The sequence below is a fragment of the Tachypleus tridentatus genome, chromosome 10 (assembly GCF_004210375.1).
Source record: "Tachypleus tridentatus isolate NWPU-2018 chromosome 10, ASM421037v1, whole genome shotgun sequence".
NCBI lineage: Eukaryota > Metazoa > Arthropoda > Merostomata > Xiphosura > Limulidae > Tachypleus > Tachypleus tridentatus.
Window position 1 is genome coordinate 82,307,567 of NC_134834.1, and position 72,089 is coordinate 82,379,655.

The following is a 72,089-nucleotide window of genomic DNA, read 5'->3' on the forward strand; positions in this document are numbered from 1 at the left end:
ATAAATCACATGTATAAAATTTGAACAAACGTAAATATTGTTGACTATAGCCTTTAGGTTGCGTTGTAAGACATCCCAGAGTGGTATAATTGTGTTTAAGTCAATACTCTAGGTTAGCCATTGTAGTAATGCTGTTATTCTAGAATTGCTAACTAACAGGCTCAGTTGTGTGGAAGTCGCGTTGTAATTCAGGTAGACGTAATTAATTTTATCGTCTTAATGTATTAAAGCTCGTTGTGCAGCATTCTCCAAAATATCAATATGAAACTAAATATTAATCCTTCACTACATCTGCTTGGCATGGCTAGAGTAGTACGGTGCTCAAATCGCAATCTTAGGGTCGCAGGTTCGAATCACCATCCCCAAAACATGTTCACCTTTTTAGCCATGTGGGCATTATAATACGACGGTCAGTCCTCCTGTTCGTTAGTAAAAGAGTAACCCAAGAGCTGGCGATGGGTGGTGACGACTAACTGCCTTCCTTTCTCCCCTTTATGTAACATATTGTGAACCACTACATCAAAATAACCAGTTCTTTAGTTCTTAATGTGTGAAATGTAAAGAAATAAAACTGAACAATCAGTTGATACAGTGAAGAAAATATGCTTTTATTTTGAGAATTCTGTCCCTCTTGTCAAAAATCAAGTTAAAAAAGAAAATACAACTTCAATCTGTCACCTTAAGCTGTGTGTACTCATATAAAAATCTTATAACTTTCACCGAATTTAACTTTGACTCATCTATATTAATGTTATTAATCTAACTTCTGTTCATGAAAGTCTCTGTAAGTAGTAGTAGTTACCTTGACTAGACTGTTATCTGTTGTCAACTCTGTAAATGTAATCTCTATAAAAGTAATACCTTTCACGTTTTGTTTTTTTTTATATTCCAAGATGTATCTGTATTCTCCAGTGCATGATTTACTAATTTGTTTATTTATTCGATGTACATAAGACATACTATAAATATGTTCCAACAGCTTTTATATATATTTACGACTGAAAACTTCTTGGACAAAACAGTTGCGTAGCTTATAACTGATTGGTTGTTTTTTTAAAGAATCTAGGCAATTCTGACAAATAGGATTTTAAATATATTTCACTAATTCAAATTAGCATTAATACTTAACATTAATGCAGGGTTTTTTCTCTTTTTATAATTTAAGAGTTATTGTTATGAGATAGTCTTGATAATACAAAACCAAAATATTATTAAATTTGTTGTTTTTACATTACTTCTATAGAGGTTTTAAAACGTTATATTAAAACAATTTCGGAACCTCACCGGCCCCTACCAGTACAGCAGTTTGTCTACGGATTTATAATGCTAAAATCAGGGGTTAGCTTCCCTTTGGTGGCCTCAGCAAATAGCCCAATGTGGCTTTTCTATAAGAAAACACACACAAACTTCGGACACTCACCACGTCGTTACTGTTTACGTCCCCACGTCCAGTTATGCTCTGTCTAATGACTGTTCATATTGAAAATGGTCTTACAGCATAGTTTCCATTGCAAAAGGCTTCATCATAAGACTACCTGGCTCGGTGGTTTAGTTCGTATTCACAGATATCTTCGTAATAAGATAAGTTATGCAAATAGTAGCCAACAATATCTCTCCTTTATTGTAATGCTTATGTTTTGGTACATTATAACAAAAAAACATTTTTTTTAAACTACAGGCTTGAAAATGTTAACATATACCCTTAATACTTTTGAACTTTTCAATCAAAGATCTCATATATGGAGAAGCTTCTCTCTTACATAGATTCTGAAGTTTTCCACAGACATTGTAATATTGTGTATTAATGAACAGAAGGTCTGTTTCTAGATGGTTCTTTCCCCATGTGATCTATATTCCTTTATTTTTCCTTAATTTTAAGTACAATAAATAGACCTGTCTTGGAAACTATTAATGACCGACATGAACAGATTTTTATGATTTGAGTGGATGAATATTTTGTGTCCGAACTGGGTAATACATACCCTTCCCAAAAATAACAGATTTTTGTAAGCATCGCGCTACATACAGGGGGTGAACAAAAAATAGTAACACTCCCTAGAAATGTTAATTTGTTATATATTACCGTGTTTCTCCGATAATAAGACCTACCCATAAAATAAGACCTAGGGTGATTTTTGGGGATAGTTTTAATATAAGCCCTACCCTTAAAATAAGCCCTAGTTAAGAGTGGCAGGAAGAGGAAAGAAATAAAAAAAATTAATTTATTAATTAGTTTAATAGTTAGTTAATTAGTTTGTTTAAGTATTAATCAGTTAGTTTAATAGCTTAATAATAGTTTATTTTAAATGGTTAGTTTAATAGTTTTACTTTGTAACTTCATTTTTTTAATATATCAAAATAAGACAACCCCGAAAATAAGCCCTAGTGTCATATTTTGGAGTGAAAATTAATATAAGCCCTGTCTTATTTTCGGAGAAACACGGTAGTTAGCAGAAAAAAACAACAAAACATAAAGCTATGTTTTTAGAACGCACTCGTCGAAATCTGTTCAGATACGATATCAAATCCTAATTTTAACACTGGCTTGTGTAAATACCTGAACTTTTTATTATTTTATTTACATTTTATTATGAAAGTGTTGTACACTTTCTGTAGTTTCTGCGACCTCTGGGTGCCGTTCGGGTGGAGGGGCCTCTGAGGAGGCTTTAGCCCATCCTTCTTGCCCCAGTGTAGATGGGGCCCCTGCAAGGGTCCCAGACGAACTGGTTGTCACTGGGCGTCCCCCTTCTCCATAGAGGCCCGGGTCTCTGTGTCGGGTGGTGAGTGGGTTGGGGCCATGTTGGTGCCCCCGATCTCGCCGCCCATGTAGGTGTTGAGGTGGGATCCTCCAAGGAGGGTCCTACCTCCTCTGATCTGGGTGGGTCGGCTGGGGGTCAGGTTGCCTCCGTGGTGGCCCAGGCCTCCTCAGCCGGTGGGGAAGTGGCGGAGGATTCCGTGGGACCCACGGCACAGGCCTCGGGTGTGGTGATTATTCTGGCCCCCTTCCCCGACGACGTGCAGGCGCCGATCCCGACGTAGGACGAGCTACCGTCACCCGGCTCGTTTGCCAGTTTCCTGGACTTCCCCGGTCTTCCCAGTCTCTCGGCGCTGGGTGAGGACAGTGGGGAGGAGCGGGGACCTTGCAGCTCCGTGTTTTTATAACACTTAGGTCCGGATTACCTTGTTGTGCAGCGGCGGTGGTCGGATGTCGGTGGCCGCAGCTGCGAAACGGGGGGTCGGGTAGCCTCAAGAGGCCGCTTGCCCCCCACCTCTGTCTACTCTGTCAAAGCAGCAGCGTCACTGATTCCTCACCTTTGATTGGTTGATGGGTTTTTCTTGCATCACTTTAAACATCCAGGGGATGCGTGACATTGCTAAGCAATTCTACACATTTCTCTCTTCAACCGCTTTGCAGTTGATGCCATATTTTTGAAGAAGACCCATTATGCCTCTCAGATGGACCACTTTTCGTGCTTCTCTCGTTATCCTGTCCGTGTCTTCTGGTCGTTTGGCACGACACGTGCACGAGGTGTGGGGATTCTCTTTCACCTGCATTTTAATAGGACCATCCTGGCATCACATAGTGATGCTGAGGGGCGGTTGGTGTACGTTGATGTCGCTGGGGGTCGCAAGATTCGGCTTGTCAATGTCTATGTGCCTATCGGGACCGGGGAGCGGGAAGCCTTCTTCTTGTGTTTGGACAGGTTCATGGTTACACAGGCCGATATCGTCCTTGGTGGCGACTTCAACTGCGTTTTGGATCCTCACCTCGACAAGATTGGAGGTGATCCTCTTTCTGGTGATCGGTATAAGTGGTCTCTGCATGCAGTGCTGTCAGATTTCGACTTTTCCTATGTCTAGCGTGTGCTGCATGGGTCTGCTTTTGTGGCAACTTGGACAGTTCGGTGCGTTTATTGTCGCCTTGACAGGTTCTATGTAACACCTGGCCTTCGACAGAGCCTCAGTGGAGCTGCTGTTCACCGGGTTGGGGATGTCTCGTTTTACCTGTCCAACCATCGGGCACTTCTCACCACATTCTGGGACTTTGTCCCCATTTATCGGGGTCCTGGTGTGTGGAGGCTCAATGTCTTCCTCTTTGCTGAGGATGAGGTTGAAGATAAATTGGTTGCCCTTGTCTGGGGGCTCTGCTCTGTCGAGTCTGTCACTGGGTCCTGGTGGGTAGGACTCAAGAAGCCTGCGCCTCCTTGTTGAGGCAAGCTGGCATGCAGCATTCGCGAGCCCGCCGCCTGGCCTTGCGAGGCAAACAGGACATCTTGGCTGCTTTGCTCCATGGCAGACCGATGAATCGTTGGGTCCTCTCGAACATCGAGAACCTGAGCAGGGACATAGATTTCGATTATTCCAAACTGTTCCGTACAGCGAGCGTCTCTAGTCTGATGTAATCTCTTGATCCCAGAACAGTTCCACGAGTTCCACTGTGTAAGGCACGGGAGATGGCAAAGACCGGACACATCTCCAGTCTGGTGTTGGAGAATGGTCAATCGTCATCTGACACCTCTGTCATTCTAGACGCGTGCCTGGGCTATTACCACTGTTTATTTTCGGCTTCACCCATGGAAGATGGGTTGTGGGATCACATTACTCGGTTTTTGCCCTCCCTCGACCCTTTCTTTCACGACCAGCTGGTGAAATCCATCAGCTTGGGTGAGTGTTGGTCGGCCATTTGGTCCATGCCGCTCGGAAAGTGTCCTGGGCCGGATGGACTGTCGGTGGAATTCTACTGACAACATGCCACACGTGGCTATCTGACCACGGGGCCTATGCCGTCGGGAACGCTGGATGGGCTCATTACTCTTATCTGTGTGGATCCCAGCCAGTCTGAAGATCTTTCCTCGTGGCGACCCATTTCTCTCCTGAACGTGGATGCAAAGATTATTTCTAAGGCATGTGCCCGTTTGGGTGCGGTTATGACTTCCTTAGTTTACTGCACTCAGACGTGCGCCGTGTGGAGCAGAAGTATCCAACAAAATCTGATGCTTCATAGGGACCTGTTCCACAACATCACGGATTGGGATATCCCTGCTGTCTTAGTGTCCCTCGATCAGAGCAAAGCTTTTGATCGAATTCATCATGGATTTCTGTGGTTTGTTCTGGGGAGGTGTGGCTTTCCTCCAGTTTTTGTCCAGTACGTGAAAGCTCTTGGTCAACGGGTACTTGACGTCTTCCTTTCCCATATTACAGGGGGTTCGTCAGGGCTGCCCGTTGTCCCCATCGCTTTACGCGTTGGTTATCGAGTGTTTGCTCTCTCATCTGTATCACTCGGTCTCGGTGCGTGGCCTCCAGATGCCGGGAGGTTTGAGCGTGACTTACGTTACGCATACAGACGATGTGAGCCTGTTCCTTGAGAACTTCACATCGTTAGGTTCAGTGCTGCCCATCGCCCATCGATACTCTCGGGCCAGTGCTGCCCAGTTGAATTTTCCCAAGTCTCGTGCGCGGGGATTTTGCAAATGGGCCTTGTCTGCCGACTCTCCATTTTGGTCTGGATTGGTCTCCCTCCCCGATCACTTGCTTCGGGGTTCGTTACTGCTTCTGCCCTGTTAACCTGTTTGACAGGGCGGAGGTGGTGAGGAGGAGGCTACTCCCCTTGGTTTGGCACCTGGGGGCTGTTCTTCTTCTGAATGACTGCACTGCACGAGCCATCGAACGTCATGTCTTGTCTTCCTGTGGGGTGGCAAGCCTGAGGCAGTGTTTTGGCTTTCCTTGACGCTGCCGCCTCGCAGGGGATATCTGGGCATACCATGTGCTCGAACCCAGTGTCTTTCCATTCTTCTGTCTACTACCTTTTGCTGTCTGTCTTTAAAGGGTAACCCCAGTTGCCACCTCACGAGATTCTTGGTTGGCATGGGGTGCAGGCTCTCTGGTGTTCCTTTGAGCCTGCAGACATCTATGTGTTTTTACCCTCCTTCTTGGTACGTTGACGCTGCTGTGACGATCCGGCGTTGTCGTACCGTGTCTGCCGACGTACCGACGGACTCCCGTTCCCTCTACCGCCTACTGGTCCTCGAATGTACCCACAGGATCGAGCGATTCCACCCTGCTCTGCCATGGGGCGTTATTTGGGACCGCGTCGCGCTGCGCCACGTTGGTAGCTATCTTCAGGCTTTCAACCGGCGCGTTGTGCATAACCTCCTGACGGTGAGGGAGCGTTCGTACCTGCAGAACTCTGGTGTGACTGAGTTGTGTCCAGTGTGTCACACACAGGTGGAGTCTGTCTTGCACAGGTTGGTCCTCCATCCAACGTCGGCGGAGATCTAGGAAAGAGTTGCTCGCCTTTTCCGGGTCCCGCTGCTCTCGGCGGAGACAATACTGTACCATGTACCGATCCCTGTTTCCAGCCACCTTGCCTTTTTCTTTCAGTATACCACAACCATCTTTGAGGTGGACTATCAGCGACTGAGTTCCGGGACATTTTACCATCGCTGGCGGCCGGACGTCTCGCCACTTTGTGTGTTGGTGAGAGTCGGGTGGAGATTGGATTCTGAGCCGCACTGCCTCCACTCTCGCTTCATGTAGTTATCAGTGTATATATTTCATGTTTTTTCTCTTGTACTTATTTAATGTTTTGTTATTTTTCTGTTGTATATATTGTCCCTCGCTGGTACAGCGGTATGTCTCCGGATTTGCAACGCTAAAATCAGCGGTTCGATTCCCCTCAGTGGGCTCAGTAGATAGCCCAATGTGACTTTGCTAGAAGAAAAACGCACCCACTCTTGTATATATATTTAATGTTGTTTTTTTCTCTTGTATCTATTTAACGGGTTTTTGTTTTTTTCTCTTGTATATGTTTCCTTTTAACTTTTTCGTCATGCTTTTGTGTACAGTTTTAAATGTTGTAAATAAATTCAAAATTAATCTGGTTGGACGATCGGCTGGTGTCTTGCCGGACAATCCGTCGAATCCTTCTGCTCAACGCCGGCGAAATTTTCATGAGCGAACCACTTGAAATTCTCGTTTTGTATCCCTGAGGATCTTTTAAGAAATTTGCAACAGCTGTTTAACTACGCCCAATCTCACCAGCAATGGAACGTTTAGAGAGACTTTGCTTTTGTAGCTCGACAATTTTGCCACGTTCAAACTCTGTCAACTTTTCAGCCTTTGCCATGTTTTTACCTGATGTAACACAGGATATGTCAGTGGGAGATGTTAACAAAGCTAATGCTTGAACACAAATGATTAAGTTTCTTTGCGTGTTTACCGATTAACGCTTCGTTTCAGTATAGTCTTAAACTTTTGTCTCGTAAGTATTTATGCTAATGTCATAACGTTCACATTTTCACTATTAAATGCCGAAACGTTTTTTATTTTTATTTTCCCTTTTCATCTTTCGAAGCTCTACTCACATAAGTGGTTGAGTCTAATAACGCAAAACGCATATTTTTTTCTATATGTTCATTGCCCTTAAGATTTTGACCAGCAGTGTGTACACCCAGAGAAATGCTAGTAACCAAAACGTGTGTATTTATTTTTCTGCTTTTAAAGTTAAAGGTATTGGTTCTTTTTTCAGTTGTTTTTTTCTGATTACAATATTGTCTTTATGATAAAAATATTGTCATTTTTTGTCTATATATTACAGATTTTTTCTCTGTCTTTTCTTTTTCTAACAACGACAAAGTCCTCATACAGGCCTAATGCATTCCTTGATTAATCGCACCCTCTGGTATGGACTACAGTTTCACCTGTTTAAGGTTTATCAGCACAGCTTCGATCAGCCTCTTCCAATGATGATGTTCAAACAAGACAAGAAATATGTAAAACACACACATCGAATGAAACATTTGGTCTGGTATTTAATATAAACTAATAAATTAGGTACAAAACCATAATAGTATTCACACGACTAAATTAATTTAGGTTATTACACGACGGGTTAAAAAGGACTGAGAAAACGTCATCTTATACACATCGCGAACCATAGTGTCTGTCCAAGTGTTCGTCTGTCTCTGGTTTGAAAAGCTATGCACGCAGAGAAAGCTCAACATTCATGTTTGAAATGACGAGAAAACAGACGTTAATAATGTTGATGCCAACATTAATTTCAGAAGCAGGATATTCAGCAGTTAATCATATTTCCATGTGACAAAACTTAAAGAATGAAAATTCAAATTTACTGTATGTTATTGTTGAACGATTCTTGACATAACAGAAATGGTAGGCGGTATAAGTAGCATAGAACTTTGGCTCTGAGTGAAACCAAAAATGTAACACAATTAACCTATTTAAAGTCCATAAAATAATTTACATTAATAGACTAACTTAATTTTTTCTCGTCACTTTAGAACGGATACTTTTTCTTGTAGTTTTAGATATTTTAAAGCGTCCTAACTGCATTTCTTTGATTTGCTGACCCAACGTGTGCTAATAATCCTTGAATAGGTGAAACTGCTGTCCACACCAGATGGTACGGCAATCAACGAACGTGTTTGGTCTCTACGTCACAGATGATTTTTTTTTTTTCAATTTAATCTTTGTCGAAAAAGAAAAGAAACCTGTAACATACACACATTTTAATTAACCAGTTGGTCCACTGAGTAATATCGAATAATAGTTAGGCCTAATACTATAATGTCAGTTACACACCTAAATTAATTTAGGTTTCTATATGACAAATTAAGAATTCACATAAACTTTTGAATATGTTTCAACTATAATATTCTTTTTTATCTAAATTGTTATTATTGTAGATGGTATTGTTGATGCTACAATTATTTTATTTTATCTAAAGTATTATTGTTTTAACCAATAATGTTGATGTTGCTCTGTGTTGTTGATAGATAACAGAAAAAAAAAAAGTGAACTAAAACTTAAAGCATAAAGGTAACTTTTATTTTCCACTCATTAATAAAACACATTGCACATGATATACAGTCAGATCAAAGCCTAAACCACAACATATAGAGAATAAGCAACGTTTTATACACACATTCTTTTTAACTACATTTAATTTAGACACTGCAACACTTGTTTCCGACTTTGGACTTTCTCTTAAATAAGCAAGCCATTTCGCTAAGTATTTCTGTTTACTCCCCTGTATTTATCGGATAGTTTGAGAAGCTGCTTTTCTAGATCTAGGAATCTCTAGAGAAAAGACAGACATATCTTTAGTGTGCTTCATTAACAGTCAGATGGAATATTTCATTAGGAGAACGTGTAAAGGTTGCAATAAACAGAAACGGTTGACGAATCCCTGCAAAAGCAGTCGAAAAATGCTACATTCAACATTTACGGTTAGCTATCCGGACCATAACTAATACCACACAAGAGAATCATAACGTTGTTTTCAGTTGCATTTGCAATACAAAATTTAGACTATACATAGAATCAATTCGCTGTGACTCTGTACAACGGTATACAAAAGTCATAACTATTGACTTAAAACGTTAAGGTAGTGTGACTGCAAGTAGAATTCAATCAGTAAGGTATCATATTATTGGCCAACAGTATACAGAGCCGTAACTCATTGATCCATTGTGTAGCAGAACTTAACAACGCCTTCAGTCAATACATTATGACCTTACTGACTGCTGATCAACTGAAGCAAGGACAATCTCCGAGTGACATACTGAAGAACACAGTAAAATAGAGAAACCAAAAGTTACACAAGTGATAGTCTTTTACTGTGCTGTAGGGACACTGACAGCTCCTAAACAAAGCTAGCTATCCACTAACACTATAAGGATCTAGCTACTATCTGCATATTCTTACTGCATCTGTTTCTACTTGCATGATGTTGAAATTAGGGTAATGACACGTCACAGTAAAGTACAATTATCTTCCAGCCAATAGGCGTTGGTCAAGTTTAAAATCAGATAACTATAGTCACACAACTTCTATAAAACAGTTAGAGGGGAGAAAACGCGAGTCATTTGTCACATTCTATGTTTGATAATCACTACTGAAATCGTTGAAAATATATCACCAAAACATACTTGGAAAATATGAAAATAATTGCTGCTATCCACAAAAGCAGTAACGGACTTAAAATCTAAAACAACGAAACGACGAGAACAATCATCGTTATGTCAATAGAATGTGATATGTACACAAACAAAGCATAACATCAAGGTAATGTTATTTAGAACATTATCTCCTACAATTTGGGCGCTGCAATAGGATAAACTAAAAGACGTTCTGTTTGTATATTTTAATATTTCTGGTTGCTGTACAGATTGTGTCCTCGTAAACATGCATTAAGGATTTCTTCAAACAAGTATTTGTGAAAATAAACTACATGCTAGCCTAATGTGACTTCCAAAAAAACCCCAAAAAACACGGTTTATGTTACAATTACACAAACACACACATCATAAAGTGTTTAAAACTTAATTTTTGTTATGTTTCCTTTGCGAGTTAAGAATAAGTTTGCGACTAAGGTTTTCACGCTTCAGGTACTCGACCTACAGTATTTATACATACTTTTTAGAGCTATTCAAATGCTAGTTAATCAGACAATAAATGAAAGTACTTAACACGTCATTACATTTGATAAAACTGTTCGTCACTCTTACTGAGTGAATGATAATTGATGATATAAATTGTCTGTTTTTATCGTAGCGAAGATATCGATAGAGATGTACTTTCATATAGGTACAGTAAAGCTTCATTCACACATCCATTTTAGTTTTCATAGAAGAATTGCAGAGATCAGTTCACTCGTGAATTTTGTTTTCAACAACGAAGTAGCAACGATTACTTTACTCATTCGTTTTATTTTCTATAGAAGATAAATTATTTGACCTTTTATTGTTAATGAAGGAATTAGTTATATTAATCCTGTTATCCACTTATAACCCAAATTGATAAATTTCTAGCCATTCTGCTACTTATTTCTTAAATAAAACAAAACCAACGTTGTGAATCCTTATGAAATACTTTATATGTATACAATTATTACCGGGTTGAATCCACTCATCCGTTTTACTTTCCATATAGGATCAACTAGTCGTATTTAATTATCATTTTTCTGTTACTGGAAGAATTACTTATATTAATTCTGTTATCTATTTTTATTCTAAAATGGATATATTTCTCGCCATGCTGCCATTTGGTCCATAAATGTTTGTTTGTTTTTTGGAATTTCGCACAAAGCTACTCGAGGGCTATCTGTGCTAGCCGTCCCTAATTTAGCAGTGTAAGACTAGAGGGAAGGCAGCTAGTCATCACCACCCACCGCCAACTCTTGGGCTACTCTTTTACCAACGAATAGTGGGATTGACCGTAACATTACAACGCCCCCATGGCTGGGAGGGGGAGCATGTTTGGCGCGACGCGGGCGCGAACCCGCGACCCTTGGATTACGAGTCGCACGCCTTACGCGCTAGGCCATGCCGGGCCTTTGGTCCATAAATAAAGCAAAAGCAACGTCGTGTACGTAAACAAGTATTTTCTTTCTATAATGTGTGTTTTTTCATTATAGCAAAGCCACAGCAGGATATCTGCTGAGTCCACCGAGAGGAATCGAACCCCTGATTTTAGCGTTCAAAATCCATAGACTTACCGCTGTACCAGCGGAGGACCTTTCTATAATGATTACTTGGCTAAATCCACTGGGTTTTCCTTTCAATAACTAAATTCATCAGAGCAAACTTATAAATTACTTCCACTTTCAATGATGAAACCACCGAATTTGACCAGTCTTATGTTAATGAAAACATCACAGTAGCATATTTACTCATTCATTCCAATTTCTTATTTTAAGAAATACTAAGGTTAATTCATTCATTCGTTGTATTTTTCTTTTGGGTGACTCTTAGCATCTGCAAAACAGAACTTAATATCAAATAAAATTTTCATCATTGTACAACAGCGTTTTTTGTTCAACCAAATAGAAATGTTTCTAAAGCATCATAAACATCCATAAATAACGCATGACATCACTCACAATCAACAGATGGAGTATGCCCTTCTCAGCGCACTCATTCCAATATTCTTAAATATATTTTTATTAATTATCTGTGTGTGTGTTTTCTTATAGCAGAGCCACATGAAGCTATCTGCTAAGTCCACCGAGGGGAATCGAACCCCTAATTTTGGCGTTGTAACTCCGTAAACATACCGCTGTACTAACGGGTGGTGATATTAATTATCTACTTTTTATTTAAACCACTTACAACTCTAATGATATCTGATATTTATCTGTGAATGTTTACCTAGCTATATGACAAAAACAAAACATTTACTTGTTCTCTCTTTTATGAATATTTTGATGATATGAGCTGCTTACCAAAAGATGACTTGAGTCATTTTACAAATGTTCTCTCGTTCACGGTTATTTTGAAGACTTGAGTGGTTTTACAAATGTTCTCTCTTTCATGGATATTTTAATAACATGAACAGCTTTCAAAATGATAATTTGAGTCATTTTACAAAGGTTCTCTCTTTCATGGATATTTTGATGACATCAGCTTCTTTCCAAAAGATGACTTGGGTCATTTTACAAATATACCTTGAACAATTTTATATTCATCTCTTCTAACATAATGTTCACCTTAAAAACAATTGTAATTGAATAAATGTGGATAGATTTACAAAATAAAATAATAATTTTAAAATCATGCTCCAATAAAGAGTAAAATATCGAGTAGTTTTTCAAAAATAACCAATTTAATCATTATATAGCAAAAGTTGATGTTAGCAGCTAGTCTACTGTGAACGTCATTGTCATGACTTAGGTATTAAATGAACAAGAGACAATTCTCAACAGCCGCAACACTTGAAATTCTTTCAGGCACCATCATAAGATGTGTGTATACCAGAGTTGAATTTATTACTCATCAGGATCTCTACAAGCCTACCCTCAAACTGAAATTCGTTTACGCAGGATTTCATTAAATTAATCTAGGAGACCTTTGGTTGGGTCAAATGCATTAATCAAAAACTGTAATTAGATGTCAAATCGGTCAAAAAACAACAAACTCAGAGTCTTTCTACGAGTTGTTATGTCACGACTAAAATTTATAAAACATTCATTAATATTGCATCAAGCTCACACGCAAATCTACAGATTTGTATCTGACTCGAAGCTGTTAAAATTAGTGATGTTTGTTTCTAGTTAAGCACAAAGCTATACAGTGGGCTATCTGTGTTATACCCACCATGGGTATTGAAACCTGGTTCTCTCGTTGTACGTCCGCAGACATAATTCTGTACTACTGGTGGTCAATTAGTGAAGTTTTTGCTCTTTAATTCCAAAACAAATTAGTTAAGGGAGTTACTTAAAAAACATGTTCGTGGCGACTAATAATTGCTGTGTCTTTTCGCTATCTATTTTACCATTAGGTGTAAATTAACATCCAACAATACCAGAAAATTTTCAGCTGAATGTTGGAGTTACGTTAATATTGTTAGTTTTATTTATAATGGTAAAGAGATTTAAAATGAGCATTCGTAAAAATTATAAAAAGATCCATCATTTCGATTTTTCTAAGCTTAGGAGCAATAACATAATGATGACCTTATGATGACCTCCTCTGTTGACCTAACAACCACTCTTCCTTTGGTACACTAGAAAGCATCACCATTTGTCAAATAAAGTATTTGATGATATTATTATCGAGAATTAAGCTTGAATGATTTAGATTATGCAAAATTATTCAATCAGATGATTTAATGGAAGCACACTTATCAATTCGTTCAAACTTTCATTTGGAACATCGTTTTGTTTTCAGTAATAATGATGCTATTTTGAAAACCAGTTCTGAACCATTCACTTAGTCATCATTCAACTCCAAATTCTTTAACTTCTAATTTACCTAGGCTTACGGATGTATCTCAATATAAGGTATCCCATTAGACGAAATACACATAAAAACATTAGCAAGATCATGGTATTTGCCCACAGAGGGAGCCAAATTCCTTGATGTTCGATTATGTCTTCAACGGGAATGACTGAACTATTTCCATGGCGGCATGCATCAAACTGGGAATTATGGGAAGCACAACTAGGAAAAGGAAAGAAAAAAAATTCATTTATTTATTAATATTAACAGTCTCGCGTTTAGTGACTAAGTGTTGTAGAATTGTTTGACTTCAAGGTACAAATATTTTTATTGAAAATCAATCGTTAATTTATCAATGTATAAAACATTAACAATTTGAGATACGTTTTAACCCCAACATAACCCGTACAATTTAAAACCTGTCTTAGGGACTGAATTATTCTAATCCTTGTCACATGAAGTAAAGGTTCACCATCTTGTAAATCATAATATTTTTAAACAAGAAGAAATCCTTAATCTCTGGCACTTGAAATTCCGTTAAGCAGGGTTAGAGTATATTAATTTATGAGACCTTTTAATAACTATATTTTTGAGCATCAGCATCAGCGAAAGGCGTGCTTATACACGGTTCGATTGTATTGTTCTTCAAGATCTCTCCCACTCTACCCTCAAATTGAAATTATTTTAGGTAGGATTAGAATAAATTAATCTATGAGATCTTGGACATGGTCAAATACATCAAGCTAAAGGATTTGATCTCTTGAGTCCTAAGCTATAATTAGGTATCAAACTGGTCAAGAAATGAAAGAGCTATGAGCTAAAAGTTTGTACTTGAAAAAAGCAGCTCGAAGCCATCTTATAACTCGCTATGCTGCGACTAGAAATAAAGTGAATATAATTACAAACTCAAGAATAAATAAACGAAGTTATGTCACCTGATGTAAAAACATTTCTTTTTTAGATGATGTTCCTATCAAATGTTTAAGTGAAAATATTATTCCACTTATTTATTCTATCCCTCTGTTAGCACTTGCCCATCCAAGAGATCAACTGAAACTGTAATACTTTATTATCAGCTGAAAACAAAGAAAACCTTTTTATAAAGTTATGATGTAAGCACTTTGGAATGATATTTCTCGAAAATTACTGGTTGGTAAAATAAGTTTGTATGTGATCTTAGAATATATATATCTGTGTGTATGTGTGTGAGTATAGCTTTGCTTGAGTATGAGTGAGTAATATACAACTAGTTCCATCAAGATTCGTTTGAAATTTACAGGTCATATATCGCTTTCATTCATTTAACCCCTGGGAGAAAGAGATGCAATAAAACCAAATTGTTTTGGAATTTCACACAAAGCTACTCAAGAGCTATATGTGCTAGCCGTCCCTAATTTAGCAGCGTAAGACTAGAGGGAAGGCAGCTGGTCATCACCACCGACCGCCAACTCTTGGGCTACTCTTTTACCAACAAATAGTGGGATTGACCGTAATATTATAACGCTCCCACGGCTGGGAGGGCGAGCAGAATAAAACCAAAAGAAGGCAGAAGCAAATCAAAGTTTATCAACTACATACTTATGTTATTAATAGATAGTTTTACACACACATAAGCACGTGTACAAAGAAGGTAGCTATTCTACTTGGCGTACAAATATATAAAAATAACAAGTATCGCCTTTAGATTCTAATTGTAAAATAATATCTTAGATCAAACTGAAGAAAATAAGAACAGTGAAAAATACCTGTTGTCTTATTTTACTTCGTACATGCCGATATTTGATATACTGTATGTTTGAAATTTATAAAGAAAAGGTTTTTTTCTGGAAAAACGAGAGCACAACTTTGATAACTTGTAGTTCTTTTAGCTTACATTTAACATCTAATATTTAAATTCTTATACAAATTAAAAAGTATACGTACTAATAAAGTTAAAGTAATATAACAACGCCTACCGTATTGGCAATTCACCACCAAATTCAACCATCTGCATATTGTTGAATGCATAATGAACCACAGAGAGATATCTCAACCACAGCAACCAGGAAGGAATAGCCTTGGCATAGAAACCACCAAACAACATGGTAGATAATGAATACAAAGCAGAGACCGTCATAGACACTTGTAGATCAACACATAATGCCCCAAAAAGGAGCCCCACACTCTAGAAGAAAAAGGAAATAGATTTTTCAGGTAATTCATATAGTTTACAGTACCTAAACAATTTTATATAAAGTTGAGATACGGACTGATTGGCGAAAATATGGTGAGGTCAGCTTATAAACTCTATCAACATTCAGCAGGTTTAATTCACTCCGATTAAACAAACTGGAGTATGGACGTCCGCAAGATATATTACAAAGATGGCAAGATGACAAAATTATATCAAAGAGATATAAAAATTATATATAATTATATATAATATATATATCTATAATTTCATTAGAGAATGGTGAGAGTTAACTTTGTAAAATAATGAAACTTCAGAATCAGAGAAATACTGGTATTATATTTCATTATATTCATTTCATATAATATATATATAAATTATATAAAGATATAAAAACAAACGTGATAATCCAGGATGGACGTCCATGAACTGAACGTTTTTAAACACAATTACATGGAACTTACGTTAACAATTATATACACCAAAATGATTCTTACAAACTTAATGTTTTATTAGCACATAACAGCAACAACAAACATTTGTCTTCAAAGTCTGATTTCAACAAGTGGTCGCAGAGTTCATGCTTATTTGTCACAAGAACTTAGCATCAGTCCTCCAGTTCAGCTGTCTTTTTAAACTCGATAAAGTCCCGTGAATTTGCTTTGAAACAAATTATTAAACTTTTATAATTAGTATTACTGAAATAACATAAATTATTCCAATTTCCCTTCCAAAATGTTAGATACCATAATTTGTTATTATATACCAAAAGGAAATAAATTTATAAGAAAGTCTTTACTTCACTACTGAAGTATCGAGATGTTTCTAAATCCAACTTCAATCAGTTGCGTGCCACTTTGTGCAATTTACTAGCACAGCAATAGGAAATTAACAACTCTCTTAAAACGTAAACCTTTCTATTCTCACATTTCTCAAGTATAATTCTCTGTGTTCTTACCTGAGCAACAACAGTATTTAGAAGAAGAAAACCCCATAGACTCAGGAAGATCCGAGGATTCTGAAGCCCTAACATGGAGTACGAGATGCAATGGTACACTGAAGGAAGAGTAGCCGTGAGAGGTAACTCACCCACCATTTTAGCCAAGTAATAAGCAGAGAGGCGGTAAGTTCCAGAAGCCCGTTCCTTGTTAATTACCTCTCTTTCGGACGGAACTACATTAAGAACAAAAAATCATTGTAAGAATGGTATGCTTATATTTATATTTTACAGTTTTAAAAAATGACAACAGTCTAAGTGACCATTATTTATTAAACAGTTGGGTTTGTTTGGAATTAAGCACAAAGCTACACAGTGGGCTATCTGTGTTCTGCCTACCACGAGTGTCGAAACCTAGTGGTATGAGCCGGAGAAATATTGCTGTGCCACTGGGGGGGATAGTCAGTTTGGTTCCAATTTAAACAAATCAAGACAAGGCACTTCATGGCGTTACAGTGTTCGTTCACTGTACATTTCTGATAAATGACCTGAAACCGATTATGCAATACTGGGTTGATCTAATTTACGCGTGTGTGTATGTGTGTTTTCTTATAGCAAAGCCACATCGGGCTATCTGCTGTCTCCACAGAGAGGACTCAACCTAATTTATGTGGAGCTGCAATTGACTTCAAAATATACAAAGAAAATCCGAGTGCTGGTAGTAGATTGCATGGTTTAATAAGATTAACTAAGATATAAAATTTGAATAATATAAATAAGTATCTCAGGTACAATTAAAATAGAAGAAATGTGACGTAACTTTTTATGTAGGTAAAGAATATTCTGTTATAGATCACTAATTCCAGAACCAAGGTTATATTTATGTATGATAACCATCGTTAGTTATGGTTTGTTTGTTTCTGAATTTCGCCCAAAGCTACGCGAGGGATATCTGCTCTAGCCATCCATAATTAAGCAGTATAAGACTAGAAGGAAGGCAGCTAGTCATTACTACCCACCACCAACTCTTGGGCTACTTTTTTATGAACGAATAGTAGGTTTTACCGTAAAATTATAACGCCTAAAAGGGTGGCCATGTTTGGTGTGACGGGGATTCAAACCTGTGACCCTCAGATTACAACTCGAGTGCCTTAATCATCTGGCCATTCCAGACCTATTAGCAATGGTAATAAGCTGTTTGATGTACCCACCTCTCGGAAACCTTCTGCTACCGCCCCTGCTATATATTTTACACAGCATGTGAATAAAAACAAGATAACGTCATGATATAATCTGTTTATAATGTTCTGTTGATTAATGCACAATCTTACAATGTCTGTGGAAGTGTGCGGAATCCGTGTATTAGAGAAACTTCTCAAAACATGGGATCTTTCACTGAATGTTAAAGGTATATGTTAAAATTTTCAGCCTGTAGTTTTAAAAAAATATATAGATTTCCTTGGTTATAATGTACCAAAACATAAACATCACAATAAAGGAGATATATTGTTGGCTACCATTTGCCTAACTTATTAAGAATATATCTGTGAATAAAAACTAAACCGGGACCTGGAACAACTTAGTCCCACAAAGTTATATTTGTATTATGCTACAAGCACAACGTAGAACAAATAAAACCAGTATTTTTATTGGTTAAATTGCCTTCTTTTTAGTAATATTTTGGTAGCTTTAATCTAGACATTTCTTAATAAGGTTATTAATAAACCTCCAAGAAGAAAAGTAGGAATATTAAAACAATGTTGGTAAATATCTCTAGAGGTTGTCATGTGAAAGAACCGTTGGAAGATTGATTTCTTGAGTGTGCATGATTAAAGTCTGTAAAATAATATTCATAATACACACTGACAGATTATGTGTAGCTATATAAAAGTAATGAAATAGGGCCCATGACTATGTAGCATAACTCACATAGAACCATAATGTGACAATTGTGTCAAACAGAGAAGTTAAAGTGTTTTCAACACTCGAGTTCAATAACATGTCAGTTTCGAAGTGTTTAAGGCTTATACTAGGCAACGTAACCCAGAAAGTAGCAGTCATTTAGCCTACAGATAGTCTAAAGACAGTGATACACATGGCTTTAGTACACTCTACCTATAGGCATCTTCATTATTGATAGTGTAATTTCCATTATAACACATTTTGTATTACCTATTGAATACAGTAAACAGTGAAGCTCCCCCTCTAGATAAGAGATTTTCCACAAAAAACACAACAAAAACAGATATATCATGTTGTCACGTGCTTGTAAGAGCTAGTAATTGCGAGAATACTGATTTCTCGATTGTATGTGACAAAATCAAATAAAGCATGTATAATGCACGACAGGTTAAAGGTAGAAATATAACAGTAATGGAACAAGGGCCAAGAACATGTTGCAGAAATCATATACAATCGTAATGTGACAATTGTGTCCAACAGATAATTTAAGAATGCAATGTTTTCAGCACTCAAGTTAAAAAATCATTCTGTGTTTAAGTGTTCAGGTTATATATACATAGCAACATAAACCAGTCAGTAGGAGTCATTTAGCCGAAGCACGTGGAAAGCATGTCTTCAGTGCACTCAAATAATCATCGTCTTTATCGTCGTCTGAGTTGCCGAGTTCTACACGAACCTCTTCTTCCTTCTTTTGGTTGTTGCATTTTAATCCATTGGCAAAGAATAAGCAGCTTGGCAATTAGCAGGAACGTAGACACTTGCAGAATAACAGTTTGTAAACTGCATCTGGAGCTGGTGGAGTGCATATCCACTCAATGACTAGAAGGTCATCATCATTTGTAGCCCATCAAAACTCTTTACAGTTTGGCACATCACGGTGACTATGAAGACAGCACTTCCGGATTTCTCCCTGATAGTTTGCGCAGAGTACATGCATCCAGAGCACTGGTTTTCAACCTTTTCCAACTTGCGGCACACCACGACAATCTGAAAATTTTCGCGGCACACCTGGAAAGCCTAAACGATTTTCTTAAGTACACGTTATACGGCAAGTGTTTAAAGTCTTAAACGAAAATCACGGCCAAAGCAAGCGATATTAACGTCATCTGCACATTGACAATACTATCGCTTGCTTTGGTCGTGAATGTCGTTCTAAGGCTTTGTAACGATTTTGTGGTATAGCAGAAAAATCAAAACTTTTTATTTTTACATATGTTTTCAATATGACACTTGTGCCTGCTCCCGAGAGCAAATCAAATTGTAGCGAGGCTCTGACGTAGGCAAACAAGCTCGCATTTCATCATCGACTGTAAGAAGCCTCTCTCTCTTTCTGGCTTTAATTTCGGTCTATGCTGAAAATCCAATTTCGCAAAACCACAAAGATGGAAATGAAAGCAAAACTTCGACTGCTTTTGAACTGATTGCAGGATATGAATTTTTTAATGGAGATCCAAAACTCATCCAAACTCTTTTCGGGAAACAATGACTGATAAAATTTGTCGTTTCGTAAATCAATGAGCTGTTCTTCTTCCTCAGTTGTAAGATTTGTTGTCTCGTTGATTCCGTCACCCAGTTATATTCGTCGACAGCAAGTGACGGGAAGTAATGTTTTAGTGCGGACCGTTGGTCGCTTAATGTGTTCAAAATTTGAGAGAATATAGTTTACATTGCAAACACGAAAGGGAAATATGTATATATATATTTTGCAATCACTGTCCTAAAAAATAAGACAAATTCTGTACTCACATGAAATAAGTGCTCCAAATAGTGCAAATAACATCCAGTAGGTGGTGCTAAAGAACATCTAAATCAAGTAAAAACAATAAATCAAAAAATGCATCTTACTTTTCTATATTGAGGTTGAAATGCATTTTATAATTACTATTCACTAAATGAACAAACTAATAAAACAAACAGAGGGTTCAATGACACCAAAGAAATTATTGATAGCCTATGACCTTGAAGAAGTAAAGTTTATTTTGTATTGTTGGATCAATGTGTGAATTTAGAACTAAGTTATATATCCTAAATTAACCAAACATTGTGGGCTGTTAAGATTATGGCCGATAAGACTGGTAGTATTGATAATACCTAACACATGATTCAATACACTTTAACCATTATTGCTTTTGTTGGTGTTGTTTTCTTGTGGATTGATTTATATGTAGTAGATTTAGTTAATTTTATATATATATATATACACACATGGGATCAGGTTGTTTAATGTCTGATTACTTCCACACTTTGATCTAGTTATATTGTTTTTGATCATAAGTTCTTAATAATTAATGCAACATTTTATTATTGATGCTGAAAATCTTTAGGGTAGAAACAAAACAAACAGTATTTTAACAATACTATAATGTACAGATCTTGCAATGCTATAAGGGGATGCAAACCAAAAACCCACCCAGCCTTGAATGTCAGATAGATTATTTTCCGTCCTTTCCACTTGAAACCAGAGAAGTCCACTCACAAGTCCTAGTCCAACAGTCTGTATCCAGTTAAGTCTAGAAAGCATGCGGTCATGAGCTTCCAGAAAGTTCCTTCGTGACAGTATTTTCAGTTGAGTCCAAAAACATGTAGGCCATTTGTCAAGTTCCTCAGAAAGACTAATGTCCCTGCCAAATGCAGAGTCGTGGAGATCAGTCCAAGATGACACTCCAGAATCAGCAGTGTCGTCTGATTCTATAATTGTACAAATTCCAACAAAATCATTTAAGGACAAAAAGAACTGGCACATTGCAACTGAAACAGTTTTATTAGAACTGTGGAATATCAAGTTAATAAATATAATTTCAGCCAGTTTAGATTTTAATTAGTCTCATTTATAGCTTCTTACCTGTAGAATAAAGACATGTCAACTGGGAACATTCACAGATTGAGGAAGTATTTCCAATGTCAATACTAACTTCTTTCAATTCACTGAAAAAAAAGTGTTCAGAGAATTTTCTAAAACGTCTAGAGATATTTAAGAAACTTACTTTGAAATACATGTAAAGAATCGTGATAAAATAACTTCACCACAACATTAAAAACTTGTAACTTTATTCTAAAATAGAGATTGGGAAAGTTAAATATTTTTTATAATTTTTTTTTTCATGTCTATGAGGATCACCAGGGTTAGCAGTACATGGCTTTACCTTATTTCAAAAGAACATGTTCCAAGTTTCGTGCAGCCTGTGGAACTACTTTTCCATTTTATATTATTTTAACTTTCTACAAAGAATGTTGAGGTCAGTTTTAGATCGCACACTTGGAACAAATTTTCACTGTGCACAGACGACGACATTTGAGCAGATGAAAAACTGAAAAACAATGGTCAAGTTTAATTACGATGATTCCCGAAATATTTTTCATAAAAACAGCCGCAAGTTTCGAGCCTTGACTAACTTGTGAGCCTTTGTCAACTTAAAATTTTCGTTTATTATCTCATCAGTTACATCACGAGATATGCTTATCTTCATTACAGTGGCTTCTTTAGATCGAAGAATTTTTTACTAATCACAGTCTTCACTTTAAAGATAGCAGCACTGTTGCAGACTGGCTCGAGCTCAGGGACATCACATAAAGGGGACAACAAAAACACCCACCCACATGGCGGTTTCTGTGAGACATTTCTAGTTAGGCCGGTTAACACATATACGCCTATGTTAAATTATTCTTAGCTATTTTCCCAAGTGTTTTATGAAATTACGTTCCTGCTTGAGCTGTGGTTTCGAAGCTTGCTGCCATCCTAAAATGCCAATTGTTTTCATGGAGGACACTAAAAGCTTCCCCCTTCAAGTGTCGACTGCTTTCATGGAGAACACTAAAGCCTTCCTCCTTCAAATGTCAATTGTTTTCATGGAGGACACTAAAAGCTTTCCCCTTCAAGTGTCGACTGCTTTCATGGAGAACACTAAAGCCTTCCCCCTTCAAATGTCAATTGTTTTCATGGAGGACAATAAAAGGCTTCCCTTTTCGAATGTTCTATCATCTGACTCTACATTAACAATTGCGAGACATAAGTTTATCCTATCGCCATTTCACTATTGAATGATATGAAATTCGCAATGAACATAAAATGTACTTGTGGTAAACGTGCCGCTCGTGGTGATATGTCACTTTACTGGCATATGCAAGCTGGGTAAAGCAAAGACTTACGACAAAGAATGTTCTTTATCTAGTTCTTAAAATATATTTTTATTTTTAATTTTCATTACTGAAACAAACATTAGTGATAAATTTTTCTCTATCAAGAACTGGGTCCGGCATGGCCAAGCGTGTTAAGGCGTTCGACTCGTAATCCAAAGATCGCGGGTTCGAATCCTGGTCACAACAAACCTGCTCGCCCTCCCGGCCGTGGGGGCGTTATAATGTGACGGTCAATCGCACTATTCGTTGGTAAAAGAGTAGCCCAAGAGTTGGCGGTGGGTGGTGATGATTAGCTGCCTTCCCTCTGGTCTTACACTGATAAATTAGGGATGACTAGTTTAAAAAAAAAAAAAACAAACAGACAGGAAATCTGATATAAACGTATTAAACAAGTACTCCTTCATAGAAGAAAATATTGCGTTCCCTTACATCGGTAAAGTTGAATAAAATTTTCTTACATTCTTAGAAATTGTTTACCTGAGATCCTTGGCAGATATTATAAGCTTTTCTCTTATTCCTGAGCTTTTCTTGAGTTGTCCAACTGCACAGAGAAACAAACAAACAAACAAAAAAGACAGTAAAATATAAAAAGGTTGTACAAATACACAACCCAAAAGCTTAAAACTGCAGTTCTGTGCACTTATATCGAGCCGTATAAAACAAATTTGAAAAAATCAATAATTAATGAAAAATGATAAGAAAACTGTGCAATTAATTATAAAGTTATGTAATAGAAAAAAAACAAGAACGAAGATTTAAAGTTGGTACCAAAAAAATCTAGCAAAAAGTTTAATGTTTATACGTTTGTTCTTTAATTCAAACATACATAACAATAGTTATGTATAATACAACATTTTGTCAATATTTTATTATATCGTGGTCTATACTTGTGCTCCCCCCAGTGGCACAGCGGGATATCTTCAAACTCATACTACTAGAGGGCGGGTATCGACACCTGTGGTGGGCAGAGCACAGATAGCCCATTGTGTAGATTTGTGCTTAATTCTAGACAAAGAAACTATAACTGTGCAAACTAAAACCTTTTATATTTCCCAAGCAAAGTTTATGAAATAAGTAGGTGGTGATAACAACCATAAGCACGAGATTTGTATGAATGATTGAAGTTTATAACGTGTTTTTATTTGTTTGTTTATTGAATTTCGAGCAAAGCTACTCGAAAATTATGAGAGCTAAATATTATAGGGAAGGCAGCTAGTCAACATCACCCACCGCCAACTCTTGGGTAACTATTTATTAAAGGATAATAAAATTGAACGTTGCATTATAATGTCTTCGTGGTTTAGTGGGCGAGCATGTTTGGTGAATGGATTCGAACGTGTGACCCTCAACTTTCGAATCAAACACCCAACTAGTGTCTATAAAGCAGCCAAACGTTACAACACCTCGGTCGATAAGATAGCTTTACTTTAACCATTGTAAACTGACTTATTTATTTCAATATATTTCTTTTAGTAACACAGCGGTATGTTTGTAGACTCACATCACTAGAAATCGCGTTTCGATACCCCTGGTGAGCAGAGCGCAGATAACCCATTGTGTTTAATTTCAACCATTTAAAAAAGTAAATGTTTTAAGATTCTCGTAACACCAGATTTCTCCAGTGGTTTTATGTACGATCTGCGCTGTGTCTTCTGTTAGTACCTTTATCTCTTCAGACCGACTGTGACTAAGTCAGCTAGCAGGTTTAACGCTAGTCTCATTTATTAGTCTAACTTTTAAGAAGTGACGAAAATAATAAAGAATCATACTCACTAATAAAGTCCGCGGGGTTGTAATGTGCAGCTATATGTAGACCAATATTACTAAAAAACTCGAAAACTCCATCGGTAGATCCAAAGTAAGCGACCTGAAAACGTTACATGTATCTGTTTAACCTGAACTTCATCTAGTATCTCATCAGATACTACACTCACAACGTTACATGTATCTGTTTAACTAGAACTTCATCTAGTATCTCATCAGATACTACACTCACAACGTTACATGTATCTGTTTAACCTGAACTTCATCTAGTATCTCATCAGATGCTACACTCACAACGTTACATGTATCTGTTTAACCTGAACTTTATCTAGTATCTCATCAGATACTACACTCACAACGTTACATGTATCTGTTTAACCTGAACTTCATCTAGTATCTCATCAGATACTACACTCACAACGTTACAGGTATCTGTTTAACCTGAACTTCATCTAGTATCTCATCAGATACTACACTCACAACGTTACAGGTATCTGTTTATTTAACCTGAACTTCATCTAGTATCTCATCAGATGCTACACTCACAACGTTACAGGTATCTGTTTAACCTGAACTTCATCTAGTATCTCATCAGATACTACACTCACAACGTTACATGTATCTGTTTAACCTGAACTTCATCTAGTATCTCATCAGATACTACACTCACAACGTTACAGGTATCTGTTTAACCTGAACTTCATCTAGTATCTCATCAGGTACTACACTCACAACGTTACAGGTATCTGTTTAACCTGAACTTCATCTAGTATCTCATCAGATACACTCACACTGAAGTAGTTACTATTTTAATGGTTTACAGAAAAATTGTTCAAACTTGAATCGTATTATAATAATAATAATAAAAATAAAAAATCCTTTGACATCACTTCCATAACAAAAATATGGAACCTCAAAAAAACCGCACTTCCTATTCATACTTAAAATTGTGATTTATAATTTCAGATCAAATTCACAAGATCAAACTTATGATGCAATTAAATTCTTAAGTCCCAATACCTTACTTGTCAAAAGACTTTAGACTGTGCGCATAAGTAAAAAATATATATGTATGTATGTATGTATATATTAACTTTAAAAGATCGAATATTGGGTATACAAATTAAAATAGATATTAAAGTTTAAGTTTATCCCAGAATTGATTCTTTCGGATCATAAATATAAATTCACGTTTTACAGATTTATGAGATAAAACTTACTTGACCGTCAGTTAATAAAAGCAGACGATCAAACATGTGGAAAATCTGGCTGGACGGCTGGTGGACTGTAACAACAACAGTTTTATGTTCTTTTTCTGCGCAGTACTTCAAGGTAGACATAAGAGATACGGCAGCATCAGAGTCAAGGCCCGACGTTGGTTCCTATACATCGTAGTAATTATTATTATTATTATTTCCTATATCAACAAGTTCAGTGACACGTGTTGTTGTTGCATCATTTTATAAACCCTACAGATAGCTGACGACCCAAGACGAGATTGACTCGTTTCACTATAAGAACCTGCCTGATTCAACTTTCAACACATCATAAAATTAGAATAGATTATCAAATATTTTGCCATGATCGTATTTCAGTTTCTGTATTTATTCTTTCTTTTACAGAAACATGATGAATTAAATTTAAATATTAAAAAAATTATATAAAGTAATAAATAAAAACAAATTGTAAACTCAACACAAAGTAATATTGTTAAATAAATTTATAAAATTATCAAAAACAATCAGCGGCACAATCTGTGTCAAATAAAAATCACCGCTCTCGAGTAGTTGTAATTGCATAATTTATTATGTTAGTTTCACGTACAGTACACTTAAGAATACTCAGATAAAGTCCCCACAGTGGTACAAGTTTTGATTATCTTAACGGTAAGAACCGGGTGATTATAGGGTTAGCATCTTGATTTTGAACACTTCTATTACCTTGAATTTACGTTAACGTAGTAAAAACATGTTCACTTTATTTGATATATTTAGTACCATTGGTAGATAGTAGATAGCGTCTTCATCGTTCACGATTCGAGCGATCTAACTCTGAGTAATAAACCGCTCGAAGGATTTACTCACACCGTTGTTAAACTACATCTTATTTTATTTTTATTTTTTTACAGTTGTACACTATATAAAACTTTCTTCAATTTAAAATAAAATAAAATAAACTGTACGAATCATATTCCAAGCTAGAAAAAATTAAAAATAGAGGAAAAATTATATTTTAACACAAACTTTCCGTGTTTGTGTATATCTTATGAAAATATTTCTTTACCCTAATATATTAGATTATTTTGTTCTGTTATTTAATTTTTCTTCATTTAAAAATAATAATGTTAATGTGTATTATATTCACCTTCATGTCTGAAATCATATTAGGATACTCGCAGTGACGCATCTACGGCTATGGTTTATGATCTGGTTGTCTTAGTTTTTAACTTGAACTTCTTAATGCGTGACTTCAAGCCGTTTATTACATATTTCGTTGAAAACTACTTTGCTATCTGTACACAACCACAACATTATCACATTAAATAAAACACATCGACACGTATGTACAGCTTCGGTGTTCAGCTTTGCTCATGAACTAAACACCGATTTTTTATATAGGTTGATATTTCACCCTTCAGTGTTTTAATCAATGTAAACGACTTGTGCTGAAACCTCAGCGAAATTCTGCGAACGTTTGACGGGTTTTTCATAGCCCGCTAATGCACAGAGAGCAGGTTCTGTACAATTGTATAGACAGACATTAACGGTCATATTTCTGTAACAGCAGTCAACACCGTAACAAGAGTCAATATTTTACTGAGGTCAAACTTGGATCCAAGTCGACATTATAACACAAGACACGGTATTTATAAGCGATAACGTACTATTATTTATAAAAAAAATAAACTTGAAACTTAAAAGCAAAACAAATTCTTGAGCAGCAATTTTATGAATGTGGCATTTCCAACAGTGAAATACATCAAATAATTATGCCACTGTTTTGTACTCTATATATCACATTAAATGTCGAACAGAAAGAAAAAATATCATTTCACTAACCTCTTGGACTTTGAAAAGAGCTCCTTCAACCATTTTCATCTGATAAAGAAATCGTTTATCCAAGAAGCACTCACGAAAGGCGATACAATCTATTCATTTATCCAAAACAACACTAAAAGACACCATAGTATGAAGATAGCGTCACCGAAATGAGATGTTATCAATAGATTAACAGCAATGCTGTTTAACAGTCATGTACTTACATCCAATAACATGGTGGTTGGGTTTGTAAGCAACTCACAAGCAATACTAGTTCGTTTCTTCTCTCCTCCCGACAACCCTCGTTTGAGTCCGTCTCCAATTACTGAAATATAAAAGGTTGAGGTTACAAATGTTGCATTAGACTAGAGGTCGATTAATGAAGAATATCATATAAATATCAGAAAAACATATTAGAGTTACACATAGAATTTTTCTTAATGAATCGTAGAGGTTGGATCCGTAACACTAAATCGACTTTGTAGCCTTTACAGTTCGTTGCGGTTCATGTTTTATTTGACAACTGTGCGTCTTGACAGTTACCTAACACCATAGTTTCCCTTGCCAAAGATTACATCGCAAGTTTGTCACATTTAAAGCAGACTCTCTCCTGTAAGCTTTCTATAAGTCATCTATTGCACAAAGACAATGGTTTCTCAGCGCTTATTTCAATAATTTGGTCATCCATAAATTTATGGGCAATTTTACTGGTATGTTCTAGTATGGAATAGCAAGAATATTAGTTCTGTTTTCCAGCTGATTGAAGTATTCGACAACAATACGAGTGACTTGTGTCACTTTTCCAGATGAAGCTCCTTCTTGATCAAGTTGCGTAATTTTGCCTGGAACACGTGAACGGATTCTCTCACTGACATTTCTGATCATGGATTCTCACCACAAAACGCTGTATTTTACTTACCATAGTTAGGGTACTACTTCTTTCGGGTCTACTTCTGAACAGTCCTTGTGCCCTAAGTTGATCCATGTTCCACTGTTTCCGCATGCCATTAAATTATTCTTGCATTTTACAAACTGAATAAGCTACTAATGTGCTTCAATATAACATGAATAATATTTGTTTGTGTGAAAACACAGTTGAGACCTACATGCTGTTCCAGGAATATTGTTTTTTATTTTGTTATATTCATCTCCGCAAAACTCTCTCATCTTTCTTGTTTAAATAATTAGAGTACTTATATAATAATAATAATAAATAAAACCATTCTTAAATTTGACGCTACAAGCAAGAATCGTTATAAATGAGATTTAATTATCTCTTATGGGAAGAGATTTATACTGGGTGTAATCTTCTAAAATAAATAAGCTGCTCATATATTTTTTTTGAAATACAATAGAACGGATCTGGCTAAAACACAACGTGACTCACGAACGTCCAAAGCAAGCAAGGTATTAAAATAATTGTTACTTTTAATTTCGGTTAAATTTACTCTTGAAACAGAACAGTGCGGAAGTACACCTAGCGTATTATGTAGAACTATAAATACAATTTTCCCATTTTTGGTATATGAGCTTTCATAAATAAGCTAAACGAATACAATTGTCGTGATGTAGTACAAATTCAGTCTCACGCACCGTTTATATGTCGGAAATCTAAGCTTGCTAATGTTAGTTTATTCACTGCGTTAGTCGTCATGTGCAGTCTAGATATTGTCTGGTGTAATTCATCCTTTGAATTTGTATTTTTTTATATTTAATTAAGCATTGTGATAATAAGATAAAAGAACGTGATTTCGAACCATTCTGTAATGCCTCATCGTGATGACCATTCGCAATGGGCTAGGCTTAAGACTCGTGTTATGTAAAAAAATGGTAGAAACACAAATAAGCGTGCTAAAACGATAAGGCAGATCCAAGTATGTTTTGTAAATTAAAATTCAAGCTATTCACAACTAAATATCAGCATTTTGAATTCTCACGAATGTAACTCGAATGGAGCCACTACGAAAAACAAACTTACACGACAAATATGGCACGAATTCCTCAAGTTAGTTATAATACCTATAATGCAATAGTAGCCTCGTCACGTCATTCGTAATAACTATAACACGTTATTGGGTGGCCTGCCATGGCCTTGTGGTTAGGGCGCTCGACTCGCAACCAGCGGGTCTTAGGTTTGATTCCTCTCACCAAACATACCCATCCTTTCTGGTGTGGGGGTGTTATAATGTAACAGTTAATCTCATTTTTCTTTATTAAAAGAGTAGCCTAAGAGTTGGCGGTGAGTGTTGTTGACTTTACTAGCTGCCTTCCTTCTAGTCTGTCACTTCTAATTAGGCACAGATAATACAGATAGCCCTCGTGTAGATTGGCGCGAATTTCAATAAACAAATAATATGAAGCTCTATCTGTTTGCTGGATTGCACCGTAGAATGAGATCTGAAATAATAATTTCCCTCTTTGTAGGAAAAAGAATTACATCTTTATTACAAGTTTATTGTATACTAATTATCCGATAAAACAGTATTGAAAACAAATATAAGGAGAATAACTCTCTAAAAGATCTTCAAGAACAAGATGTACCACGCGTGAACATTTTGAAGATCTGTTTTAGATTGTGGTTCACTGATGTTTTATGACACTTATTCGCTCACAAAGTTACATTTGTGATCTTTGGTATTTTACCCTCTGAGATAAGTTCCCACACATAACATGCAGTAGTGGTTCATTTCAATGTATTACCCAGACATTATCGTTTATTAACCTATCTACCACGAAGTCAGCGTTCTATCTTTGTTAATTTTAGTAAATATTCCAAAGAAATAGAAAAACTGTGGTCTGTCCTTCTTCAATCTTTAATCGCCCCCCCCCCCAGTGGCACATTGGTATGTCTGCAGATTCACACCGCTAAAACCTGGTTTCGATACCCGTGATGGGCAGAACATAGATAGCCCATTGCATCGCTTTTTGCTTCCGTCAAAACAGACAAACAAATAAAATTAATAGATCATTGCAGGCGTGAATTCCGAGAATAATAGATTAACATAACAATGCAGCAGTGGCCGTAGCTGTAATGGAAACTATGTGTACAATCATTAGTATGATATACAAGGTAACAAGTACAACTAATTAACTTTTGTTAGTACAGAACCGTCTCATTTTCCATATAACCTCAAGCGTAATTTCCGTAACGCTTACTGGTCAAGTTATCCATGTACATGAACACCAACATACACCCGAATAATTTATTTTACTGGATTTGATTTTTCAAAGTTATTATAACTTTGTGGTTCAGTTTATTGAAGTCTTCGTGTACGTGTATGAAATAACATCATAGTTTGAAACAGAAAAGTTAGTTTATTGTTACTTGTATATACTTTCTGCGCCTGCGTGATGACTAAGCTCAATTAAAATATAAGGAAAACTGTGCTACACGTAGAACATGAACCCACAATTAATTAAATTTATAATCAGACTTATACATTGTGGATACTTACACTAGTGAGCAAATTTAATAAAACAAAGGTATAACTCAAGCAGAAATAAAGTTTCATTATTGGCCAGTCCCCCGCTAGTACAGAGGTAAGTCTACGGATTTACAACGCTAAAATCAGGAGTTCGACTGACCTCGGTAGACTCAGCAGATAGCCCGATGTGACTTTGCTATATGAAAACACACGCACAAATTATTGACCAATTAGAAAACAATTGTGAATCCGCTTTGCCCACTTCTGTCAGATGCGCGGATGTAAAATAGACAAAGCATAGGTAGCGCCAAGGGGTGGTTGAACCCCCAATGAGCCAACCCCCTCAACCCCCCATTACTGTTACCTACATATATTTATAAAATATGAAAAACACAATTGTCGTTGTTGCTTAACAACTTACATCAAAGAGACATAGATTTGTAGAATCCAACGTCTGCTATGTAAACTATGTCTTTATGTTATATTTCTTTTGATTTGTAGCTTTACTCTTAATGGTATATTAAATGGACAATCTAAGCTAATCTTGATTTTCTTTATTATTATGTATTACCTTGGGTGGAATTTAGGTGAGCTTCCTCTTTTACATATACGCATATTTTCATAAAGAGATTATTTCTAATTTGTAATAATGAATTATTAATCAGAGTATGAGTTTCCAATGAAAACTATATTGAAAACGCAGTTCAAAATAGCACACCTTTCTGAAATGTACCTTGGTATTTATATTATTATAATTTACCATCTATACTTCATATTGATGGCATTTTGGGAAGCCCCTCCACAGTTTACCTCAGCCCCCTAACGAAAATATCCTGGAGCCGCCATTGAGACAAAGTTTTAAGGTAGATTATTAATTAACAGTAAAAATATATAGTTAGAGGTATAAACTGATGAAACATGTACTCACTATTATTTAGACATTGCCTAAGGTCGAGAACATCAATGATACGTTCTACATGGAACATTTTTTCATGATACGGCATGGTGTCCGGCAGACGTAGTAGGGCGGAATGCTACAAAGGAAAACAAAACTAACTGAAACAGATAAAGTAGTTCCAGAAAAGTAGCATACGTACTTGCTAGCAATAGAGATAAATAATAATTAACTGTTCATAGGATATATTGTACTAACAAAAATAAAAGGGTACTGTTTTTTTTTTATTGACACTATTTCGTTACATTTTCATCGGGTGTCACGAACCGAGAAATCTTGTCTTCTTCAAACATTTTCCCGTAAATAAATAATAACAAAACAAGTTAACTATTTAATATTTTAACAGGACATGTTTAAATCATTGTGGTAATTAATCAGTTCAAAGAAGTAAACCTTTCCAACACTACAGTAAACACGAATGCTACATAACAAAGGCAGGATATTTGACGGTAACCTTCAAAGTAACCTCCTGGTTTAATACGGTTTTATCTATTTTGTCTATCCCTCGGCACCTCAGTAACTAGCTGTAATGAAATAACACTAGATTCGAGGTTTTATCCCCAGAGGGAACACAGTGCAGATAGCTCATAGTGTGACATTGTGCTAAAACAAACAAACAAATCTCTTGAAAGTCTTGCTGACAAAATGTCTGGCTGGTCAATACCGAATGTTACGTCTTTTTGAACATACCATCTATATTCTTTGATTCGTGTTTGGTCTATAACACAACTTAGCTTTTGTGATTGGTTGTCCAGCAAAAAACCAGCAGTTTTTCAGGAAAATCTGAAAAAAAGCTTTTACACTAAACGACGTTCGACGTAAGTTTGTCATGAACTCAATTCCTTGTCAGGTAATTAGTGCATTTGACTATGTTCTAACAAATAGCAAAAGTGATTTTCATTAAAGTTTTAACATAAAACTATAGACAAAATGGAAACACAATTAAAATAAAAAAGAAAGTTATATTACGAAATATAAATATTCATTAGAATACATTTGAAGTTATTCGTCATTGGCTTCGAATAGACCTGGTGTGGCCCGGCATTGCCAGGTGTGTTAAGGCGTTCGACTTGTAATCCTCGTCGCACCAAACATGCTCGTCCTTTCAGCCGTGGGGGAGTTATAATTGGCGGTGGGTGGTAGTGATTAGCTGCCTTCCCTCTAGTCTTATACTGCTAAATTAGGGACGGCTAGCGCAGACAGGCCTCGTGTAGCTTTGCGCGAAATTCAAAAACAAAAAAGACCTGGTGTAGAAAAATGATCATTCATTGTGAGTATCAACCTGTAATAACAATCTAAAGAAAAAATGCTGTCCTTTTTATTGCTGTATTATTTGTTATCATTCGAGTTGTAATAAAGGAATTTGCATATACATTTGGGTTTAATGTTTTGTACCCCATAAAGGTATATGTATTTTGGTGTTAAGCGTAAAGCTACAGGATAGGCTATCTGTACTGTGCGTATGTTTTCTTATAGCAAAGCCACATCGGGCTATCTGCTGAGCCCACTGAGGGGAATCGAACCCCTGATTTTAGCATCGTAAATCCGAAGACATACTGCTGTACTAGTGGGGGTCTATCTGTACTGAGCCAATTGGTAAACAAGGCAGATGGGGGGAAGAGTGTCTGGGAAGCAGTAGTCCCCTAGTTTCGGAAAATTCTTAATTTTCTCTGACAAATAACCTAAAAGGTCGGGCAGAAACCCAAAGCCTCTCAAACAATATTTTACTGACTAGCTTAGAAAAATACAACTGTAAATATTGATTTATCAATTATATAATATTATTGTGGCTTTCCCCTCACCACATCTCCCTCTACCTAGCGCGTGCCCTGTTATCTTAGCGGCCTACCTAACGCTCTCGCTTTGCTTTGTGTGCCAAGGAAATCGATGTTCAGGCTTTGTACAGTACACCCTTGAGTTGCTGAATCAGTCAGTCATTTAACCCATGCTAACTTTAGTCTTTGCAGGCAGAGTATGTATAGTTTGCAGTTAGAAATATCCCCTACGACAGACATGCTCAGCAGATTGATTTTTTCAGGACTTCGAATCTGCTCTGCAACTGAAATACTAACTATAGCTATCACTCCCTTCTTTGTCACTTTTACTTCACGATACGTGAAAGCTTATCAAATTGCAGTACTTTTGTTTATTTATTTATTTATTGTGTGAACCAGGTTTTCTTCATGACTATAGTTTATCTATATTGCGTTCATTATTCTTCCCAGGACACGAACCCCAGAAACTCTATCGCCATCGAGTGTTGTGTGGAGAATGCAGAAACGAAATTTACTCCGACTACAAAGATACTCGCATGAAAAATAAACAAAAGGGGGAGAAACTGACATTTACCACAATTCTTCTATATTGTCAGACCGGGCTCAACTTTATAATCGATGGGAACAGCGGAGTGGAAAAGCGTCGCAATTTGGATAGTCAAGCAAGAACGCGATGATACAATTGAAGATGAAGACACATCATCAATAAGCGAATGCCCGTCCAAACTTCATGTCTCAGAGGACATCTTAAGATATTCCAGTCCTAACTCTAAATAGCAGATTTTCATTCAGAAACGCCCGAGTACCGCAACACAAACCTTCCCATCAGACGCAAGCTCTCGTTGTCGAGTGTCCGGAAACCAACATAGCAGTCACAGCAGAGGAACACTTACTATGAATCAATCTCTTGATAGAGTAATTGGCGAAATGGAGAGCAAATTCGAGGGCAATAATCGGAACATTCTGTGTACGTTGTGAGGCACCATCCTGAGCGATACCCCTGTCGACATCAGATTTGGAAAAATGTCTTACTTCTATAACCTTGATCACGATTTACTCCAAGTAGAGCACAGAGTATACAAAAAACAACAAAAAACTGGTGATCCGCTGCAACAACAGGTGCTGCTGTACATGAAACAACTGCACCAGCATTATCTTTAGACGTGCTGTCCGTATGTTATCAGGTCGTCATGACTCTAACCGTGATATCGATGACGGCCGAACAATTCTTCAGTGGCTTCCAAAGAATGTTAGCATACCTCCACAGCATTAGAGGATAGGAACGTCTCAATAGCATTGCGCTGATATGTATTGAGCGAGCGTACGAAACTGTAGTGCTTACTAATGATAAGAACGGTATTATAGGCATTTTCAGTAAGCGTAAAGGAAAAGAAACATATTTCTTCCGAGTAAGGAAGGGCATTGATGGTTCTCCTTTTGTTTTATATGGATATTACAACCTCCTTTTGTTTTATATGGATATTACAACCTCCTTTTGTTTTATATGGATATTACAACCTCCTTTTGTTTTATATGGATATTACAACCTCCTTTTGTTTTATATGGATATTACAACCTCCTTTTGTTTTATATGGATATTACAACCTCCTTTTGTTTTATATGGATATTACAACCTCCTTTTGTTTTGTATGGACATCGCAAGTAACTTTTTGTTTTGAAAGGACATTACAACCTTTCTTTTCTTTTGTAAGGACGTCGCAAGTAGCACTTTGTTTTGGAAAGAATATTGAAACCTGTGTTTTGTTTTGTAATGGCATTGAAAGTACCTTTTGTTTTGTAAGAGCATTGAAAGTACCTTTTGTTTTGCAAGGGCACTGAAAGTACCTTTTGTTTTGCAAGGGTATTGCAACATGCTCTTTGTTTTATGAGGGCACCACCAGTTCACTTTTACACATCATTATAATTATTTTTATCTCAAATATGTTGGTAATGGAATCGTCCAAAGCCTGAAATACTGCAGTCTTGAAGAACTTACCCAGAAGTCCACTTACTACTGTAACAGCTGGAAACAATTTCTTCATATGAAGCTGGTGTATTAGTTAAAATCAGTTCTGCTTTGATTTACCCAAAAGCTGGATAAACGATTAAGTCAATTCAACAGCTAGTCATTTCTTAGAGATAAAGAATATTGCAGATCTTACTCGGATAAAAGTATCCAGAGATGAAATTAATGTAATTGCAAATTTCTGCAAAATTGTATTTATTGTCTTACATCAACGATGACGAACGCAGAAAGGGGCTGCAGAGCTTGAATTTAGACACTACATTTCCCTCTTCTTAGTTTTAGTTTGCTGAAACTTTTCTGTAGACCAATAAGTCGGCATCTTCATTTTATTCGATCACTAGTAGTTCTAAACGTATTGTTTGTTTGTGTTTTGAATTTCACACAAAGCTACACGAGGGCTATCTGCGCACTGCTAAGTTAGGGAAAGAGTGGAAAATCACCAAAACAATTACATGTTCCGTAAAAAAAAAAAAATATTATCTCGTTTTGAGCTTGAGCACTCTACACTCTGTATCTGACGCTGATTTTATACACCCCAACATCAGAGTATGCATATATTGCGTATAGGCAAAACTAACGTTGGAAAAAATCATGTCTTTTCAAAATAACGTCGTTTGGTAAATAAATTTTCAGACACAAATATCCTGTGTGTGTGTGTGTTATTAAATTGGGTCCCGCAGGAGTTTTCGTGTGTTTGTTTCATGTCGCTTTCTGTAAATCCCCGCTGGTACAGCGATAAGTCTACGGATTTACAACGCTAAAAACAGGGGTTCGATTCCCCTCGGTGGACTCAGCAGATAGCCCAAAATAGCTTTGTGATAAGAAAACACGAACACACGCGCGCGCTTTCTGTAAAATAAAAATCAAGCATGAGGAATTTTTGAGCAATTTAGTTTCCTCCCAAGCCCAATGAAAAGATGAACCCTGTACACAAATGACTGTCTCCACCATGTTGGTATCGAAACACGACTTTTCAAAATCCACTGAATTTCCCCTGAGACATTAGGGGGAGGGGAGCTATAAAGGTATAAAAACAATTTTAGTAATAAGTGCTAATAGCTCATGAATTAGATGTTGTAAATACACCTGCTAAACTTGCAAAATAGAAGTGGCTTAATCAGTAAAGGTGAAAAAGCAGTTCAATAAGCTCAAAATATTTTGGAGATGTGTGTGTGTAACAGCTTTAAATGTGTAATTTTTGTGTGTGTATTCTATATTTATCTCAAGTTATTAATGCTCTTCTGAAGCGCAAATGTAGATTCCACATAGTTATAACAAGTCTAACTTCGGTAAGGTAAACATTTAAAACAGTCATAATGACGTCATTATTTTCCGTGATTTAACTGTTTATGTGTTTTTAGCTTTCAAGCAACGAAGAAGGAATCATTTAAGCATTTGAAATATAGTTAATTATAAATACCATGATGTTACCGTTAACTTCTTTGTGGTTAATGTAAGAGAAAATTGGATAATAAAGATATACAGTTTGTTTTAGTCATAAATGATATATATATACAGACACACACACACCTAAGTCGCATGTTTCATTTATGTGTCTATTTATTACATCTACAAGTTTAGACTAATTTCAACACAACTTGGTATTTACTGTTAAGGTCTCACGAAGAGAGCCAGAAGGGGCTAGATTTCGGATTTGGCTTCACTTCACGGGAGGGTGGTATCTACCTGTGTATCCGCCTTTCACGTCTACATTTCTTTGAGTGTTGTGGTGATGACTCTAGTCTTCCCTCTAGTCTTACACTGCTAAATTAGGGACGGCTAGCACAGATAGCCCTCGAGTAGCTTTGTGCGAAATTCCAAAACAAACAAACTTTGAGTGTTCTCAACCAAACCTGGTATTTATGATGACGAGAAACCCACTGGAAGTAAAAATGTATTCTGAAAATGACTGATATGGCAATAAAAACTTTAATTAAAACAATGTTTCGACCTTCTCAGGTCATTTCCAGGTTAACAAAGAAAGCTTGCAACTGATCGTTGCTGGGTGCATGTTTTAGAGACAAGAGTGTAAACAGGTACTAGACTGTAAAGGGCATTGCAGTTAGATGTTACGTTATTATTTGATATAGGTATAAAGGTGCTCCTTTAGGTTGATTTAATATTTGTTTGAGCTTTTGTATAAATAGGAATTCTTTGATTTGGTGTTTGTTTCCCTCCGTAGTATGTTGGTGTTTTCTATTGTTATGTCGTACTTATATGATTTGCATTGTTCAAAACGTACGAAGATGTTTTCTTGCAAATCTGGCATACAGTAGTATCAACCTTAATTATGCAGGAGAGTCGTGATCAACCCCTAAAGAAGCATCTAATGTATTTATGTAATTTTTGCTCCAGTGAGACATTGTCCTGGATCCAATCCGAACGCTTAGACAGCTTTGTCACTCCCCAAGGGTTCGGATTGGATCCAGGACAATGTCTCACTGGAGAAAAAACTGCTTTCATCATAAAAGAACACTATACATGCCTTTATTTTGCAAGTCAAATTCCAATTGTTTGAAGGGTACCTTTAAAACAAAACAAAAATCGCGTTCTTCCTAAGTTGTTAAATCCTAAAGAAAAAATGTGAAATAAATAAACTGAAGATACTGTAATATGGTTTTCCTCCTTCATTGAAAGCGTCATAAATGTTTCAATCTAGCTTTTTGTTGTTAGTTTCCAGTTCTTTTATGATGATGGTTTTATTTTTAATGACAAATGAAAAATTTGTACGTTCTTCGTTTTCAATCATGAAGAAAGTTAAACCGGTTTACACCTGAACTTTATGCTCAGCTTAGTCATTTACCTTTTGGTTTGCTCACTCAGATTATGCAAATTTCCTTGCGTAAGTTTCAGTCGTCACGTGCTATTGCGCGGGTCCAACTATGTTTCCAACCTACCGTCAGGGTTCCAATACAATGACCTCCTGCGATAATGACCCACAGAAAACATAGGCAGCACGTGCAGCAAGCTTGCGGGCAAGTCTTGTCAGTACCTCTACGTTAGATAGAATAATAATGGACAAGAAGACGACAGCTGCCTTTCTAAACCTGAGTTATAATGAACCAGGATATTGTACTGGAGTTATAAAATCATGCTAGAAATTTGTCACTGATAAATTACATTCCGAATCAAAGGGTAATATGATATAATTGTTTACAATATTACGTCAAAATATGCCCTATGATTAAAAATCAATCAAACGTTAAGTCGTAACAATAGCATTATTATATGGGCTACCATATAAGGTAATATCCAACAGATATCGCCACATCTAAATATGTACTTTAGTCTCAGTATATAAAAAACAAACTGTAATTCATAAAGAACAGTAATTCCTTCATTAGAACATGATACTGGCAATGAATTCAATTTCAAAGCTGAAAGTAAGTTGAAGGATGCCAAAGAAACTTGAATATAGTGAAAACAAGATGGATGCTGACAGTTATATTAATTCATGAAACTTGTGCTTCGTTTTAAAATATATAGACTATTGCGGAAATAATGTAAAATATATATAAATGTAAATGTTTGTTGTTTTGTTTATAATTTTGCGAAAAGCTATTCGAAGGCTATCTGAGCTAGCTGTCCTTAATTTAAAACCCCCCGATTCACGAAAAACTGGCCTTTCTAGGCGTCGTGCCAAATTTTGAAATATGTCCCATAAGGCGCTGTATGGTCGAAATAGACTACTTGACCCTACCATTCTTTTTTTCAGGTCTAAAATCTATGAAGTATTAAAAAAACATACAGATGTATATAGCATTAATGGTTTTAGGGCCCGGCATGGCCAGGTGGTTAAGGCGTTCGACCCGTAATCGAAGGGTCGCGGATTCGACTCCCTGTCGAACCAAACATGCTCGCCCTTTCAGCCGTGGGGGCGTTATAAAGTTACAGTCAATATCACTATTCGTTGGTAAAAGAGTAGCCCAAGAGTTGGTGGTTGGTTGTGATGACTAGCTGCCCTCCCTCTAGTCTTACACTGCTAAGTTAGGGACGGCTAGCGCAAATAGCTCTCGTGTAGCTTTGCGCGAAATTTAACAAACAAACAATGGTTTTAGAGGCTTCAGCGTTTCCATATTCTCCAGAATCAACATCACTTTCTCTTCTCATTACTCTTCTTCCTCTACTTTCAACATCATTTATTTACTTCCATTTAATATGACTTACTTTACTGGAGCATGAATCCAAAGGTAAGCAGCATCTACAAATGTCACAGTCTCCTTTCTTTCTATTTTTAGGTTCTTCGTAAGACAGTTTACAGATTTCACTTACGGAATAATTTTTTCACTTAGAATAATAAACTTTTTTTCAGATTAGATTATTGGATTACAGTTACTTAGTGTTACACCTCCAATCCTATATCCGATTCTGCCTTTATTTTCCCAAATTTAGATCGGTTTTTCGCGACCGGGGAATTCAAGTGGGAGACTAGAGAAAGAAGAGCTAGTCAACACCACCTACCACTAACCCTAAGAAATGTAGAACTGACCCTCACGTTATAACGCTTGTACAGTTCAAAAAGAAATTATGTTAAGGAACGGTATTCGAACTCACGACTTTCTTATTCGGAATCGAATGGCATAACTTTGTTTGTTTTTTTAATTTCGCGCAAAGCTACACGAAGGCTATCTGTGCTAGCCGTCCCCCTAATTTTGCAGTGTAAGACTAGAGGGAAGGCAGCTAGTCATCACCACCCACCGCCAACTCTTGGGATACTCTTTTACCATCGAATAGTGGGATTGACCATCACATTATAATGCTTCCATGGCTGAAAGAGCCAGCATGTGACAGGGATTCGAACCCGCGACCCTACGAATATGTGAGAAGTGCCTTAACTACCTGGCCATGCCGGACCAGTGCCATGATTACTATTCCTTGCTGTCAAAAATTTAATAATGTATTTTATATCTTTCTATACGAATCCATTTAACATCAGGGCAGTATTGTGTTTTATTCATAAACAAACCAGAAAACTAGTTCGAATGCGAGTTGTTTAAATTATACCTTATAAATAACACTTTTAACAACCTCTTAAAATAAATTCTAAAACACAAAACATTATCAATGGATTCAAAACACAAAAAGAAGGTAATATTTTGAATGCCCCCGCTAGTACGGTGGTAAGTCTACGGATTTACAACGCTTAAATGAGGGGTTTGATTCTTCTTGGTGGGCTCAACAAATAACGCAATGTGGCTTTGCTGTAAGAAAAACACAAATACAGATATCTTGAACTGTCAAATTTTAACACAAAGATAATTAATTTTAAAAGTACAACAGCAACTCTGTATAAATTATTATAAAAAAAACAACTCAATTCCCCACCCCGAAAAATAAATTAAAAACACGCAAATATAGTAATATAAAACATGAGCACCGAAAAATTAAAGGAAAGGAAAAAAAATTATAGGGTAAAATTAAAATAGTAGACATATAAACGAAGGTAAAATAATTTTCTCTTTGTAATATAACTGATTTCAATATTTACCTTAGAGTTTCTTCACATACTGTTTGTTATTAAGAAGAACACTCTCACCACATTATAGTTACTTCGATACTTTTTTGTGGAAAAAAAACATTCTGTTATTTGCAGTTATGGGTCTGAGATGGCCTGGTGGTCAAAGAACTTGTTTTGCAAACCTTTCTCCCAACACACCCACCCTTTTCCAGTTGTGAGGACTGTAACAGATGTACTGTTATACATTGATTTTAATATCCGCGTTAGTTTCAGTTCGATGCATGTGACGTATATTGTTGGATGTGTATTGCGCAATTACCGCCTGTTCTCAGAATTTCTAGAAAATTTTCCAGAGTAACAGTCAACAATATTTGTTTTACGAAAACGCCAGCATATCTTCTAATATTATCGAACTATCGAGAATCTCGCCTAAAGATTATAAATCGATGCGCCAAGAAGCAGCAGTAGAATATTCTTGGTCAGCTAAAGTCAGTACACTATAAGTTTCGGAAGCTATAATTGTGATTAAAGTTTATTTACTGGAAAACTACAGAACTTGACCAGGAACGTTTACAGATTTAGAACATTACAAACCCTTTAACTTCTGAGAATTAACTACGGGTGTTATTTATTTTTTCTACGATGGCATTAAATATCTTCATCGGTAAAAAGTCAGCTTGTAAGCGGTGTGAGGCCAGCCAAGAGAAGACAGCTAGTTAGCTTGAGAGAGGCGAAACAATATGAACTGGGAATTAACTTGCTCGTTCCGAGTCTGAACTGTCGATAAAATATTCAGTTTCAAACCAAATATAAGACTCAGTATTGTTTCTAAGAACAATTATTATACATTGTATTGTTATTTGTAAATTAAAATATATTTGTGTTGTAAAGAAAATTGTGTTGATCAATTTTATTAAAAATATCATAAATTTAATATATTTCAACATTAAATTCACTTCTAAATTCAAATTTTCGGTTATTTGAAATCATACTACGTAATCTAGGTAACATAATAAATCGAAGACTCCTTCAAAATAAATTATAATACGTAACAAGACGTTACAAAGTCGCGATCAATCCCAATCATTCGTTGGTAAAGAGGAGTCCAAAGGTTGTCGGTGAGTGATGTAAACTTCCTTCTTTTCCTCTAGTTAATCACTTGAATATTATGGGTGCAGACAGTCCTCGAATAGCTTTGAGTCACATTCAACAAATGTACAAATATTTGTAACTTAAGTTGATGTAAGTTGAAGATGGAACAAAACAATAAAGTCATGCTTAAAATAATGATTTTCAGCAACTTAGACAAGCGTTATAGAGTAACACTGGACCGTCAGCTTTGATAATTATTTATGCTTTATCAATGGCGGTGCCAGGGAGGGGGCTTGAGCCCCCCAATGATCCAACCCACCTTCAGTTCCCCAATATTGTTACCTACAGATATTCATAAAATATGTAAAACACAATCGTCGTTGTTGCTTAACAATTAACATCAAAGAGACATAGATCTGTAGAACTCAACGTCTTCATTAAAATGAAAGGTAGTTAGCCTGATAGTGGCCTTACTTTTCCTCAGAGTGTATTAACTTCACATGAGATAATTCGTTTCTGTTATGTAAACTATGTCTCTGTGTTATATTTCTTTTTATTTGTAGCTTTACTCTTAATGGTATATTAAATGTTCAATCTAAGCTAATCTTGATTTTCTTTATTATTATGTATTACCTTGGGTGGAATTTAGGTGAGCTTCCTCTTTTACATATACGCATATTTTCATAAACAGATTATTTCTAATTTGTAATAATGAATTATTAATCAGAGTATGAGTTTCCAATGAAAACTATATTGAAAACGCAGTTCAAAATAGCACACCTTTCTGAAATGTATCTTGGTATTTACATTATTATAATTTACCATCTATACTTCATACTGATGGCATTTTGGGAAGCCCCTCCACAGTTTACCTCAACCCCCCCTAAAGTCACTATTTTTCATTTTCCTAACTTACTCTTAATTTCCCAATTTATCTTATGATATCATTTTAAAAATCACTACTACCCGATTATGATAATATATCTCTATTATTAGCATTCATTACTCCTGTTAGTGTTGGGAAGATATCTTAACATAAACGTAGGAACATATAGAGTATACATTATGGAAGCAAAAAACAGTAAGTCGGCTTCGTTATGTGTCTGAGTAGAATTATAAAATGTTGAAGACAAGGTATTTATTTTATGCAGAAATAAATGCTTCCTAGAGCAACAACTAAACAGTGAGGTTGCGATTTCGGTGGAGGTTGCCTATGAATGAGGTATCCTTTCCAGTGTAAAGAAAAAATTATAATTAATTTGCTCTAAAAATATCTTTACATGTATTTAAATGACAAACCTTTCTTTTATTAATGAATAATTCGTAATTTTAATATTTTCCTCCAAAGAATAGCTACATTTTTAAGTTTCTCTTTTGCCTTTCTTCAGCGAAAAATAAAAACAATCATGAGACGAGTCAGAATTTAAAAGGTTGAATAATTTAAGAGTGCTTCCAATCGGTGATTAAAAATACCATTTCTGTTAAATACACAGATTCAAAGGCTCTTTGCACTCGTGAGAGAGGTAGGTAAGCCTTATTGTAAGAAAACCTAATATACTTCACGAGAAAATGGGGAAAAGTGATCCATTACTTAAACACAGAAACTATAATCGTATCTTACAGATTTATATAAATTGTCGCAACAAGAGTATTCCTGCAAAACTAAAATTCATTTATATTCATATATTATCCCTCTATGTTTGAAAATCATAAAACTTGTTTTAAATCGTTGAACGTTTGACTATCAGCATAACTTTCCAAGCTTACCGCCAAAACCTGTCGAACAGTCAGATTTGCCAAGAACACGTCTTCTTGTAAAACATAACAAATACTTCTTCTCTGCTGTTTTCGTATAGGCTCGCCGTTTACAGTGATGAGACCGGAATTAACCTTTTTGCCGCCCGCTCAACGTGTTTAGGAGTGTGGTTTTACCTGATCCTATGATGGTAAATAAAATGAGAGGCAGATTTTTAACAAAAGCTTTCAATAATATATTCAAAAGTTATACACAGTTTTATCAGTAACGTTAACAATTTAAATTTGGTTAAATGAACCTATTTTTAAGAAGAAAATTACGCTGATTTTGTTCCTATTCGCCTTTAGTTTGATAAATATTTAGTGTTTCAGAGTTGACTAACGTGTTCCATGACGTTTTTTTATCCGACCTATAATGACTGTTAGATGCATGTAAAACGACTTTTTGCCACGTGTTATCTGAGTAAATTTGTATTGTTTGTTTGTTTTGGAATTTCGCACAAAGCTACTCGAGGGCTATCTGTGCTAGCCGTCCCTAATTTAGCAGTGTAAGACTAGATAGAAGGCAGCTAGTCATCACCACCCACCGCCAACTCTTGGGCTACTCTTTTACCAACGAAAAGTGGGATTGACCGTCACATTATAACGCCCCCACGGCTGGGAGGGCGAGCATGTTTGGGGCGACTCGGGCGCGAACCCGCGACCCTCAGATTACGAAACGCACGCCTTAACGCACTAGGCCATGCCAGGCCCCAGTAAATTTGTAGCTCGTGAAAGATACACAAGGACCAAAGGTGCCGGAGGCTGTACCCCACTATACCCTCCTTGTTGGTGTAAAGAGATTTTTTTCAAAGTAATCTTGATGCGAATAGACCGAAATTTATGTATTTATTTTTATATTTATGTGTTTATTTTGTCTAACTCTATGAATAGGATACCAAAATTACTTTCACAAACATAGCTATAGTTTATTAAAAAATATTCTCACATATACATTTCTATATGTATACAACTAATATAAACTTGTACTCTGCGTGTATTTGTTTTGCTAAACGCTTAAGACTAAAAATTAAAAGTATTATCCCTCAGATATACTGACTTGTTTTTACACTGTTAACCACTGGTAAGGTCCATACGTTGCATCATTTTAAGTAATGAACTAACCAAAACAATTACTCGTTTTCTACGTAAGATATATAACGGAATCCAGTACTAACGATTGAAATTCGTTGTTTTACATATTTTTTGTCCGTGAATTATATTTTTGTTGGGAACCCTGAAAATAGCAAAGTATGTACTACAAACAATTGTCTTTGCAACATTTCTGAAAATGTGTGCGTTGTGTGTGTTTTCTTATAGCAAAGCCACATTGGGCTATCTGCTGAGTCCATCGAGGGGAATCGAACCGCTGATTTTAGCGTTGTAAATTCATAGACTTACCGCTGTACCAGCGAGGGACGTGCGCATCTTGTGAGTAAAAATACAAAATAATTAATTCATCATATAAAAAATAATCACAAACGTTTATTTTATTTCTTACAGAGAAACTAAAGCTAAAAAGCTATTCACTTGTATTTACTTTGTTTGGGAAATTCAAAATTTACTATCGTGATTAGTATAATCCATATATTCTTGTAAAAAAGTTCAAGAAATATCAATGAGGTGAGACCCCAAACAGGTGGATGGCACACCTGCCTTTCTAAACAGAAGTATTGCCTGCTATCACATACGGTCCTTGTCATCACGTGCTTGAAGACTCCAAGAGATTGTTAGCGAAATGTTGGACAGCTACTTAGTAACTAATATCAAATAAATAATGAACAATAACTGATTAGTACTTCGACTTAAATGGTCGTATAGGCTAGTAATCATGTCAACGATTGCCACAATGTTACCATAAATAACTTAGTAGTGAGAGATGACTGTTTAAATATACATTAATTTTTGTGACATCTGCTGCTGGCGTTATTAAAATCATCTTTCTTTTCTTTTTTTTTGCTACATGTTATTATAAACCTTAAATTAGTAACAGAATGATGTATTTACGTTGTCAAAGAATGGAAAAAAAATGTTGAACAGAATTTCCATTAAATACAAACGAAGAACAGGAGACGCTTTAGTTATCAGACATACTGGTGATTTATTTTATGTGTACCACATTGTGCGCTTACCGCTTGGCCCCATCACAGAAAGTAACTCTCCTGGACGGACTTTTCCGCTAACACTGCACAGGATTTCTTTCTCTCCGGAGAAGACGCATACATCCCGGAAAACTAGTTCTGCAGGCTTTCGGTTCTGTTTCAGGTTCACGCTAGCCATTACGTTACCGTAATCATTTGCCCTAAACGAATACAAAGATACTTAACACCTATTGAAAATACATAGATCTGTATGTTTAACATGTATTCAAAAACGTGTCTCTGGCGTAGATTGAAAGGAAATAATATTTAATATAGGTTGAAAATACGTGTCTGTGATGTAGAATGAAAAGAAATTTAATATATATTGAAAACATATAACATATAACATTGAAAGCGTACCTCTTATGTAGTCTGAAAAGAAATAATACTTAACGCAGATTGAAAATATATGTATCAGCGACATTGGATAAAAAGAAACTCGACTTGGCTGTCATTTTTATCTTTATTCACGTGCTGGAAACGTAACTCGGTTCATTTCAGTGACGTAAAAGAAGGAATATCTGACGGTACTAAAAATAATAGAATACTTAAAGTAGAAAATATTCTTTCGTATGTATATTATTTGGAACTTGTGTAAACTATTTACTCAGAATAGTTCCATTATACCTACAACGTAAGACGGAAGAAAAACGAAGATATTATATATATATATGTATATGTGGCCCGTAAGTCCCTACCCATCCATATGTTATTATGTTATATTCAATGAAACAAATGATGAGTTAAAGGCAGCTGTTACCGGGGCATTTGGAACAATAACCCCTGCTATGTTGAGGAAAATGTCTCACAGAACATGGCGTCGCATAATATTATACAGCGAGAATGAGGGACAGCACACAGATACACTGGATACATAAGATATATGGATGGGTAGGGACTTACGGGCCACCCTGTAGACATAACAAATTGTAACTTATATCAATAAATTAAACAACTCACAACAAATAATTTAAGGTTAACCACTGAATTATTAAAGTTATTAAAAGTGCGCGGAGACGGATCGAATACATCACTGATTATAATAAAACACATGTGACATTCAAGAGAGGGCACTGAACCTCACCATATGTATCTTGACTTACGTTACATAAGTACGAGATTCTCACACTTGACCTCTGGCTCCAAACGTATATAATAATTAATAAACGCTAGTCTCTGTATTACTTTGGTGACTGCTCTCTAACTATTATTTTTCTTACATATATTTTATTATTCAAAGTAAAATAGTGTTATCTAGTAAGTATATATTAGTACGAGCCCCCATCCCCCACCACAACGGCTCAGCACCAACTGATAAGCTTGAAGGTTTATAACGCTAGAAATCGGCTGGCGTAACGCAGATAACCACTTGTGCAATAAAGAAATAAGTATCACTCTAATATTTCTGGTACATATTCATAGAAAATGTTTAACCGAAAATACATTGAATGAGGGCTACCGTGTGAAAAACTAGCGAAACTAAGTTTTAGAGTCAAAAGCCGCATAAAAAACAAATATTGTATTTTTTTAACATTTATAGAAATGAGCATAACACATAGTGTTTGGAAAACATGCTTCCGTTTTGAAACCTTCAAGAAGCCATAAGATTTGAGGGTACGCTGTTAAAAAAGAATCGGGTAAAACAAATTAACCAAATCTGACCATTAGGTTAAACAATATCTTCAATGTTGTGACAAAATTATTTCATGACAAAAAGTAGGCTTAGAGTCGTGATCTTAGTATTCAAAACAATAATAAACAAAAATACAGTTCTATCTCAAGTTAGTCACAATAAATATCCATAGCTTGTACACGATAGTTGGCTAGTTTTAACACATGAATAGAGCTCTCCAGTTTGCTTTACAAACTTTAAACTCGCATAAAAGTTTAAGTTGTTTTATGTAGTTTACGAGAGAGTTTTTATGACAACCTGTTAAACTTTATACTGGATTGAAATGTTGCATAGGCACGGCATGGCCAGATGGGTTAAGGCGTTCGGCTGGTAATCTGAGGGTCGCGGGTTCGAATCCCCGTCACACCAAACATGCTTGCCCTTTCAGCCATGTGGGCGTTATAATGTGACGTTACGTATTCATCATTGAAGCTCAAAGAGCAAATGAATGTTGAATATGGAAATAGGATATCTTTCTTCCAGTGATCATGACGATCAGATTTGGTTAGTTTGAGTACTCTCAGTTTAAGTGATGCTCAAAGCCTCGTAAACATGATCTTATTTTGTTACGTGTTAAGCTCCAAGCTGCATAATGACTTATCTGAACTGTGTTCACAGCGGGTACCAACACCCGGCTTTTAGCGTTGTATACAAGTCTTCGAGCTTACTGTTAAGACACTAGGGGGCATATGGTTAAACATATCAAATCTGCAGTGATCACCTCATATCGGAATCACACATTCCTTGAAGTTATAATCCTCCAAGATAAAATAAACCAAAGGTAAGTTTCGTGCCCCCAAAAAAACAAACTACAAGAGGTAAGAAACTGATCTTACAACCACCTTAATATTGCGCTTATTTACAATGATGTTGGTTTCATATAATAATGTAACTGAACGCATTGTTTATCAAACTTAAAGGATATTTCTGTTCTGGACGGACGAGGAAAAGAAAACTGTTGTTGTTTTCTAAAAAAATAAGTACAGACAATTTTGAATTAGGGTTAAAGTATGAAAACTTTAATTAGTATATTTTTGTGTCCAGGGATGGTGTTACTCATTCTGGGGTCCCGGGCAGAATTCAACAAATAATAAGAAAACTCAGAAGTAGATTAAAAGCATAGCATCGGGGGCCGTTCCATGTGTGAGGCCCCGGGCGTCTGCTCAGTTTGTCCAGTGGATAAAATCGCACATGTTTGTGCCTATCCACTTACACACATAAAGACCAGAAATAATTTAAACACATTTTTAATTAAGTATATCATTTTAATTTTATTGTACCAGAATTCCATGAGAGTTATATTTATGAAGTTGTCGTACAATTGTACCAGATGTCTGAAGTTCTTTTCTTTGTAGTGAACAGTTGCAAATCACTGTGCACTTACTACACTAATAAACATTGTTTTTCTTATTATTTGATTCATTCACTCGTAGTTGGTTTTGCTTTACGAGTACTATACTCACAGTTATCAAGTTACGATACACATGAGTACCTTGAAACTTTAAGACAGAATACATTCAGGTTATTTTAAAAATAATAAACTGAAGTAAGAGATACCATCTGTGATCCGTCCAACACTTGAGGATTAACTCTTACATGTAAAAATGTTGTTTTCTGGATGTTCTCAACTATTTGACGTACTTTAATGGCACTTGCACGAAATACCGCGTTACGCCGCAGGGTTCAAGGGACCCATCCTATGAATTACAGAAGCCTCAATTCATCGATCAGACTTTTTCATTATACCCAATAATTTCTAAGCTACCCCGAAAAAGATTACTACCCCCCTATAAAAAACAAAAGAACAACAACGTTAGGACATTCCCCCCCCCTCCCCCCGTGGTATCCGATCGCTAATGCCAATTTTAGTTCGATATGGCGTTCACGGGTTCACGAGAAGGGATGGAGGGTGGAGATTACAAAATGTGATGTTGGGTTCAGATTCAGCAACCTTGAAAACATAAACTTAGACCCCACCACGCCATAAAAATAAGGAAACCTTCGCCCCACCCTGACTCTGTCTGCCAAGTTTGGTCCTGCTTGTTCTTAAACTGTGGGCGGAGTTAACTCAGCTAGAATACAGGGATACATACAAAGTATAGGATGTTAGATCTCTTAACACAGTGATTCTCCATTCGGCAATAAATGTATTTATTATGAATATAAGGTGGAAGCAGTGTAGTGTAACTTCATATTACGTTTTATCGAATTTTTAAACATTATTATAAATCGTGGAAGGGTAATATTATGCAGTTTTCTGAAATATGGGTATTCTGAAAATAATTGTATTATGTTAGTTAAAAACCTGCTGTAGAATAGTAGTTAAAAGCTGATATATTTTGATAGTATAAAATAACTATAGTATCACAGTTTAAACTGACTGGACAATGATAAAATAAAATAACTGTAGCATGATATTATAAAATAACAATTATATAATACTATAAAGTAACTGTAATCTGATAACACAAATATATCGAAAGCTACTTTCAAAATATCCCCTATAAATTACTTAAATGTTATTTTAAGTTCCTAATCTTTTGAAGTAAAGCTGTATTGGTATATTGCTTTTAATATATATATATATATTTGTATATGTATTTGTATTTGTATATATTTATATGGAGTAGTCGAAATAACTTAGATTCCTTTTCCAAGTACCTGTTTTTGGATCCCCGCTGTTTTCCCTGTATAAAAACATATCGGTTGAATTTTAGGTTGAAATAAGGTTTATAAGTATTCTTTGTTGGGCTTGATAGAAAGCAATAATAATATTATTAATTCGTTATTTCTTATGCCACTATTTATGTTTTGAGTCATTTTAAAAAATCTATGAAATCTGGATACGTCAGGTTTAACAACATCCCAGTGTCTTAGATACTCAAGGTACTAACAAAATATGCAATGTCTCTTATCACTAACTTTCTGTGTTACCTTTAACTCTCCTACACGCTGTATAGAACCTTTTAAAAATAATTTAATGCAAGTGAAACTGAAACTAACTTTTAAACTGTAATAATATTAGATTTTGCAAGATATTAGCTTAATATATAATTGATTGGATTAAACAGACCAGCTCTCCATCTCTAAAGTTCAGTCAAATATATTATAGTGTATATAAACGTTACTGACTAAATTAAGAACGTTCTCAGCGCATTAGAAATGTCGTTGTATTTTTTCTTCCTATCTCCCTCTATCATAGAAAATGTTTATTATAATGTTTCTACATATCTCTTACCTACAACGGTGAGCTTCATTATCTGCGTAATGAGGATCCGCCCCTGTTCTTAACCTTGGAGAGGTCGGGTCCAGAAAACGAATCACTTCCAGGCCATAACTCAGAGGCAACAACATGTTTCTTTTTCCAGAGGACTACAGTTCCATATCTGCTTAATTACATATTTTTTAAAAAAAGACTAGTTCGATCACACATACGCGGATCAGTGATTCATAACTGATACAGCTTAGTTGTAGCAACCAACATAACACATGATAGGATTTCTATCTAGATCTTCTTAATTACAGAAATATCTCACCCACTCAGTAATATCCGTTAATTAGTCTCAATGAAACATGTTTATTCTAAAGAGTTTTAAATTTAAACTAATGCAAATTCAATATCATAATTTAAAAAACTATCGCATACATTAACAGTTGGATCATTATTTAATTTCTGTAGAGCATATTAGTGTATAGAAGACGTATTAATACTAAAAATAAACCACTTTGTAACACCAAAATGTTCTTATTTAATTATACAATCAACGTTTCGCTTTACAGCTTCTTTAGGACGTTCGCAAAAACATAAACCGAAACTGACAGTACAATGTTTCAAAATAAAGCTGAATCGTTATTTTTAAATATATTTTTACATCAAATATTTAATATATATTTTAGTTCTAAATACTTAATTGAAGCCGTCGATCTTAAATGTCTAACAAATACGAATTTCGGTTTTTACAGGGTCCTCATAAAATTACGTTGTTTTTTTTTAATTACAGAAATATATACTTTCAAACGAATGATTTCGCTATCACAATACCACATACCTTGTGCAATAGCTCTTTGCTTGAAGTTACAACAGTCAGAGCGTTCCACTCCTATATGAATACAAAATATCAGCTGTATAAAATTATTATCGTAAAATATCAAATATGACATGACAAGAAACTGTACCAGACTTTTTGTTTCTAAATCAAGCATAGCACGTAAATAATAAACTCGGTTCATAATTTTAAAACAGAACAGAAACCAATACCTACTTCAGGGCAGTTCAATTTCTTGACTTAAATTATATGAAATAATATCGAGTTATGTGTACGGTTTGAAATTTCCATTGGGCACAAACAACTTTGCATGTTTCTCGCCAAGTTTGCCAGTCTACCGATCACTATAAACGGTTAAATACAAACGAGCCGCGTGCTCTCTAGACACGCATAGCAACATCAACGAATCACGTGGTCCTTACATCACTCACTCCAATGTTGGCAGGCAGCAAGCCGCCTTGTTACCAGAAAGAAAGGAAACTTTCTTTCTTTAATTACAGACAGAATATAACAGTAGAGAGCTGTATATTGCCATAGGTAAATATACATAATAGGAGAGTCTCTATTTATTAAGTATAATCAAACATATTAAGCTTGGAAGAAAATTATATAAACATATAACATAACTTTCAAGTTGATATTATTTTTATTGTTGTTGTTACTTTGAGAACGTTGTATTATTGTTGTCAGTTTTGTAGGGAAAAGCTGCACAATGGGTTATGTGTGATCTGTCCACCTAGAAGAATCGAGCCCCTGATTTATAGCGTTGAAAGTCCGTAAACTTACCGCGAATACACCAGCAGACGAGAAAGTTTAGTGAAATATATTTTATTGTTTTAAACCAAGTCGTTTCGATGAGTTGCAATAATAACAAACATTTTTTTAAACTAAAACTACATATTTTAAGTTGGGATAGAAATAATAATTAATATTAAAAGTTGGCTGGTGTATATTTATAATAAAAATATTCAGGAGTTAGAAAATAAAATAATCTTAATATGTAAAAAAATATTAATATGATTCTCATCTTTTTGTGACGTACGAAACGGTGGGAACGAAACACTATATATCTCATCTCTTCTTTTTTGTGTTTTTTTCCCCGCACTCCCGCGTTCTCTTCCTATAAACTCTTAAATTGATTAATAGTTTTCAATTTCAGTTGTACGGTAATTCTTCGGATTGCATGATTCCAAATTTTTCGTCGCGACTTGACAAAATATCTGATGTTTACGAAAAACTAACGAACGATCAAAATATGACGAAAATTTGATTCCACGGATGTTAACTTTAAATTTATTTGGTTATCATGCTTTACGTAATATATAAGTTATGCTTTTATGTCCTTTTTCAAAACTGGTAAATCGAATTTCAGTAACACATGTACACGTGCCTTGGTGTCGTCAAAAAGTTCATAACGCAGCGTTTTTCTCGTCACCCCTCACCAACATATTACACAGTTCGTAATTTCCCAACTTCTTTACGTAACACTGGTTTATTAATCTTTAACCCAGACGCTTCAAGTAAAAAGACAACTTGAAACATCGATTTAGTGTATTTGTTTGTTTGTTTTGAATTTCGCGCAAAGCTACACTAGGGCTATCTGCGCTTAAAGCACTTAATGCTAAGTAAAAACTGAAGAAGTCAATTTTTCGAAAGCGCTCGAGTCTTCGGTCTCGTTTGAAAACATTAGAACTTTTGTAGATGATCCTTGTACAAACCTCTTAAGACTATATCTTGATGTGTCAGGATCTTTAATGGTTGATTAAATAAACTTGAATGTACTTAGAGACGCCATTCCGTGAAAACAAAAAACAGTGCAAGAGTATATGAGTTAGTTCGTTGAAATTTTCAGCCGACTCAGATACTCCTATGTAGCAGAACAACAAAACCCTAACACGCACATGCGCGTGTGAATATTTTCCTCGTCGGTCATTGACTTCTTATGAGCAACTACAGCCGTGTCAGAATAGAATTCTTTGATAAATTAATTATAAAGACTAGTTAATACGTTTCCTTATCAAACCTCTCTTTCACGTCCCACTCTTATAGGAACCAGAAGAATATCCCTAATGATACATTCTGAGAAAAACCTTTTTTTTTCTATGACACCTTAAGTTAAAGATGTCGACATTGCGAAAACAGGAGTAAAAATTGGAGTTTTCAACTTCATTTTAAAATAATTTGGTAATTCTTTTTTTTTAAATATTATATACAGTGAGGGAATTGTCTTTATTTTAGTTATTTACTTGTCAAACTGATGTTGCAAACTTAAAATATGGCAACAACAACATAAAAAAACCTGCTGTGATACACAAAGAAAACACTTTTTTTCTAAGAGTTCTTTCCAGTGGCCATGCGGTAAACTTGATGGCTTAGAAGCTACAATTTTGGGTTACTCTTTTAACAACAATGAGTGGGATTGACTCTTACATTATAACGTTCCCACGACTAAAAGGGCGAGCATGTTTGGCACGACGAGGATACGAACCCGCGACCCTCAGATTACGAGTCGCACGCCTTAACACACTTGGCCATGCCGGCCCGCGCGAGTATCGAAACCTGATTTCTAGCGTTATAGGCTCTCAGGCTTATTATTATAAATCATGAAAAATCTTCCTTATTTAATTCAGCGTAGCAATCATTTGGTTTGGTTGTATTGAAAGTTTATTAATTAATAATTTTATAAATGTACGTATCCTATCGCGTGATAATGATATTAAAAAAAATGTCCCTACATATAAATAGCCTTCAAGATCAAATGAAATTAGGGCGACTCATTTAGAATGGTTTTGAATGTATTCATCTATATATTTCTTGCTCTGAGAATCCAAAAGATTTATGAAAACATCAATTTAAACAAATCTTAAGCCTTAGAGCACCAATCGGCACAAGAATCACAGGTTTAAAACGTGTTTCTCTTTAGCGGCAAGCTTGAGAGCTTAAAATGTTTATAATCGTATTTGATGGGTATGATATACAGTGCACAGATACGCCATTGTGTAGCCTTTGTGATTAACATCAAATAAACAAAACAGTGAGTAACAAATAGTGGCATACTCTGAAAGCAGAGGACCGCACTTGAGTAACAAATACATTGTATTCTGTCTTGTTTTACTTCACTTTTTCTTTGTCGAATGTCTATGTTGTTCAAACTAGATAAAAATGTCAAACAATATAAAATAGGAAAGCCACATAATGAATAAATTAAATAGCTAACTGCAGACTCAAGTAAGAAGATTTTACTAACTGATGATAAGTACAAATATGAAATAACACTATATGCGTATTAAGGAAATCAAAAATCGAAGAAATGAACGGTTAAAAATATTATAGTACTGTAGTTTCAAGAGCATAGCTGTCGTAACGGTAGGACAGCTGTAAGCTTAGGACTTACAACACTAAAATCCAAGGTTCCATTCCCTGCAATAGACAGAGCAAATTGCCCAGTGTGGAATTGCTTTAAAACAAATAAACAAAAAGCATTAAATGTGAAGTTTACGTAGCTGTTCGTTATAACGTGAGGCCCGGCATGACCAAGCGTGTTAAGGCGTGCGACTCGTAATCTGAGGGTCGCGGGTTCGCATCCCCGTCGCGCCAAACATGCTCGCCCTTTCAGCCGTGGGGGCGTTAAAATGTGACGATCAATCCAACTATTCGTTGGTAAAAGAGTAACCCAAGAGTTGTCAGTGGGTGGTGATGACTAGCTGCCTTCCCTCTAGTCTTACACTGCTAAATTAGGGACGGCTAGCACAGATAGCCCTTGAGTAGCTTTGTGCTAAATTAGAAAAACAAACAAAATTCGTTATAACGTGCCTTAATGGCACAGCGGTATGTATGCGAACTTATATCGCTAGAAACCCTCGATGGGCAGAGTGCAAATAGTCCATTGTGTAGGTTTGCGCTCAACTACAAACAAACAATCTTCGTCAAATTTCAGCTAAACTTCATATGAATCAAAGCACTATCATATAAATTCACTAAGCTGAAAAGATACATGAACAATTAATAAGTTATTGGTACAAATTTTGCAAACAGCCAAACTTTAAATCGCACGCTGTTGATGTGAGTGGTCAAATCATAACACTTTGAGCTGTATGTTTAAAAAGTTTCTGCAGTACTTTTTGGCATGTCATGTCTCCTAGTGGAAACCTGTTTGCATAAGGCTCAAAAATATCAAAGCATCGAGTCATCGAGATATTTATATGTACTTTAGTAACACGTATGTCCACCTCGATGACTGAACATAACTCTACAACGTAACTTGTTCTGTTTCAATTTCGCGCAACACTACTGGAGGGCTATCTGCGCTAGCCGTCCCTAATTTAGCAGTGTAAGACTAGAGGGAAGGCAGCTTAATCATCACCACCCACCGCCAACACTTGGGCTACTCTTTTACCAACGAATAGTGGGATTGATCATCACATTATAACGCCCCCACAGCTGAAAGGGGAGCATGTTTGGTGTGACAGGGATTCGTATCCGCGACCCTCGTATTGCGAGTCGAGTGCCTTAACCACCTGGCCATGCCGGGCCTACAACGTAACTTGAGTGTGTGTTCAAGAAGGTTTCCTCCCGTCCCCTTATAAGATATTTACCATCTCTTAGAGAATGCTTGTTATGTGAGAGACAGACTTTAGATCTCTTCTTCACGTTGGTCCTAGATGTATCCTATAAGACTGACGTCTGGTGAGAATGCTGCCTTATCCATTCTCACAATAATTTCAAGATAGGTAGTAACAATGGGGACAAACAGTATCTTTCAGTGAAATAAAGTCAACATTAACTGCATCAGCAAATAACTTAACAAAATATACTAAGATCCTGTTACAGAATTCAAAGCAGTATCCGTAATACTGTAAAAATAGTAATTCCACTGTAACATGTTCTTTCTCACATCATCAGAAAGCCACCCTCAAACCTATCTCGTTCTGTTGGCGTGAAGTCGGTGTTCTACTGGCTGTCTCCGGACAGGATAGTCATTATGGAAGTCAACAACTAAACATAGAAGCCCGACGTCTTTTCTATGTTTGTTGTTAAGCACAAAGGTACACAATGGCCTATATGTGCTGTGCCTATCACGTGTATCGAAATACGGATTTTAGCAATGTGAGCCCTCAGAATTACTAGTTAGCCACTTTGGAGCAGAGGCGACTTCAAAATATATTTTATAAAAAAATTATTCTACTTTATTTTGTTCAACCTTTTAAGTTTATATAAGATTAAGATAAAATACTAAATTTTATAATTTTGTAACATTATGTTGAACTTAATTGTTTTAAAAGTTGGTTAGAAGAATGACAAGCATTTATGAGTAACCAATAAAAACGACGAATAAGATTTTTGGACTATTTCTGTCTAACCTCTTTTAGTGATACCTCTCTTCTTCACACATCTGGACATTAAGGTAGATGCAGACGTGAATTCCAAGGAAAAGTAACAACAATGTATTATAATTCACGCTTTACCATGTGCTGTACAGGTTAACGACATGTTACGTTCGTTTTTATGTAGAATTTACGAAACGCAAGAAGGAACTATACGAAAGGGTTTGTGGGTTCTCTTATAATAGTCAGCCATCTAAGTTCATGGTCACACTGCATAAATAACAAGTTGTTTTTATTATCTAGGTACGGATGGCGCTCGTATATAATAAAATTGTATAGAAAAATTGCTACTAATAATAATTACACCAAGTTCTCGGTAATCTTAATGTGATATGCCTTCATGTTTCTCAGACATAAGCAAAATTTGAATGACAACTGTAATTCGTACAAAACTGAAGAGATATGATAAATTTGACTTGTACTAAAACGTACCTTTATATTGATTTCTGAGGAATTAGTATAAATAACATAAAAAAATTGGGATAAAATAAATTTGGAAGCGTGCAGGTCTTACGTCACCCGATGTTAAAGGCACTTAACTCATAACCTGAGGGTTTCGGATTTGAATCCTGTCGGAGAAATTGCTCGCTCTTTCAACCATGGGGCATTATAAATAACGGTCAATCTCATTATTCATTGGTAAAAAGTAGCCCAAAATTTGGCACTGGGTGGTGTTGATAGCTTCCTTCCCTCTAGTATACAACCTCTGAGTTAGGGACAACAAGCACTGAAATAGTTTTTCGCGAAATTCAACAGATCTCGCAGAATATATATTTAGTTTTATTTGTGTTAAACCTATCGCTTATTGAGCGATTTAACCATAAGAACTAACGTTACCATTTGGCTGATCCTTTTCGTTCGATATAGAGAAAGCAGTGTCCTCTTGCGGCATAAGAAATAAAATGCTTTCCTTTGTATTAAGTGCACTGGACTTTGTATGATTTTTTTTCCAAATAATGAAAAACAATCCGCCCAATGAAAGACACTGTTACAACAAGATGATTATGACAGTTTGATCCTAGGCTTACCTACATGTGATAGGATTAAATATGAAACGAATGTGGATCAGCCACAGAGTCGGTGATAATTGTATATTATCAGGTTAAACTGATTTACGACAGGTTCAATTTATGATTGGACGATTGGCAGTATAAATTACGAGGTAAATTAATTTCTGAGTTTTAACCTAAGAAATAAAGAGAATGAACATGATACGTAAAACAAAATAAAAGCAATCTTTATTTATTCAATAAACAAAAATAATATCTATACTTACATCAAGACAGTGGACAGTTGCCTGATAGTTGATTTGTGAACTTATTAACTGGCTTTTTCTCTCACGATATTTCTCTGTTAACGAAATCACTTGAAATATTATGAAAATCCAACATTATTTACTTAACTGGGAAAAATCACATCTATCTCTAGCAGCTAGTTCTAACCACGTAGCTGGTATTTCTCATTCAACATTTAGATGTCATTTGCCCTATCATCGAAATACACTATTTACACTGACATTCTTGCAACATGCGGTTTCGTAGAAAGATATCACATGGATGAAAAGGATATCTCTAGTGAACAACAAAGAACAAAGGCATCAAGTATTAAGTCAATTTAACGACTTTCTAAAGAACGTGTTTGTGCAAATTTTGCATGGTCAAACAAGTGAGTGGTTAAGCAAGGAATCGAGTGACGTTAAGCCTAATTAAGGCTTACCCAAGTATGACAAGGTTTTATATTAAAATTAGTGTTCCTTTTATTTATAATATTTATATAATACTTACTATATCGAATATAATTAAGTTTTTTTTAATTGTTGTTGCTTATTAAACTTGTATTTCAAAACTATTTTCATTGTTAGCTTACAGTTTGTTTTCAGAACAAACCCAATACTCCTAACCTGGATAAACATCGTTTAGATATCACTGAATATACGGTCAAAATATCGTTAACAGTAAGGATATTGAAATGTCGAAACAATGCACTCTTATCTGTAAGTAAATAATTATAAAAAGCATTGTGGTCAAGTTAGTTTTAGTTGTTCTTAGTACGTAGCTTCGTTTGATTGGATATTATTCTTGTTTATTAGAAAGTGATGGTAACAATTTGAACCTAGAACTTATCGAAATATGAACAGACATTGGATTATAACGTGTGTAATAGAACTAGGTTAATGATTTAAACAGTATAAGCTTAAAGCTTAATCAAACCATATAGGATTTAAATTTAAACAAGTGTGAGTAATCTAGAAAGATTATAAAGCAATCTGAGCCTTAGACTTACCTAAGACTAATGTTATTTTACATTATAGCCAATATATGTAACCTATGGAGACGATCCAGACAATATGATTTTACCCAGGCCTGACTGGATTTTAGACTAAAATGTGCAAGAGGGGATCTAGACAGATTATTGAGATATTTGTCATGTATTCTTCATTCTTTCTATTTGTTTACTTTAACAAGAAAATTATTTTCGTCGCATTAATGACCCGGCATGGCCAGGTGAGTTAAAGCGTTCGACTTGTAATCTGAGGGTCGCGGGTTCGAATCCTCGTCGTACCAAATATGCTCGTCCTTTTAGCCGTGGGGGCGTTATAATGGAACGGTCAATCCCACTATTCATTTCTAAAAGAGTAGCCCAACAGTTGGCGGTGGGTAGTGATGACTAGCTGCCTTTCCTCTAGTCTTACACTGCTAAATTAGGGATGGCTAGTGCAGATAGCCCTCGTGAAGCTTTGCGCGAAATTAAAAAACAAACGTCACATTAATTATTTTCGACTCTTGAATTCTACAATACACTCAGTGCTCACCTTTAAGCTAGATACAGTCCAATGTGATTAAAAAGAAAAAGGAAATATACAATCATTGATGCTTTAGATCAATGAATTTGAACCTTTTTAACCGATATACAATGTAGTTTACAACACTGCTGGAAGTTTTATTTTCAATGTTTTAACTTAGATGTTTGCTAGAAGGCGCATGATGTTACGAGGCAGAAAATGCGTGTGGCCAATATAAGGTTCATATCATATTGTTGTAAGCTATATTCGTAATACTATGATTTAGGTTGCCAGATGAAGCTGTTAATTCTAATAATGATGTAAATCTAGGATGCTCGTAAAAATCGTCATAGATTCAAGAAACTCTCAGTATTTGTTAGAAAGGAGAGTTCGGTAAAAGAAAGAGAATTGGTTGGTTGTGAGATGTTAATCAAAGAAAAATTGAGTTGTTGAATCACTGAGAGTCTTTTTGTTAACTACTTAGTAACTCAACAAAATATATCAATCAAGGAAATCTGTTAAACATTGGTAGTATATTAAGCCTACAGTAATTTCTGATTAAATGTGAAAAGTTTATCTATCAAATTAGGCTTACAAATAAACGTGACAGTAAGCGTTAATTAAAGAAATGTAGTGTTCAGTTGAAGTTACGTTTGAATGAATCTCGCATTAATTTTACCAAATAATCCAGAAGAACATGTCTAATGATAGAACGCGTAATAGCAATATAAATATGAAAAATCATTGATGAGCCAGCACCAATTATTTAGTTCAGTATCAGAAATGATATTTACTGTTAGATGTGAACGTTATTTGTTATATTTTGTTTTTCAGTTACACCGTAAATTAACGTTGTTTGGCGATCGATAGTTTCTGTGGGAAGTTTTATAAATTAGGCGTACATTTCGCAGAATATTAGAACGTCGCAGTTGAAGTTAGGCCTGCATTAAGCTGCAGAGGTTATGTTGAATAAATTTTTCAACTTTGTAATAAATTCAAACCTGCACGAGGGATAGCCGTCCGTATTATAGCAATGATAGAAAAGAGAGAAGACAACTAGTCAACACCGCCCAACTTCAACTTATGGGCTACTCTTTTTACCAACGAACAGTAGGAGTGACCGTCACATTATAACACCCTCACAGGTGATAAAGGGGAGGTACCATTATTCACAAATTATATTAGTTTCATAATTGCTCTGTGTTAGATAACTGTTGTTTGGGCATAAGCAGAAAATGTGAATTAAACATTTACCGTACTCTTTACTTTCTCACTGTATTATGCCCCGAATCCCAAGTTGGAAACTTGAAAAATTAGAATATAAAATTATTTTCGATATAATATTGAAACGCCAAAAATTCCCGCGTCTATAAGTTCGAGCCCCGAATCTTTTAAGCACCTATCAACGCCTGTGATTATTATTTTTATATTTATTTACATCACACAGTACCCCGGTGGTATAGCGGTAAGTCTACGGGTTTACAATGCTACAATCAAGGGTTTGATTCCCCACAGCAGATAGCTCGACGTGATTTTACTATAATAAAAACATTTGTATTGCTCAAGTTAGTTGTATTTTATACAACTAATTCCTTAACACTCCTACGAAAAGACGTTTCTAGTCCTGATTTCTCCAAGCCCGTTCCCCTGGCTGTGGTTTCGCTAGATAGTAGATAGGGACAGTTGGAATCTCGTTAATCCATTCATTAATGGATTTAAATGGCAATTTTATTTAAATACAAAAATTATTGGCCTAATATTAATAACCTTTCAAGTTGCTCTGGGGCCTATTAGGCCCCACTTTTCGTAGGAGTGTTAAGAAAGCAAATTGATAAATTTATAAGTGGTCAAATGGTTAAGGCGCTAGACTCGTAATCCGCATAGTACCAAACGTCTTCGCCCTTTCAGCCGTAGGAGCGTTGTAATGTGATGGTAAAAGAGTAGCCCAAGAGTTGGCAGTGGGTGGTGATAACTAGCTGCCTTCTCTTTAGTCTTATGCTGTTAAATTAGGGACGGCCAGGGTAGATAGCCCTCATGTAGCTTTGAGCGAAATAAAAAAAAAAAATTAATAAGTCCAAATCGTTCCGCCAGTTGCACAAACGCTTCTCGGTCACTAATCAAGAACACATATATCTCCGATTCAGGCTTTTACATTTCAAAATCGAAGAAATAACGGTAAAAATAAAATACATTTTATAAACAAAGATATGTGAAATCGTAGCTATGCGACGAAGTTTGCCAATCCTTTCAGACCTGTAAAATTTATTGAATAAAGTAATACTATTGACACACTACAAAATTCAATATACAACCCTTAAAAGGTAGACAGGCTGTAATTAATAAATGTATGAATATATACATGATACGCTCTGGTGAATCAAGACTAGACAGACATAGAAATAGTTTACATTTGCATCACGACCACGTGATCTATTTTATTCTGAACAAAAGGGTTCCTTAATTATTTTCAAGGAAAGAAAACAATAACTATAAACTGACAGAGCAAGCTTTGTTCTTCTTAGCACGGTTGTGTGATTACATATTAGTCACAAATGTTAGTTTCTAACAAAATTCAACCTAACAAAAAATGTCCATGAAACTTAAATTATGGTCGTTAAAATCAAATTAATTATTTTCTACGGTTCAAAATTTGAGCAATATTTATACATATTGAGAAACATGAATATCACATATTTCATTCATAAGAAACCTAAAATTTTTGTAATAATGTATTGAGTCCAAAACCAATTTTGGATTTAGAGGTTTGGTTTGTTTTGAATTTCGCGCACAGCTAGACGAGGGCTATCTGCGCTAGCCGTCCCTAATTTAGCAGTTTAAGTCTAGAGGGAAGGCAGCTAGTCATCACCACCCACCGCCACCATTTCTTGGGCTACTCTTTTACCATCGTCACATTATAACGCCCCCACAGATGAAAGGGTGAGCATGTTTGGTGTGACAGGGATTCGAACCCGCGACCCTCAGATTACGAGTCGAGTGCCTTAACCACCTGGCCATGCTGGGCCGGATTTAGAGGAATGACGGATCATAAAAAATAAATGAAACATATGGATCTGCACAAAATATGCTAATGTGTTAGAATTATTTTTTTAAAGAGCTATATCTGATGAGCTTTTCAAATTTTGGCCTAGCATAGCCTAGTACCCGCGGTGGCTCAGCGGTAAGTCAATGGGCACTAGAAATTAGGTTTCGATGCCTGGGTTGGGTAGATTACAAATAGTCCATTGTATAGCTTTATGCTTTGCGACAAACAAACGGAAACACGGCCTGATTATTATGGCGCTCGACTCGCAATCTGAGATTCGGGGTTTTGAATCTCATCATCAAACAAGGTTTTAATTTCAACCATGAGTTAGAGAGGGATTCCTGGAAGACCACATACTAGATACCTACGAGAGGGTCAAATAATTGTTCAAAATTACAGGAAATATAAACAATTCATAGACAAATATAATACATGCCGCAGAACACATAACATTCTTTTTCAAGTTCTGAGAGCAGTCTCATGTCTGTTTTAATCACTCTGTTCCAATTCCAAATGTCCACAAGCTAGTTCTTGTGTGTTACACCCACCAACGCATTCCAAGACTTTTATCTGTGTGTAGTAAAAGTAATGCACTGAAACATGTCACCAGTTAGAAGTTCACAGAAAATGTTGGCATTTCTTTATTCTTGAAATCTACTTTTGGAGACAAAAATCGTATTTCTCCTATTCACTCAGCTTTAGTATTGGTGCTCCAACGAATCATACATGGCAGCTGTTTTGTGGGGCATGTTTCACCCCTGTCTATGTGTTTACATGTGACTGTTTTCAACCCAGTCAGCTATCTGTTCCTACAAACACGTAATTAAACCCTAATCAATTTACTGAGTTAATGACTCTGGTGAATATAGATTCTGTGCACATTAATTAGAGACTTCAGATGCTTGGAAAGCTGATAGACCATGTAAAATCAAATCACTTTTCCCTGAATATATCCATTCTTATAAACAATTTAACTGAAACATTTGCTGGAATTACCCAGGCTTTTTGTGGCTGTTTCATTTAATATTTAACAAAAGTTCCAGATACCAGCTTCTATACTAAAACCTTGACAAGATACTCTTGGAAGTTCATCAGCTTTTATCTTGAAATATTGAGATGTGTGCATCCTGATAAATGCATTATATTTGGACTAAGTTGTTTTCTATAGGATACCTTGACATCAAAAACTCGTACTATCCTTATCATTATAATTATGTGATGTACAACAGCATCCTTGGCCACAGAAAAGCTTCATAACATCTTCAGTGTGTTTTGCTGGCATTTAAGACTCCTGAATAACTCATGATTCTGGTGTATTGAAAAAGATGCTACCTGCTTCATCTGATTGCTATGAAATGTGTTGAGCTTCGTCCATCTCATGCATCTTGTAATTCTTCTCAGCCCTTGGTGTTTCCACATAGTATATTGTAATGTTGAAGCATGTCCATGTAAGTCCCAAAGAGACTACCTCAATAAGTCTCAGTATGTTCAAACCACTTAATGCCACATTATCTTCTTCTATTGCCTTATGCTTCTGCATAAAAAGAGCGGTAATTTAAGGTTGTGTTAAGAATTGTCTAACAAGGTGACTTTCTCTCTGTTTGTTCCGAGAGCAGATTGAAAATGGTGACATTGGTCTCATCATGGCTAGTAAAAGTTCTAGGTTTAGAAGACTGTCTCTTCAAGAATTGCCACGTTCTTGTACTGATTCCTTACTACCATTACAACTTCCTCATCTCTGTTCTAAGTTTTACATAGTCTCCAGAAGTTACCATACATGAAAAAGTAATTAAAACCTTATTGTAAAAGAGAATCAACATAAAAAGAATCGTATTCAAAATAAAAAATCCTAGTAATGACACTACAATGTCACTTGTTAAGTAGTCTGTAGTAGTCAACTCCACTGGTAACCTACAGAAACGCCAAATGTTTCCACATTCAGATTCTGAGATGTCTGACAAAGGAAAAAGAAAACATTTCTGTAAAATACAAGTTCATTATTTTAAAACAAGAATAAATTAAAAACAGAGCACAGGAAAACAAAAAACTATAAGAATCGTTTAAACAAAAAATTACACAGGCCTGCGAATTTAAATCTCATAAAAGTTGTTTTGGTTTTGGTAACACATTTCCATAATTCAGCTACGCATGTTTCGAAAATGACATTCTTTTTTTTTCAACCATGTAAGAATTTTTTTTACAAATTGTGACGAAAAAATTCTTAATTAAATCAAACTATTACTTCTTTTACCACAATCAACATTTTTTCTTATTACGTCTGTTTAAAAAAATACAGAAAACTAAAGAAAATGGAAGAACATTGTTGTCAAACGAATATGCATATTCATTCCCATTGATTTTTGTGAGTGAAATCTGTGTCGTTTAATCTCAGTACTACGTATTGTGGTCTTTCTTCTATGTTCTGCATCTGCAACATCTCATTTCGATGACCAGCGGTAATCAGCCATCATGCTGATGTTACACCTTTTCTAATGTCTTTTCTCCATTTCCCTGATGTCTTGATGAAAGTTTTCCCTTGTTCTTCGCTAACAGCATCGAAATTTTCGGGGAGATAATCAATAAATCAGTGTAAGAAACGAACTTTCAAACTCATGTTACATCCAAACTCTTTAAATTTATCAAGTATGTTATTGACAATATTTTCATAATTTGGGTTCTTGTTGTTTCCTAAAAATTTGTCAGTAATCACTTTAAAGGTAATCTACACTTCTTTTCCAACTTTCCTCATTGTTCTTTTGAACTGTTCATCCAAAGTCTATTTCCTAATCCGAGGCTCCACAAAAATCCCTTCTTTAAGTTTCGCTTCTGAAAGAGCTGGGAACTGTTCTCATAGGTACTTGAAACAGTCTCCATCTTTGTTTCATGTCTTGACAAACTGCTTCATCAAGTCTAGTTTTATATGAAGTGGAGGTAGCAGGACTTTCTTTGTGTTTACCCAACTTTCATGTTAAATGTTTTTTGATCCTGGCATCACGCTGACTCTGCTTGGACATTGTGTATTTATCCAGTGTAGATTTTGTGTTCTGCTTTCTCATTCACATACAAAATATGGAAACTTTGCACAAACAGATTGTTCACCCAATATTATACAAATGACTTTTAAGTCTTTACATAGTAGCCAACTATGTTTTCGTACCTGATCTTATTAAGAACTTTGAGATTTACATACGTTTCCTTTTAGTGAACTGAATGAGCAAAGGAGCAGATGCATATATGAAGGAAAACACATTTTAGACTTCTTTTGGAAGAAGCAGTGAACAATCGATACATCCTTGGTTCATAAATTTCACCTCCAAGCATTGGTATTAATTCAGCAATATTGTTACAATAAACTAGTGAACCTTCTGCGAAAAGTTATACCTATCGTTTATTCGTGACACCTGTAAGATTTTCAGTTAAAAAAATAAAACACGTTCCTTTCACTAAGCGGATTATGTTTTACAATATTTTAACCAGTTAGCAAAAAAAAATTACCCAGACGTCACAGCAATACCACACCTACAAAGACTGATTGATGTAACATATTTCAAATTAATACAGATACTGATATTAAAGGTTCATTCCAGTTACCTAACACTTTTTTCCTTAAAACCTGTTGTTCTGTTTTATATTTAAAACACAAAAAGAAAATGGAAGTTAAACAAATTTTATTTTTCGATTGCTTTATGTATATATATATTATATCCATAACTTTTTAAGCAAAAACAAAACACATTAAAATTAAACAAAATACGCTGCATTAAAAAAAAATTCTAGGGTGCAAGTCACAAAGTGGGATTATACAATGTATCCTGGATTCTGGAGGTAGGTTTTAGAAATGTTAATTTTGTCTTTATTTGAACATTATGGAAGATATTTGTGTGTACTAAAATGAGCTTTGAATGCTCTTAAATGCTGGAGCAATCATATGTCCACTCTAGAGCACTTATGATCTTTGGTAAACTACGTAAGAGTGAGACAGTTTGAACAAAGGTTAAAAGGATTGGTGAATTTACCTATCCTTTCAACTTTTGTTCAAACTGTATGTAGTTTACCTAAAACGAAGTTCATAAATGCTACTTATTGATTGAATATCATGCAGTTAACTTGCACAAACTCTTGAATCATCTTATTTACCTGCGCCATCTATTGGTAATTGATTATTTTTAATAGAAATTATCTATTTATAATATTTCTTCTCTATTTATTTCTTATTTATGTAGTTCATATCAGTGGCACAGCCACATAGGAAAGTTTAGATGAACATGGAATTACAGTGGATAGGCGGGAAGCATACAGCACAAGGAGACAAATTACAAGGAACTAAAAACCCACGACGTGTGATATCGTCTCACAAGTGAACCGTTGTGCAGAACCCTCTGTTACAGACTTGTCAAGTGGAAACGCCAAGCACCGCCCAGATCCATCGGTGGCTATGCCACTGGTTCCTATGCATTTTCCTCATTGCTTTGACGTAACGTAACTGTATTTGTATTTAACAGTTTACAGTTAAACCACTTTCGTCTAATAGAGTTTTACAGGCCCAGAGGTTTAAAGCTAAAATATTACAATAATCATCGAAAGAGGAAGGGATTTACTATGAAATTGATTTATAACGTGATTTAATAGTTCAGGTAAATTTAACGAAAACGTTAAAATTGAAACTATAGTATATGCATGTTTATATAAGTTCAAGAAGTAATGCTTTTCAATAAAACATCTTATCTACTATTACTCCAAGACCAAATGAAAACTGTATGAACAGATACTTCAAAATATTTCAGTGGTTTACGGTTTATGGCAAAAATACCAAGGATATCTGCCGCCACTTTAAATTTTGAACTGTTGACCACAGGGGCCATTTGGCAACCACTAACTCTTTGTGAATGAATAATGTAATTGACTATTGCATTACAATATCACCACAGATGACATAGCATGCCCTTATTTTGGCAATTTTAAAAGACACTATTTCGTACCACTGATGGCATTACTTCCAAATAGGCAACATGCGTCATATTTAAAAAATTGTCGATACTTCTTTAATACTATCATATAAATGTAAAATGCGCCATCGAAAAATAATAGAAAACTTTTCCCAACAATAAAAGCTTATTATTATTTGTATCTGTGTTTAAAACTAAGTCAACTTAGTAAATTAATTATAGAAAGATAAATGTTTTATTTACTTAATTAAGTTCAGAAAATTATTTCAGGGAAAAAAATCACGTCTTCGAATAATCCGGAAACGGTTGTCATCTAGTGGTAAATACAAAAATTAAAACGAAAGGCTTAAAATAAGCGGTACTATATTTGTAATAATATGCAGCTCACTTTATTCGTACTCTGATCGCTGGAATGATAAAAAACTTCAAGGTTTTGCATGCCATATCGTATATTGGTATTAATTTTAATCTTTATTGATAATAGATAATTTTTTACTTAGTATTTTGTTTAATGACGAGAAACTTACTTTGATATGTCTTTGAATAGGTAACGAAGACATTTTATTATAAGACCAACACTGCAATAAACGTACAAAAACACATTTGTTACTTTCTCTAAACTATAATAATACCTTATTTACAAAATAAAGTTACTATTTAAGGAATAAAGTCGTATTTCACATCTAAAGTATTAAAAAAGCGTCGTTTTCACTATGAGTGTACCGCTAATAACTTTATACTCAATTGTATATTTTTAGGCTCTTGCGGGAATTTGTATTGAGATTTGATGGTATCGCTTATTCACAAGTTCTCGTCGCACCAATCATGCTCGCCCCTTTCAGCCGTGGGGGCATTATAATGTAATAGTCAGTCCCACTATTCGTTGGTAAAAAAGTAGCCCAAGAGTTGGTTGTGGATGTTAATGACTAGTTGCCTTTCACTACTAAATTAGGAACGGTTAGCGCAGACAGCCCTCGTGTACACCCTTGTGCAAATTAATTGAAAAAAAACGGAAAATTACAATTTTTTTAATTTTTTGCGTTTTATTTCTGAGAATTCAAAAATTACTCACAAATTAATACATGATATGACCGCCTTTATTTTTCAGAAGATGATTAATCCGCTTTGGCATCGAATCCAGGAGTTGACTGCAATTTTTACTAATTTTTGGGTCGCGGTACCACACCTCAATTATGGCCTCAATTAGCTTATCTTTCGTAGTACAGTCTTTTCCCCAAAGTCTTTCTTTACAAATCGCCCAAAGAGTTTCAATAGGATTTAAGTCCGGAGAGTTTCCAGGCCAGTCCAGCACCTTTATTCGTGTTGTAGTCATAAAATTCTTCACATGTTTCGATGTGTGGCACGGATCCAAATCTTGCTGAAAAATGCCAAATCCATCTGGAAATCTCTTTTTCAATTCTCGATCGACTCTTCTCTGCAAAACATCAATGTACTGTGGTCCTCACATCATACCTTCTACGATATGTAAGCCTCCGACACCATAGTAGCTGAAAAAGCCCCAAAACATCTTCTCCAAGTGATGTTTTACGAATTGATTGATATGAGATTCTCGAAGTTTCTCACCTGGAGATCTGCGAACATGCAGACTTCTTTGACCCTATACGGAAAAATGAGTCTCGTCACTGAATAACACCTTCCTCCATTGTTCTTGCGTCCAGTTCTTGTATTTCAGACGCCATTGATACCGTTTTTTCTTCATTAAGTTGTTGTTTTTTGACTGGTCTTCTTGCCCTTCTAACGCAATTTCGAATGATGTAATATCCTCAAAATTTTGTCATATATCCCAAAAATAGATCGACCGTACTGCAAAACACAGCTAATGACGCCGTCTGTGTGAAAAAATGACTATTAAAGGAAATCAGTGGGTCCAGCGAGCTTACACCGGCCGCCATGCTGAAAATATTGTAAAATGACCATTTGTTTCAATTAATTTGCACAAGGGTGTAACTTTGCGACAAATTCAAAACAACAAACAAACTCATCATAAGTCACGGAAAAATGAACTTTGTGTGTTTATATTAGTTCATTTTTTAAAATTAATGTCTCAAAACAACGGACGTTCAACGTCTTTAAATTTGCACTCGTATAAATGTAAAAATTCTATACTGCTTAAGTAGCCAATAGGAATATTGGGTTTCCACATTAATTAGCACACACACACGCTGATTTTTTTTTTTAAGTGCGTGGATATGGAAAAAAAATTAAAAAATTAGACATGTATTAAGATATATCTCTTCTGTTGTTCTTGTTTCTCCCAGACATGGCACTGCAGGTAACCACTGTGTAACTTTGAGTTAAAGAAACATTGTCAGATTTATTTCCACATTAATTAGAGTATCTTTAAAAAGTATGTTTAAGTTGCTAGTTTTATGGTTATCGAAAACTATCTTATTTTATACAAATGGGATGCGCTACATTTGTGCTAAAACTTTTTTTCACTTAAAAAGAGATAGCTTTTGTAAATATATTTATTTAAACTATTAGCCTTGAGAAGAGCGCACCCGTAGCGATTAACGTACCCATCTGTAGATCTAACGTTCTTTTGTTCATAACATATATGTATAACACTGTATCCGATTTGGTCCCGAGAACTATCTTATTAACAGGCTTTTATATAGAAGAATAATTGCCAAAATTTTAAGAGCTATTTAAATCTATGTTAACAATTAATTTAAAATGGGAACGAGCAATCACGTGAAGTATTACTCGAAAGAAAGTGGAACTAGACCCGTGTAATGCAAGGAATTCGGTAAAACCGAGCGTTATCAACACTTAATATATACCTCCACATTTGATAGTTAATCGAAATAAGTTTATCGAATTAAACTTGACCACTGCAGAGACAGAAAACGTGCAGTCAAATGTCAGTAAATTCCTTTGTAAGCCAATCAAAATTAAGATCATTCACGAAATGAATTTACGACGTATTCATAGAAATAATTATCGTCAAAAATCAGATTAACTTCTAAAACCCAGGGGGATTTCGTGACAATGTTTCAGCAATAGCTTGTATGTTACGTTGCTTAGCAACAAAGGTCAAACCAAATAGTTGTTATTTACTCAAAGTGCAACGTGAAATATATAAATATGAAACCTTGATCAATATCATTTCTCAATTGAGTCTGTTGATTAAATGTTTTTTTTTATTAGAAACGTTGGCGATATAAAATAAAATAGTTTAATTCAGTAACGGTTTAATCTTAATTCTGAATCAATATATTTTAGTTTCATAACAAATTTTATGTACTCGGCCCTAGACTAAGTAGGTGATCTGACATTATGTCTAACTTTATGTTTATCGTAAGTGTATTGTGTGTTGGTATAGTTTCACGGCCCCTCACAACTAACATGCACATACGTCACTAAAATCGTAATGGATAGACATTGATCGAATTATTCTATCTGGATGAATGCATTTTGGCTTTTACCACTCATCTTTTTTCGAGACAAATACTGAATGACTTTCATATAGGTTAGATTACTATATTGTGAAAATGAAGTTACAAATCACTCTTTCTAAGAACTCGAGTAAAAGTAAAGAATATACATTTTAATTAAATCAATCACTTTCACGGAAATATTTAACAAAATATAATCTTAACAGCTAATTTATATCTATGAGAAACGTTAACCCAAGCCCTAACATTGAAACTAATTTTTAAATAAATGTTTGATTGGTTTGAATTTCGCGCAAAGCTACTCGAGGGCTATCTGCGCTAGCCATCCCTAATTTAGCAGTGTAAGACAAGAGTCATCACCACCCACCGCCAACTCTTGTGCTA

At 35.6% G+C, this 72,089-nt stretch overlaps 1 pseudogene across 1 annotated transcript; it reads right to left on the reverse strand.

Annotated features, from left to right (window-relative positions):
• Positions 1-8,825: 8,825 nt before the first annotated feature.
• On the reverse strand, positions 8,826-52,483 carry LOC143229718 (uncharacterized; annotated as a pseudogene). Its single transcript, XR_013016021.1, has 16 exons — positions 52,348-52,483; positions 52,135-52,185; positions 51,324-51,471; positions 46,405-46,574; positions 44,246-44,416; positions 32,101-32,206; positions 27,972-28,072; positions 25,930-26,091; positions 24,719-24,812; positions 23,423-23,486; positions 21,651-21,733; positions 21,219-21,496; positions 20,555-20,612; positions 16,868-17,082; positions 15,695-15,903; positions 8,826-13,961 (listed from the first exon to the last, which is right to left on the reverse strand). The product of XR_013016021.1 is annotated as an uncharacterized LOC143229718 (transcript).
• Positions 52,484-72,089: the final 19,606 nt, after the last annotated feature.